This window comes from Triticum urartu, chromosome 7A, assembly GCF_056163025.1.
Source record: "Triticum urartu cultivar PI428250 chromosome 7A, HENAU_Tu73, whole genome shotgun sequence".
Taxonomy (NCBI): Eukaryota; Viridiplantae; Streptophyta; class Magnoliopsida; order Poales; family Poaceae; genus Triticum; species Triticum urartu.
In genome coordinates, this window is record NC_141879.1 from 552,148,061 (window position 1) to 552,220,149 (window position 72,089).

Genomic DNA, 72,089 nt, shown 5'->3' on the forward strand with positions numbered 1-72,089 from the left:
GAGCTCGCGGCGGCCCTTGAGACTGCCAAGTCTGCCAAGGCCGAAGCCCAAAAGGCCCTCCAAGAGTTGGAGGAGATTAAGAAGATAGCAGCGGGTAAGGCATTCTTTATGCAAAGCAGAAATATAAAAGTAAACTACTTGTTACTTACCCGAATCCGGAGTTCTCCAGGGGCATTCGCAGATCTTCCCCGCAGCGTATCCAAGGCCGCCACATTCTACCGAGCTGAAGAGGGCAGCTCGACGGAGAAGGTGTTCTGGTCTCAGTATGCTGAGGCCGGACACCCTGTGCCCTTGAGCGACCAGCTGAAACAGCTGGTCGAGCTCCACAAGGCGGCCAAACAGGCCATGAAGGGCTTCATAGTTCGGCTGTGGCCCGGAGAGGCCCTGCCTGGGAGCTACTTCGGGCTGGTGTGGCAGCTAGTGGAGGCCTGTCCAAGGCTCGAGGTCATCAAGCGCTCCGTCTGCATCGAAGGTGCCCGTCGGGCCCTTGCCCGTGCAAAGGTGCACTGGGGTAAGCTGGATGGTGAGAAGCTTGTGAAGGACGAGGCGCCGCCAGGGAAGGAGCATCGCAAGCCCGAGAACTATTACAAGGATGTTCTTGCGGGTGCCCGCCTTGTGGCGGATGAATGTACCAAGGATGTAATTTTTGAATAAACTCGCTCATTTTTATCCTGTGCGCTGAAAACTTGTTCATAGGCGCTTAAGCAATGCTTGTTGAATTTAAAATATTATTTTCTGTGCGGCCGTTTATCAAAAAATTGAGAGATGGCCAGTCGTCGGCTTCTGTCCCCATGCCACTAATGCTGGGGTATTCGGGATAAACCCGAGCGCTCTTTTTCCCATGGTTGGGTACTTCGAGGGAGGCGCTCAGCACAACGAACCAGGCAATCGGACTATAATGCTTGAACACTCTAACTTAGCCATAGAACTTTATAATTTTAAATTTCGGCGAAGCCCCTAGTTCGGAAGACCGAGTTCGGGGCGCTATCCATGCCTTGGCCGGACAAATCCGGCTCCTCGCTCGAAGCGGCATAAGTCTTTAGGGACTCAAAAAAACCTCTCGAACAGCGACCGGTCTCTTGCCTCATCATGACAGTCAGTTTTAGCTTTCTCCACTGAGGTGCTTAACCCAGCTCAACCGGGGCACAATCGCAGTGGTTCTCCTAGTGCTACCTTAGCCGATATAGCGGAACGTAAGGCACCAAAACATAGGAGCCAGGCAAACCCAACTATTGACCCAAATCATGATTCGGAGCCGATGCATATAGTGCTATAAGTTCGGGGTGCTGCACTTGTGAAAGTGTACGGACTTCTCACACCATATTAAAGGGTACTGAAGCCCCTGGCGTACTTGCTATACCACAGTGTACGGGTGCAACATGTCATTAATGAACATATATAAAAGAGAGTAATGTAGAAAATAGACAAAAGCTATGCATTGTTTATATAAAGGCTATTTATCAAAGCCGAACGATACAAATAGTGCGGTAAGCAAAAGATATTGGACTATTCAGTATGTCCTGACCGGGGGCAGGCCGCGGAATTGTATTTAAAACAGGTATACCGCTCGTAACAGAGACCACCTGGGAGTTCCATAGTGCGGCATGGCTTGTCTGCCTCCCTGGATCTTGCATCGTTTGTGCGGCAGTCGAATTGCCGAACAGGTCGTCCGAAGTATGGAGTCCTGAAGGTAAGAAAAAATTAAAAACAGAATCCGGCAGCCCCTAGTACGTTTTAAGCCGTATTCTAGGCGTGACGTTATTGTGCCCCTTCCCCTGTGCCCATGGTATTTCAAGGGCGTAGTTATGTACGCGAGGTACTGGTTTCGCTATGTCGCGATTGCTGGGGTTGGGGCCGCATTGCTATGCTTGCTCAGAGTGTGCCAGGCGGTCCTGCTGTGAGTTACTCCGGGCGCGCTTGGCAGTGTCTGGCTTTTTAATGGCCGGACTGGAGAATTGCCTGAGAAGGCTACTTCGTACCTCCGCTGCGAGAGCCGCCGTATGCTCCTCCGTACGGAGGGAGCGTTCGGTGTTTCCGTTGACCGTAATTACTCCTCGAGGGCCTGGCATCTTGAGCTTGAGATATGCGTAGTGTGGCACCGCATTGAACTTTGCAAATGCGGTTCGTCCGAGCAGGGCGTGATAGCCACTGCGAAATGGGACTATATCGAAGATTAACTCTTCGCTTCGGAAATTGTCCGGGGATCCGAAGACAACGTCAAGTGTTACTGAGCCTGTACAGTTGGCTTCTACACCTGGTATAATGCCTTTAAAGGTCGTTCTTGTGGGCTTAATCCTTGAGGGATCTATGCCCATTTTCCGCACTGTATCCTGATAAAGCAGGTTCAGGCTACTGCCGCCGTCCATGAGGACTCTTGTGAGATGAAATCCGTCGATGATTGGGTCGAGAACCAATGCGGCGAAGCCGCCATGACGGATGCTAGTGGGATGGTCCCTTCGATCAAAAGTGATCGGGCAGGAGGACCATGGGTTGAACTTTGGGGCGACTGGCTCTATCGCGTATACGTCCCGTAGCGCACGCTTCCGCTCCCGCTTAGGAATGTGGGTTGCGTATATCATGTTCACAGTCCGAACTTGTGGGGGAAAGCCCTTCTGTCCATTGTTGTTCGGCGGCTTGGGCTCCTCGTCATCGCTGTGCAGCCCCTTGTCTCTGTTTTCAGCCCTTAACTTGCCTGCCTGCTTGAACACCCAACAATCCCTGTTAGTGTGATTGGCTGGCCTTTCGGGGGTGCCATGTATCTGGCACAAGCGATCGAGTATTCGGTCCAAACTGGACGGGCCCTGAGTATTCTTTTTGAATGGCTTTTTCCGCTGACCGGATTTATAGCCTTTGAATCTGGCATTGACTGCCGTGTCTTCATTGCTGTTGCTGTTAACGCGGCGTTTTTGCTTATTCCGACGTGTCCTGCCACTTTTGTCCTTGGTATCCGAAATACCAGGGTTGTTTGATAAGTTGTTACTACGAGCTAGCCAGCTGTCTTCACCCACGCCAAAGCGGGTCATGAGTGACGTGAGGGCTGCCATGGATTTCGGCTTTTCCTGTCCCAGGTGCCGGGCAAGCCACTCGTCGCGGATGTTATGCTTGAAGGCTGCTAGGGCCTCTGCGTCCGGACAGTCGACTATTTGGTTTTTCTTTGTTAGGAACCGTGTCTAGAATTGTCTGGCCGATTCCTCTGGCTGCTGAATTATGTGGATTAAGTCGTCGGCATCCGGCGGTCGCACGTTAGTGCCCTGGAAGTTGTCGAGGAATGCGGCTTCCAGGTCCTCCCAAGAACCGATTGAGTCTGCTGGCAAGCTGTTAAGCCAATGCCAGGCCGGTCCTTTAATTTTGAGCGGGAGGTATTTGATGGCGTGTAGATCATCGCCGCGTGCCATGTGGATGTGAAGGAGATAATCCTCGATCCATACCGCCGGGTCTGTTGTGCCATCATATGATTCGATGTTTACGGGTTTGAAACCCTCTGGGATTTTATGATCCATTACTTCATTCGTGAAGCATAGCGGGTGTGCGGCGCCTCTGTACTGGGCTATATCACGACGTAGCTCGGAAGCGCTATGTCTGTTGTGTTCGGCCCGGCCGGATTTGTTGTATCCGGTGTGAAGATCATTGTCACATGCCGTAGGGCGCCTGCGCGATCCATAGATCGATCTTGTTTGTCTTGCCTTATCCTCCAGTATGTCTCGCAGGTCGGGCGCATTTTCTCATGCCTTAGTTGAGCAGCGTCGGGGCATGGCTTGGGTGGAGGGCCGAGGGGCCTCTCTGTCGCGGCCGCGAGGTGGCCGGTTTGCCATGTCATGCGCTGGTGATGTAGGTGCTTCCTCCTCTGATCGGGGTAGCGGCCTGCGCTTCGGGTAACTCTTGGAGGGGCGTTTGAGTTCATACTCTTCGGCCGTAAGGACTTCAGTCCATCTGTCAGCTAGCAAATCTTGGGCAGCTTTAAGCTATTGCTGCTTTTTCTTGAGGCTGCTTGCCGTGGTTAAAAGCCTGCGTTTAAAACGCTCTTGTTCGGCGGGGTCTGATGGTATGACGAATTCGTCGTCATCGAGGCTTGCCTCATCTTCGGAGGGAGGCGTATAGTTATCATCCTCGACCTCTCGGTTTGCCGCTCTCTCATGAGGGCTGGCTTCTCCATCTTCCTGTGCCGAATCTTGCTGAGGTGGGTGTTCTTCGGCGTTATCCGGGGTAGTATTATCTCCCGTGCCGGAATCACCATTTTTGCTTTGGCGGGATTTAGAGCGGCGCCGCTGACGCCGGCGCTTCGGCTGTTTCTTGGGGGCGTCATCCCCCACCGTTCCATCGCCATCTCCATCTTTTGGAGTATCCACCATATATATGTCATCTGACGAGGTGGCCTTCCAGCGCCCTACAGGTGCTGGTTCCTGTTCGTCTCCTACATCGTCGTCCATTCCGTCGATGTCTTCGGAGCTGAAGTCAAGCATGTCGGTTAGATCGTCGACAGTGGCTACAAAGTGGGTGGTGGGTGGGCTTTGAATTTCCTTATCGTCCGTATCCCACCCTCGTTGACCGAGTCCGGCCAGGGCTCTCCTGATAAAGAGAGAGACTTAAGAGAGTTCAGGATGTCGCCAAAAGGCGAATGCTGAAAGATGTCTGCGGCGGTGAACTCCATTATCGGCGCCCAATCGGATTCGATTGGCAGGGGCGCGGGGGATTCGGAGTCCGGGGAGGAGTCCGGATCCTCAGAGTCACGGGCCATGCGGAGTGTGGGGCTGGAGTTCGGCTCGATCGCCTCTGAGATCGCAGCCCCTGAGGCAGCGTCTAACCGCTGATCCTTGATCGGCGCAGTATGCTCCGAATCAATGGTCGAAACCGATGCGTATGCGGCCTCCAAGGCACTGTTCGATGGCAGAGCTATATCATGCCCATCGAGAAAGTGCGGCGCGCTTGGCTGTGGCTCGAATCCGTCGAAGATCAAGTCCCCGTGGATGTCAGCCGTGTAGTTTAGGCTTCCAAACCTGACCTGATGGCCAGGGGCGTAGCTTTCGATCTGCTCCAGGTGGCCGAGTGAATTGGCCCGCAGAGCGAAGCCGCCGAAGACGAAGATCTGTCCGGGGAGAAAAGTTTCACCCTGGACCGTATCGTCGTTGATGATCAAAGGAGCCATCGGGCCTGAAGGCGACGACACAGAGGAACTCTCAATGAAAGTACCAATGTCGGTGTCAAAACCGGCGGATCTCGGGTAGGGGGTCCCGAACTGTGCGTCAAGGCCGGATGGTAACAGGAGACAAGGGACAAGATGTTTTTTACCCAGGTTCGGGCCCTCTCGATGGAGGTAATACCCTACTCCTTCTTGATTAATATTGATGATATGGGTAGTACAAGAGTAGATCTACCACGAGATCAAGGAGGCTAAACCCTAGAAGCTAGCCTATGGTATGATTGTTGTGTATGGAGTTGATTGCCTACGGACTACAACCCTCCGGTTTATATAGACACCGGATAGGGTTAGGGTTACACAGAGTTGGTTACAATGGTAGGAGATCTTGAATATCCGCATCGCCAAGCTTGCCTTCCACGCCAAGGAAAGTCCCATCCGGACACGGGACGAAGTCTTCAATCTTGTATCTTCATAGTCCAGGAGTCCGGCTGAAGGTATAGTCCGGCTACCTGAACACCCCCTAATCCAGGACTCCCTCACCGGCCTCATCGTTGTGGGCCATGTTTCGCTCTAAATAGGAAAAAAGTTTGGTCAAAAAGTTGGTTATTGTCAAGGAACAAGATCATGGTCTCATCATTTAGGGTTTGTCGACACCGAGGCATCCTAAAAGCTAAGCTTTTATCATTTAGGGTTTGTCGACGCCGAGGCACCCTAAAAGCCTAAGCGTACATCATTTAGGTTCTCATCGACACCGAGGCACCCTATAGAAGCCAAGTTAAGTTTTCATCATTTAGGGTTTATCGATGCCGAGGCACCCTAGGTTGGGCCTAATCACTTGGCACTAATCACTTGGCTCTATTGCCACCTATGTTGGGTTTATCATCTAGGGTTTATCGATGCTAAGGAGAATTCTAAGTTGGGCCTAATCACTTGGCTCTATTGCCACCTATGGTTTAATGCAGCAAGAATGGCGGGGCAGTTGATCCTACTTAATTAAGTACTAAGATACCCTGGCCCATGCATTAGTCGCAAGTACCCCATATGTCCTATTTTTAGCAAAGTCATGCTAAAATTCACGGAAAATTTCAGCATGACCTTTGCTGAAAATAGGACATATGGAGTACCCGAATTTGCCGGAACGGAAGTTAATCGACATTCCGGCAAACTCAAGGGCCTCTCGGGGTACCTGCAAATTCATCACGACACAATGGTCGGAGACAAACCACAGCCACATACCATATGGTCCTCTGCTTTCATATGGAAAAAAATCAGCTCAACTTATGTGAGCTTCCATTCCAGATATAATAGGTCACCAAACAAAAAATCATCCAGATATAATGGTACAGCAAAGAAACAGCTTAATCCATGCCTCAGCTTATGAATAGTCATTACTTCAAATACAGAAGAAGGAACAATTTATTTGTGACATAGTTACAAATGATGGCAGAATAAAGCAACACCCTGCACTAGCCTAAAAAGAAGTGACGTTTCACCCATATAAGAACAACTTTATAAAATCAGAGAAGTTGCTAAATTTTTTGTATCCTTCATATACACTGGAGTACAATGCTTTATAATGTTCCATCATCATTACAAAAAATTGACAATTGTCCATAACAGTTAACTGAAATTTTTGCCTCATAGCTTGGGTGGGTTAAGTACTAGGAGACTTTGTAATGTGCAGTACAGGTGCAGTAATAGGCTTCTGAGTTAAGAAAACATTTCTGTTTGATTTTCAGTAAAAAGGATTAAGAACTCAAACATTGCAAGCACAAAATTACTCCAAGAAACTTACTCCTGCAAGCACAAAATACAATCAAGAAATCCAAGAAACACATGGTCTTGAGGATATTCTTTATGACTGATTATTTTAGTTTTACATGTAGATTTTGACCAAAAAACACATGGTCTTTTTAACAGTTTTCAGTTTGGACAGAATACTGAAAAATACAGTTTGGACAGAATACACTTTGGTATTCTAGTTACAAAACAAAACTGACATATTTCTAGATGCCATAATCAGATCAAAATTTCAAACCACACACTTACTTTCAACTATAAACAAAACTGACTTGTTGTTAATGAAACTCATGGTGGAAGTAACTACTAGCAGTATGTCATTATCATGGCAGTCCACTATATATTTTTATGACAAAATACATCATTATCAGGGCACATTATGGCCATTTTCTTACATGATGCTAACTGTACCTAACTAATTTTTTTGACAGTAGCTCCTAACTGTACCTAACTGAATTTTTTGACAGTAGCTCAAGTTTTTGACAGTAGCTCAAGTTTTTGACAGTAGCTCCTAACAGTAGCTCCTAACTGAATTTTCTGCTTAAAGGGAAGGCTGACTTAAGTGGCAAGATGATACAATTTGCGTAACATAACAATATATGCATCTTAATATAACACCATCTCCTAACAGAAATAGTATCCAGATCTACTAGGTGTCGGTGTACTAGAGTAGGGGTACCCTAGTATCCCGAACTTGTGCACGGGCAGTCGCAGCATCCCGCGGCAAGGCTTGCCGGGTGACCGCCTAGGTCCTCCGTGGTTCCTTTGGAGCCATTCAAGGACAAAGTATCCAAGCCAAGGAGACAAGACCCCGGCAAGAGGAGCTTGCCGGGAAGGCCAACCAAGGCATCTCAAGGAACTTGCCGCGACACGCCACGCGTCCCGACGAGGCCCGGTGAGCGACAAGCTCCCGGACGCGACAAGACAACGCCCGCGGCAAGGCGCTTGCCGCGGCAAGCCACCACTCTGTGCCCGCGCTCCAGCACATCCACCAACGTGTCGCTCTGGGACCCTTCCAGGCGTACGTGGCGGGAGGCTGTGCAGCCAGGGGTGCGCGGTGGCAAGCGGCACGGACAAGATTGCCATCGTGGCGAGCGGTGGCGTCCCTGACGGTCCCTTTTGCACTATTTAGGCGACGCAGACGGGCATTTAATGCCCTTGTCCCCTGCCGTCAGGGTTAGGTATGATACACTGTAGCAGGTAGCTGTACCAACCGCAACACCTTTCCATTTTTACCCTTGTCTACGTTGCCACCTGTCGGTGACCCCTTGAGCATATAAAAGGAGGCCCATGCGCAATGTAGAGGGAGGGGGAAGAGAACTCTCACGCTCGGTCTCGTTAGCTGCTGGGGTGTACTGTAGCACTCCGCGCTCCCGAGCAAGAACTCAATACAAACCACAAAGCAGGACTAGGGTTTTACGCATCCGTGCGGCCCGAACCTGGGTAAATTGCTCGTGTGCTTCGCCTCGATCCGCTCTTCGTGCGACCCTCGCCCCCGCCGAACCGAAAGGGACTCGGTCCGCCGCTCCCATAGGTGCTCGTGGATTAGTCCCCCGACATCTTTAGCGCGCCAGGTAGGGGCGTCGAGGTTGTGTGAACCAGATCCGGCATTTACACGAGCTAGATCTTCATCATCTTCATCGACATGCCGCCGAAGAAGAAGGCTTCGGAGGCGGCTGCTCCGTCCGCGCCGAACCCACCACCGCCGGAGCAAACGGCTGATGGGGCAGACGCCGGCAGAAGAACGGGCGTCGACGAGGGAGCTCACGGTGCTGCCAGGTCCAAGGACAAGGCTGCGCTGCCCATCGACGGTGTAGCCGGCTCCCATAACGACCAGGCGCACTCCAAGACCTCGGCGTCCGTACATGCACCGCGCCCATCTCAGGAGGCGCGGGACCGGCAGCATCATGGTACTCACGGTACCATGCGTTTGCTGGACCAAGATCGAGCTGGTGGATCCCGGAGTGCTCAAGACCAGCATGCACGCCAACATGCTGGCACGAGCGAGGCACGGTCGCCTGGACGGGATACTGCTCCTTCTAACATAGTTAGAAGTCCGAGCATATCCCGCTCCTCGCACCGTTCGCCACCGCCACCCGCCACTACAGCGGAAGCTTTGGCGCGAGCTCAACTGCTCCTGGACTACCCTCCAACGGCAGACAAGATCGACGACTGGAGGGCCACCATTCAGAGTCTCATCGGCTTCGCCAACGGCGACACTCAACGGTAGCCGAGCACGTCGCAGCCACGGCAAGTCAGCCAGGCACGAGCCAGTGGCGAGAAAACCGGTGGGGGTGCAACCACTGTGCACTCTCCGCCCCGAAGGCCAAGATCGCTGACTCGCCGGATCCACCTCGACAGCGACTCCACCGCGTCATCAGATCCACGAGCTTGTCGCGATCAGCGCCAAGTTCTTCACGAACGACAGCAAGAAGACACTCGTACTCGCATCGAGCGCCAAAGAGAAGCGCGACGTCAATCGGACCAGTGCGCTGGGCCCTCTGTCGACATGCATGCGCCAGGGGAACCAGGCGACTTGCCGTACGCGGTAGGTTGCCCTGCGTTTACTCGTGAGCTGCGGCAAGTCCAGTGGCCCAGCACGAAGAATTTCAAGCCAGACGTACCAGAGAAGTACGACGGCAAGTCGCATCGGTCGGAGTTCCTCAGCATCTACACCATCGCGGTGCAAGCTGCTGGGGGGCGGGACGACAAGATCCTTGCCAACTACTTCCCGCTGGTGCTCAAGCCCAACGTCAGGTCTTGGCTCGTGCACTTGCCGGACAACTCCATATCCTCCTGGGCAGACCTATGCCATCAGTTTGTCGGCGCCTTTATAGGCGGCCACAAACCTCATGGCCAAGAGAGTGACCTTCATCTGCTCGCCCAGAAGGAAGGAGAGCCCCTGCTCAAGTACATTCAGAGATTCAGCCGTGTACAGCACAACATCCCAGATGTCCACCCTGCCGCGGTCATCAGCGCGTTCCATCAGAACGTGCGTAACCGCAGGATGCGGGAGGAGATGGCGATGTGCAGGATCAGAGACGTCAGTGAGCTGTATGCCCTGGCCGACAAGTGTGCATGTGCTGAGGAAGGGAGGAAACTCCCCGGAGAGAATACAGGAGCAGGAGGATCTGACAGCGAGGATGCTGCCCCGGCAAAGAAAAACCGGCGGCGGAACAACAGGAAGAAGAAAGGCAAAGATGTGCTAGTCATTGAGCAGTCCGGCAATGAAGGTGGCGCCAAGAAAGCCAAAGCTGGTAGCTCCGGCAAGGAGATTGCCGCATGCACCAACTGCCAGACTGTGGCGGTCGCCGACAAGCAGGACGGCACCGACAAGTAGTACTGCAAGATCCACCGCACCAAGGGCCATGACCTCCAGAGCTGCAAGAAGGTCGAGCAGCTTGTCCAGCAGCAAAAGGCTGAATACGAGCGACGCGACAAGGAGAGGGCCCAAGGAGGCGCTGGAGAATCCGGCAAGAAGCACGCCGGCCGGGGAGGACGCCGCGGCAAGGCCAAGCAACGGCAAGGAGACAGACCTCCCCGCGGCCGCGACAAGGATGAAGATGACGACGACGACGAAGACATGGATGGTGTCGAGACCAGTGAGCAGGAGTTCCAGAAAGCCACAGAGGTCTTGTGCGCGACGGCGGTGCTTCTCTGCATACTTCGCACCGCCAACTCAAGCAGTGGGTGCGGGAAGTCAATGCGGCGGAACCACCTGTCGAGTCACGCAAGCTTCTGAAATGGTCCAGCACGCCTATCATCTTTGATATTGAGGACCACCCTGATCGCACAACTACGGTCGGGTGCTTGCCGATGTTGGTTTCACCAACTATCCGCAACCTCAAGGTCACTAAGATGTTAGTTGACGGCGGGGCCGGCTTGAAGCTGATCTCCTCCGCTGTACTCCAGAAACTCCAGATCCCTGACAGCGAGCTTGAAGAGACCAGCACATTCCAAGGAATCAACCCGGGAAGGAGCAAGCCGAAGGGGAAGGTCACTTTGCCAGTAACATTTGGCAGCGACGTGAACTTCAGGACTGAGAGGGTCACTTTTGACGTTGCCAATTTTCCATTGCCTTACAATGGGATACTCGGCCGTCCAGCACTCGCCAAGTTCATGGCAGCCTCTCACTACGCATACAACATGCTGAAGATGCCAGGCCCGATAAGCGTCATTTCTGTCCCTGGCGACAAGAAGGATGCTCTTATCTGCGCCGACAAGATCTATCGGGAAGCGGCAGCCGCAACAGATCGCAAGTCACCTGCCGTTGAAGCTCCCGGGGGGAAGAAGAAGACCAAGTCCGGCAAGAGTTCTGATGCCCACTCCGGCAAGCGCACCTCTTCGGAGTGCTGCGCTGCCGTCGAGGACGCACCATCGAGCTCCACCGGCAAGTGTAAGAAGACAATGGCAGCTCCGCCAGAGACCAAGAAGGTGTCCGCCAAGGAGGACGGCACTGGTGGTACCTTCACCATCAGTGCCACTCTCGACCCTAAATAGGAAAGCGCGCTCATTGCTTTCCTGCGGGCGAACGTCGACGTGTTTGCGTGGCAACCGTCTGACATCCCCGGTGTTCCCAGGAAAGTAATTGAGCACCATCTTGCCGTTTGTCCTCATACGCGGCCCGTCAAGCAGAAAGTCAGGAAGCAAGCAGTGGAGCGCCAAGAATTCATCGCAGAAGAGATCAAGAAGTTGGAAGCAGCAGGCCTTGTCAGAGGAGTGCTCCATCCTACGTGGTTGGCCAATCCTGTAGTCGTGCGCAAGGCAAACGGGAAATGGAGACTTTGTATCGACTTTACCGATGTTAATAAAGCTTGTCCCAAAGACCCATTTCCTTTGCCGCACATTGACCAGATTGTTGACTCCACGGCCGGATGTGACTTGCTTTCATTTCTTGACGCATACTCAGGATACCATCAGATCTTCATGGCAGAAGAGGATGAGGAGAAGACCGCATTCATCACTCCATGTGGCACGTGTTGTTTCATACGGATGCCTTTCGGTTTAAAAAATGCTGGTTCAACATTTGCAAGGGTAGTCCATGTCGCTCTTGAGCCACAAATACACAGAAATGTGGAAGCCTACATGGATGACATAGTGGTCAAGAGCAAGGACAAGGCAACTCTGATTCAAGATTTAGACGAGACCTTTGCAAATCTGCGCAAGATCAGCCTCAAGCTCAACCCCGAGAAGTTTGTGTTTGGAGTCCCCTCTGGCAAGCTTCTCGGGTTCTTCGTGTCTCAGTGGGGAATCGAAGCCAATCCCGACAAGATCAAGGCCATTGAGCAGATTGAAGCACCAAAGCGCGTCAAGGATGTACAAAGACTTGCCGGTTGCGTGGCTGCTCTCAGCAGGTTTATCTCTAGGTCTGCTGAGCGCGCCCTGCCGTTTTTCAAAATATTGAAAAAGGCAGGTCCAATGAAATGGACTCCGGAAGCGGAGGCTGCGTTGCAAGACTTGAAGAGATACCTGTTCTCCACTCCAACACTTGTCGCACCTGGTGGTCCAGCGCCGCATTTTGCGAAAGAGATGGCTCCCACCTCCGCCCCGCCGCCACCTTAACCCTAGCCACCCACCCCACCGGCGATCAGCCCATCTGACCGTGGGTTTTCACTTCTGATCGCACCATTCTCTCCGGCGCACGTTGCTCTCCTCGTTGGTTGTCATCTCCATGGCGGTGCATGCCTCCATCTCATTGGGTTTGGACTTTAACCCGGGGATGGCTTTGGCGGCTGAGATCCAGTGCACTTTCAACCGATCTGTGCACCCGACCTCGGACTCGGGGCACTTTTACGATGGTGGTCTCTTTTGCCAGGCATTCTTTTCGTCTGGATGAGGATAATGTTGGCCTCGCCCTTGAATCTGCAATTGGTGGTTATTGCTCCTATCTCAAGGTATCGTATCTTAGTGATCGGGTTTTTTCTTTCACGGTCTCCTGCAAGCAAGTCGGGTTTTTCATTCTGCACCAGCGTAGCTTTGTCTGCGACCTTTTCAAGTGCTATTTTCATCTCTGGGGCTATGGTGGTCCAGATTGGGAGAAAGAATTCCGTCTGTGGCAGGCTGAATGCCAGCAGGAATGGACCTTAGTCAGTCCAACAAAACATAGGGTTTTGTTAGGGATGCAGGCCATGAATCATATTCCTAGCAAATCCTCAATGCGTGGTCGATCTACCTCTGGTCACACAAAGAAATCGCTACGTTTTGCTACGTTTCTCAACTATCCTGCTCGTAAGGGTTATAGTTATCATCCCGCGCCCTCAGAAGTGTTGACTGTCCGTGAGGCTGGTTATCAGGTTTTAACCCACGGAGCATCAGGCCCCACATCTCCGGTGATGGCCGTAGCTAGCTCACCTCCTCCGGCGATCCTTGTTGGCTCGTTTCAACTTTCTCCGGAATCTTCGCTGTCTGTTGGCGGCAACTCCGGATCTCCTGCTGGTTTGAAGTTTATTGGACCGGACTATGTGGACATTCCGGATTCTCCACCTCTGGAAGGCCCTGGGCCTACATCTCAGCCCATTGAAATTTCTGATGATGAAGAGGATAGTTTGGCCCAACGTGACTCCACAGTTTTCGAGCTATCCCCTCCATCACCGCAGGATGTTGTCAGGGATTTACAGAGCTTTGACGAGATGATTGAAAATTTGGCTGCTGCGTTTTGGGACTGTCAGAAATGCTTGGGTATGGGCCACCAGACAGAGACCTGTACTAATAGGATTCGGTGTAGGAATTGTTTTCGGTCTGGTCACATTAAGCGGGACTGCACCGGCCAACCACCCGATTCTCCTCTCTGGGTGCCCAAAGTCCCATCCAAAGGCTTTGGAACCCGCGCCAAGCAAGACAACTCTCTCGCCTCTTCGGTTTCACCAAAACCGACGCCTTCACCTCCCAAAAAACCCCAATCGGCCGTCTCCCACCCAGCGCCGCCAAGCTCCCAATCTCCGCCGGACGTCCCTGCATCCGCCGTGCCCTCAGTTGCATCGTCATCATCGCCAATGGTGGTCTATGCGATTGACCCACATCGCTTTGTTCCGGCTGGATATGATGTCGTTGACGGCGGAGAAGATCGGCTCCCAAGGACCTTCTACACGCCTGCCATCAAGCCCCCCCACAACCATGAGCGGTACATGGTCGCAATCATCGAACCAATACCAGAAGCACACTTGGTTGCTATCCGTCGACAGCAGGTTCTTGATTTTCTTACACACACCCTGCATATTCCGGTGCTATCTGCTCAGACTTGGTTCCAAGGAGTTGGCCTTTTTGAGATGGAGGATCCTGTAGTGAGGGGTTCGTTTACTCAGCACCCTCCTTTTCCCCTTGGTGTGGATGAAAATGGAGAGGAGTTTTCTGTCAGGTTTATCCCACACGACCAGGGGGAGGGTTTCAGAGCTATTCATGGCCATAGAACGGGCTGGCTCATGTTTATTGGAGTGCCTCTTGATTATCGCAACACGCAGTGCTTGGCCGAGGTTGTTGGCACTTTTGGCCAGTTTCACTACTGGAATCAGACTGATCGTCGTTTAGTTCGATACCTGGTCGGAGCTTCTTTTCCCGATAATGCATTGGTGCCTCGTTCTGTGGTTTTTCGGGACTTTTCAAACTGGGGCGGCGCTGTTGTATCTTGGACGGCAGCTTGTTTCATATTGACGGGAGAATTTGAGGATGCTATGATACCTGCCGACGAAGACCCAATGCCCCTTGACGGCAACCCACCGCAGCCCTTCTGGGCAATGCCACCGTACCCTGCCCTTGGTTGGAATGCCCCTCCTCATCATAATCCAAACCAGGGTAACAATGTGGATGGCTGGGGTGATGTCAATGAAGCTAACAACCACAATGATGTTGGATGGGGCCCTTGGGAAGAGCAGGCTCAGCAGCCCCAGCAACAGCATGGGGGTGAACCTGGTCAGCAGCACGATATAATCCAGGAGCAGAATTCCATGGTCCTCAACCCCTCCTTGGACTCTGATGATGAGATGGATTTAGAGGAGGTTCAGCAGCCTGTCCATCATGTTGTGCCGCAGCACCCAGTGGCTCCTCTTGATCCAATCCAACTGGGACTTGTTCGTGTGGTTTATGGTCCTGTACTTCCTCCGCAACTTATCTGGGAGAGGTCTTTTCGTTCACTGCTACCTGAATGTTTCATCAGGAAGGTGCCTTCTTCATTACCAGAACATCAACAATGGCAGTCCCAACTCAACACCTGTGTTTTGCCTGAGCATTATGCTTCTTCTTTTGAGCTTTTGATGACGCATTGTAATCCTCCTGCGCCTCGCTCGTCTGTGGTTATTGAGGAGATTTTCTCGGATCCTGTGGAGCCTAAAGTCTCTTCCCATGAGCAGGCTGAATCTGTGCAGCATACCAGTGATGACATACCGCAGAAAGATGATGACTTTCAGTTCACGTCTGTTCTTACTCCAGTGCTTGGTAAGCGTGGACGTGAGGCCAGGCGAGGTCGTCAGTCTCTAGTGACTGTTGCTCCAATTCCGGACTTTTCTGTCAGGCGCATGACGCGCAGCGCTGCTAAGGCTTCTGGTTACAAACCAAGTCCAGCCATCCCTACAAAATCCTCTGCATTGCGCCGCCCGAGGGCCAAGAAGACCAAGCCATCAGTGGAAGAGTCATATGTTCATGAAGATGCAGCGCAGGCGGTACCTCCACCAACACCCATCGCTGACCTGCAGGCAGTCGGCGCTCGACTGGGTATTTCAGCGGAACATCTGACTATGGAGAAGCTTACGGCTCCTCCTAAGAACTCCTCTTCTGCTCCGGTGCCCGATGATGAGTAAACCTAGGTTTCCATATTGGCGCCAGGGGGGTCTTGCCTGGCATGGGTTTTGTTTCTGTTATGGCTATACTTTATCTGAACTTGTTGCACTGTATGCGCTTTTGGGTTGTGCGACTGTGTTCTGTGAAACTGTTAGGTTATGTCTGGCAGTCCTTATCTTATTGTTGCGAGCTCTTTATGGATAGTACAACTTATCGTAATTGGCGTGTGCTTTGTTGGAATGTCCGTGGCCTGAATTCAGAGGCTCGTCAGCGTGATGTGAGAGCAAAGATTGAAGAGAGCCAATGCTCCATAGTTTGCCTGCAAGAAACAAAGTGTGCTGATTTTGATATTCGGAAAATTAGATCTTTCTGTCCTCGGCGTTTTGATACTTTTGTGTTTGCCCCGGCCATTGGTGCTTCTGGTGGCATTCTTGTGGTTTGGAACTCGTCCATCTTCCAAGGGACGCTTGTTCAAATTCAGAGCTTCGGCATCGTAGTCTCTTTTCAGTCAGTTCATAATTCTGAGAAGTGGACTCTAGTGTCCGTTTATGGACCTTGTGATGGCCCCCCAAGGGATAATTTTGTTAGTTGGCTCTACCATCTTAATATCCCCACTGACGAGAACTGGATGCTTCTGGGGGATTTCAACTTCATTCGTTCCTTTGATAATAGGAACAGGCCGGGAGGTGATGTTAATGACATCTTCCTCTTTAATGAGATTATTGGCCACTTGGGTCTGCTAGAATTTCCATTAAAGGGCCGGAGTTTTACTTGGTCCAATATGCAGGAACAGCCATTGCTTGAACAGCTTGATTGGTTTTTTACCACCTCTGACTGGATTTCTATCTACCCAGACACTGTTGTTCTACCCCTGGCAAAAACATCATCGGATCATGTTCCCTGCGTGGTTTCAATTGACACCAATATACCTAAATCCAGGGTCTTCAGGTTTGAGAATTATTGGGTGGATATGCCAGGGTTTTTGGAATGTGTCACGCTTTCGTGGAACCAGCCAGTGTTTGCTGATCTATCCCCCTCTGCCGTCCTGACAACCAAGTTTAAGCGCCTGCGTTCTGCCCTCAAGGCTTGGAGCAAAAACCTGTCGGCTCTAAAGCAACTGACAATGGATTGCTCTCGTGTAATCCTTTTCTTTGATAACCTGGAAGAATTGCGGCCCCTCACCACACCTGAATTTAACTTTCGGAAGATTGTCAAATTGCACCATGAGAATCTGCTTCGCATTCATTACATTTATTGGAAGCAGAGGTGTACAATCCGATATATTAAGGTGGGAGAAGAGAACTCTAAGTTCTTTCATGCAATGGCTTCAGAACGCCTTCGCAGGAACACGATTGCCAGCCTCTCGGTTGCAGGGGCGGACCCAGTTTCTGATCATTCTCAAATGGCGGGTATCCTCTGGTCTTCTTTTAAAAGCAGAATGGGCCAGGCCCAAGGTATTAAGATGGGCTTTAATCTACCAACTCTTATGCAACCTGTTGACGGCCTTAGCATTCTGTCAGAACCGTTTTCTACTGAGGAAATCAACACTGTCCTTAAGGAGTTGCCGACTGATCGAGCTCCTGGGCCGGATGGCTTTAATGGTCTTTTTGTTAAGAAGTGCTGGCCCATCATTGAGAAGGATTTTCTGGCTCTCATTCAGGGATTTTATGATGGGAGCCTCTCTTTGGAAAATATTAATGGATCCCTTATTACCTTAATTCCAAAGATGCTATCTCCCGAGGGACCTGAGGATTTTAGACCCATCTCTCTCACTAACACATGCCTCAAGTTCCTCACTAAGCTCTTAGCTAATAGACTTCAGAAAGTCATTCTGCAATGCATCCATAAGAATCAATATGGGTTTCTAAAGGGCAGAGCCATCCAGGACTGTCTCGCTTGGGCTTTTGAATATATACATCAATGCAACCAATCAAAAAGGCCAATTATAATTCTGAAATTGGATTTTGCTAAAGCGTTTGACACAGTGGAGCATGAGCTCATCTTACAAGTCCTCCAGCACAAAGGTTTTGATGCCAAATGGATTTCTTGGATTAAAGAGATTCTCTCCTCAGGATCATCATCTGTTTTGCTTAATGGGGTACCTGGCAAGCAGTTCCAATGTAAATGTGGGGTCAGACAGGGGGATCCATTATCCCCCCTTTTATTTGTTATTGCTGCTGACTTATTGCAATCCGTGGTAAATGACATGCTGGCTAAGGGCGTTCTAACACTACCCATCCCATCTCAGGACCCAGATTTTCCCATCATACAGTACGCAGATGACACAATAATTATCCTTTCTGCAGTTGAGGAACAGTTGATAGCTCTTCAGAATATGCTTCATATCTTTCAACAGTCCACTGGCTTAAAGGTTAATTTTGCCAAATCATCAATGGTGCCACTTAATGTTGATCCAACTGAGGCACAGAGACTATCTTCCATTTTGGGATGTAAGCTAGAGCAGTTACCTTTCACATATCTGGGTTTGCCACTTGGTACTACACGACCTAGAATCATTGATTTCATGCCCCTAGTGGATAGTGTTGAAAGGAGATTATCTGTTAGTTCTGCCATGCTCAACCAAGGATCCAGGTTGCAATTGCTCACATCTGTCCTTACTTCAATGCCCATCTATTTCCTCTGTAGTTTGAATATTCCACTTGGTATTATCAAACAGTTGGATAGGATTTTCAGGCAGTGCCTGTGGAGAGGAAATTCTGAGGTGCCTAAGCAATCACTAGCTGCCTGGGATTTGGTGTGTAGGCCGAAGGATAAGGGAGGTCTTGGCATTTTAAACCTCAATGTCCAAAACCAAGGTCTGCTCCTCAAACACATGCATAAGTTCTACAATAAACACCAGGTCCCTTGGGTGCAGCTGATTTGGGATAGCTATTATGATGGAGTAGTGCCCCATGCAACAGTCCTAACTGGCTCTTTTTGGTGGAAAGACATTTTAAAGCTTGCTGACACATATAGGTCCATTGCTTCAGTGCAAGTCAATATGGGTGATTCTGCTCTCTTTTGGCTGGATGCTTGGCATGTAGGTCGTTCTTCAAGACCACTTAGCCTCAGATTGCCAAGGCTTTTTTCCTTTGTTTTGGATGATAAGGTTTCTGTCCGGGAGTTCTTACAAACTCAGGATTTGTTTTCCATGTTCTATCTGCCAATCTCTCAACAGGCAGCTACAGAACTAGAAACCTTGGAAGCATGGTTGCTCCATCTCCAGCGAGACCCAACATTGCCTGATGTTTGGATTTGGCCTAGTAAATCTGGTCAGTACTCTGCAAAGAGCTTCTATGACATCATGCACACACACCTACCAACTATCCAGCCTCGCAAGTGGCTTTGGAAAAGCAGATGTACTATGAAAATCAAGGTTTTTGGCTGGCTTCTCTTTTTTGACAGGCTCAACACTAAGGACATGCTAGTACGCAGGCACTGGAGGTCCCCTACGGTTGATAATCTCTGTGTCATCTGTAATGCCGGAGTTTGGGAGGACAGAGCTCATCTTTTTTTGGATGTAATTTCAGTGTCAGGGTTTGGAACTACCTGCAGATTGATTGGTCACACGGTTCTACTATTCAGCAAAGTATATCCCAAGCAAGGCAGAGATTTGGGCATCCTTTCTTCTTTGAAGTTATGCTCACAGCTGCTTGGAATATCTGGATTCTGAGGAATGGGAGAACTTTCAGGGGCGTCCAGGCTACTTTTGCTGCCTGGAGGGGCAGTTTTGTACATGATATTCTCCTCCTGTCACATAGGTTTAAGGATAGCTTTAAGTCTAAGCTTGTAGATTGGGTTAACTCCCTTATGTAATTGTAAGTCCTTCTTCCTTTAGTTTAGGTTTGTAATCTTTTTCTTCCCTTTCTGTACAGTTTGTTTCTTTTTTGGCGACTGGAATAAAGGGCTGTGGGGTTTTTACCCTACAGTAAATATTCAAAAAAATACACTTGTCGCACCTAAGCCACAAGAGAAGTTGCTGCTGTATATAGCGGCAACCAATCAAGTGGTTAGTGCTGCGTTAGTAGCAGAGAGGGAGGCAAATGATGAGCCAGCAACCACGGTAGGCGCATCCAGCGACAAGCAGGGGGCTTCCCCAACAAGCTCTGGTCCCGACAAGGATGGATCTACGCAGACGCGCGAGGAGATACAGAAGAGAATGGTACAGCACCTAGTTTACTTTGTCAGTTCCCTTCTGCAGGGGGCTAGGTCAAGGTACTCTGGCATGCAGAAATTGCTTTTTGGCCTTCTCATGGCCTCGAGAAAGCTGCGCCATTACTTCCAAGCACATGAGATCACAGTTGTCACTCGTTTTCCGCTGAAAAGGATACTACAGAATCCAGAAGTGACAGGCAGGATTGTTGAGTGGGCACTGGAACTGTCAAGCTTTGGCCTCAAGTTTGAGAGTACTTCAACTATCCAAAGCAGAGCATTGGCAGAATTCATAGCAGAATGGACGCCAACACCAGATGAAGAAATTCCAGAAACGAGCATCCCCGTCGAGGAAGCAAGCAAAAAGTGGCTGATGTACTTTGATGGTGCCTTTTCGCTGTAAGGCGCCAGCGCTGGCGTGCTGCTTGTCGCACCCACCGGAGAGCACCTCAAGTACGTAGTCCAGATGCACTTTCCCAAGGAGCAAGCAACAAACAATACTGCAGAGTATGAAGGCTTGCTTGCCGGTCTCAGGATCACGGCAGACCTTGGGATCAAGAAGCTCATTGTCAGGGGTGACTCGCAGCTTGTCGTCCGCCAAGTGAACAAGAGCTATCAGAGTCCGTTGATGGAAGCCTACGTCGACGAAGTGAGAAAGCTAGAAGAGCACTTTGACGGCCTACAGATGGAGCATGTTCCAAGAGCTCACAACGCCATTGCCGATGGCCTATCAAAGTGCGCCGCACTTAAGTTACCTGTGGAACCAGGGATCTTTGTGCTCAAGCTGACTCAACCGTCTGTAACGCCATCAACTGGACAGAGCAAGAAGAGGAAGTTGATTTCTGGCGACTATTTTCCGGCAGAGCTTCCCGAAGCCGCCGCCAAGAAGGTCCCCAAGATCAACGTCAAGAGCGCTGAGGAGTAGTCTGCTCCGGCAAGCCCTAGGGTTTGTTCCGTTGAAGCAGAAGCTCCCGACAAGTTTTGCTCCGGCAAGCTTGCCGGGGAACGTCAAGCTCTGGCAGAGCCGCAGGTTCTCGCCGTAGAAGCGGATGTTCCCGCAGTAGCAGATTTGCCTTTAGTCCTTGTTGTCGAGCCACAAGCTCTAGCATGGACACAGCAGATTGTCCGTTTCCTTCAGACAGGAGAACTTCCCGAAGAGCAAGAAGAAGCGGAAAGAGTAGCCCGGCAGTCAAGTATGTACCAGTTTGTCGACAACACACTGTATAGAAGAAGACTCAATGGTGTGAAATTCAAGTGTATTCACCGGGAAGACGGACAAAAGCTGTTGGCAGAGATACATGGAGGCATATGTGGTCACCACATTGGTGCAAGAGCACTTGCCGGCAAAGCATTCCGGCAAGGTTTCTTTTGGCCGACAGCCCTCCAGGATGCAACTGCACAAGTAACCAAGTGTGAAGCGTGCCAGTTCCATTCCAAGAAGATACACCAACCAGCTCAAGCTCTCCAGACGATCCCTTTATCCTGGCCATTTTCGGTCTGGGGGCTCGACATCCTCGGCCCCTTTCCCCGAGCAGTCGGGGGCTTTGAGTGCTTGTACGTTGCAATCGACAAGTTCACAAAGTGGCGGGAAGTGGAAGCACTGAGGAAGGTGACAACACAGTCAGCAGTCAAGTTCTTCAGGTCGATTGTTTGCCGCTTCGGGATCCCTAACAGGATAATCACCGACAACGGTACGCAATTCACGAGCCGCACCTTCATGCAGTACGTCCAAGATCTTGGCGCCAAGGTCTCTTCACTTCTGTTGCTCACCCGAGAAGCAACGGTCAAGCGGAGAGGGCAAATGCTGAAGTGCTGCGTGGGCTCAAGACCAGGACTTTCGACAGGCTGCACAAGTGCGGAAGAAACTGGATCGAGGAGCTGCCGATGGTTCTTTGGTCGATCAGGACGACGCCAAATCGAGCCACTGGCCAGACACCTTTCGCTCTAGTCTATGGAGCAGAGGCAGTTCTCCCCACGGAACTCGTATACGGGTCACCTCGAGTGCTCGCTTATGATGAGCTTGAGCAAGAGCAGCTGCGACAAGATGACGCGCTACTCCTTGAGGAAGACCGTCTTCAGGCTGCTGTACGAGCTGCTCGCTACCAGCAAGCTTTGCGCCGCTAACATAGCCGCAAAGTTAATGCCAGAAGTCTCGAGGAAGGCGACCTTGTTCTTCGGCGTGTTCAGTCCGCCAAGAATTCCAACAAGTTGACGCCGAAGTGGGAAGGCCCTTACCGGGTGAAACGAGTCACTAGGGCTGGCGCTGTCCGCCTTGAGACCGAAGATAGCATTCCGGTGAGCAATTCCTGGAATATTGAGCATCTTCATAAGTTTTACCCTAAGGCGCGTTTGCCGGAACCTATTCCGGCAACCACCTTTTGTACAAGTCTTGCCGCTGTTGCATGTAATCCTTTGTACAAAGCCGGGCGCAGACCCCGTGTATAAGTAAAGCTCATATGCTCCGCACATCTTGTCAATTTCATGCTTTCTATTTTTTGCATACGTGATCTGACACTTTGTGCAGCACCTACTCCCCGGTAAGCAATAACGAGCCGTAAGGCTCCATATCTTTATTTTCTCCTCTTTCTTTTTTCTCAAGGAAAGGAAGGTTCCCTCGCCCACAAGTTTGCCGGGGGGGAAAGGAGAAGATAATGGTATGGACCAGGTGTCGTTCAAGAAAGTTTCGCCTTACCGGGAAGCAAACAACAGAAAAGCTAAGTTGCCAAAGTTTGAGCAATCAGATTTTTTAAATTTTTAAGTTATCTCCCTTGAACGACCGCACTTTGTATGGAAAACCTGTGCGCGGAGGAACCAACTCGTAGCTAGTTGCGCCCTTACTTTGTTTTGAGTCTGCTCAACAACTTAAGTGAGCTGCGACTAGTTGCGACAAGGTTTCTTGTCGGTAGCGGCACCGCCAGCAGGCTGCTGACGTCCCGCACTCAGCGCTCGCGGCTAAGGTGCCTGCACCGGCAAGTTCCCTAAAAGCGTAGGGCAAAAACATACAAAGGGAGGAATCAAGTAAAGGGAATAACATTGCAATCATTACCTGGAATAGAGTTATATTACAAGGTAGCTTGTCGCGGCTCTAACAGATTGTTCTCATAACATGACCAGCAGCGACAAGAAAAGAAGAAAACGGGCGGCCTAGTCTACGCGATCGCCCTCAATCCTGTTGATCCCGCTCACCTTGTACACAATGGGTGTGACAAGGGTCTTGAGCGCCTCCAGATCAACATCCGGCAGCAGGGTCTTGAGGACGTTGGTGAGGTTGAGGCCCGGGTTGCGGAAGGCCACCTTCACCAACACCTTTTGAAGAGCTCCCGCGCAGATCTTGCGCGACTCGTCGGCCAGCTGCTTTGGGATCTTCTCCCGGAGCCGCTGGAGGGCCGTCGCCATGCCTTTGAAGAACAAAGTGAGCTTGGCACTGGGTTGGAGGTTCTCATCAGAGGGATACCCGAGATCCTCCACCCCCAGCTGCGCCAACTCCCTGTCGATATCTGCGGCAGCATTCACGAGACCCTCCGTCCAGCGCTCCACATTCTCCCTAAAAGCATTCTGGGCGGTGGCAGCACTCGCCAGTAGCGCCTTGTCGGCCTTGATCTCCTCCTTCAAGGCCACCTCCTGCTCCCTGGCTCCGTCCAGCGTCTTGGTCAAAGTGGTCAGCTTCAACTCAAGATCTGCATTGGAGTCCTTGGCGGCGCTAAGCTCTTCACCACTCGCCTTGAGATCGGCTTCCAGCTGCGCCACCTTCTTCTCCAGCTCCTTCTTGGCGGCCTCGGCAACTGCGGCAGCATCCTCTGCTTGCTTAAGGGCTCTGCCGAATTTTTGCTCACGCGCGGCAAGCTCCTCCTCGTGGCTGTCGAGGTTAACTTTCCGCTGCGCCAGCTCGCCCTCCTGCGCAGACAGCTTCTCAGCGGCAAGCCGCTGTTGCTCTTCAACTTCGGCCTTCTCGAGGAAGAAGGCCTTCTGCTCTTCAGCGAGTTGCTCCCGCTCCTCTGCCAGGGACCGGAGAGCTTCCTGGTTGAGACCCCGGAGCTCCTCCGCGCGCTTCTCGATGTCCGCTCCCACCTTCGCGACAAGCGCCTCGCGGGATTTCAGCTTGGCTTGCCGCGCGCGGTAGAGCGACAACAGCTTTCGCAGCAGCCGCTCCTCCTTAGGCTCGCCGCTGCTGCTGCTCGGCGCATCAACTAACGTCAGCCCAGCGGAGGCGAGCACCTCTCCATCAAAGCTCTCTCCCTCGACCGGCGCCCTGGAGCTTGACGCCCAGGGGAGGTTGATGAAGACGCCATAGCCGGCCTTCAAGTAGACGCCTGGCTGGGGCTCTTCGGAGCCTAGCGCTGCGGCAGCGGCGGACGGGTCGGCGATCGACGTAGCGCCTGGCGCTCCTGCGGCCTCAGGGCCGTCAGTGCGATCGCCAGACCCCTCGCCGGCTGCTGCGGCGGCAGCTTTGGCGGCCTCGTCGCCGGCGGGATCATCAGCGCCGGCTGCTTCTTCAGTGGCAGCGGCGTCGTCGGCAGCAACCTCGGTCTCCATCGGCTCCGCAGCAGATGGGTCTGATGGCCGGAAAAGTGAGAAAAGTCAAGCAAATACCCAAAAAGAAGAAGAACCCAAGGGAAGCTTTGAAGAGAAGATTACCTGTACTGGGTTCGGCAGTCGTAGTGTCCGCCGCCGGGGGGACGCTGGTGCTGTCCCTTGCTGGAGAACTCTCCCTTGCCGGAGGACTCTCCCTTGGCATTTCGGGGGCGGCCTTCGGGCGCTCCTGGTGGGGCTGCTCTGCTCCTACACAAACCAACAGTCAGATGTCAGCAAAGAAAGAGTATCCATGCGCGCCTAACAGCGGAAAGCAAACCATATACTTACGCTGGGGGCTGCTCTGGAGAACAGTTGTCGGGTCCGGCAAGGTTGTCTCGGACGCACCCCCTACTGTCGCGGTGGGTTCGTCCTCGATGATAATCACCGTGACCTTGGCTCTCTTCGCTGCTCTCTAGGCCAGAGTCCTAAAAAGGAATAAGTTCAGAGTAAAGCAAATGAGATACAAGACAAAACAGCAAGAATTGAAGAACTACAAGTACAACAAGAGAATCTTACTCTTCTTCTTCCTCGTCGGAGCTGAACGCGGAGAAGTCGAAGTCCGGCTCACGTCCGGCACGAGGAGGCAGAGGAGTAGTTTCCCTTGGCCGCTTGGCGGGAACAGTGGCGGTGGTCTGAGACGACCCCGCTCCGGCTGCCACCGCGGCGTGAGAAGCGGCAAGAGCAGAAGCGGTGGTCCGGGTGGACCCCGCGCCAGTTGCCGCAGCAGCGTGAGGTGCTCCCGCGGCAAAAGTGCTTGCTGCGGTGGAGCGTGTCGCGCGGCGCGGCGACTGTTGACTCGCCCGCCGCCCCGCTATGTCCCAGGCCTTGCGGAGACGCCTTCTTGGTGGGGATGGAGGCTCTGCTTGCGGCGAGCTGCCTGAAGATGAGGAGGAAGAGGAGTTGATCTCTAGCGAGCCGCTCGTATCCTCGGCGGGCTCACTCGACTCGACGTCATGCCCGGCAAGCTCTTTCTCGCCGACGAGCTCCTATCGCTCGCCACGGCTTGCCGCCTCTGCTGCCTCTGCCTCCTCCATGGTGAATCCGAATTCGCTCGCGGCTGCGGCTGCCGCCGCCTCTTCCAGCCTAGTGGCGATGCGTGTCATCTCCGCATCGGTGGTGTCGCGGGTGAGGCTATTCTTTTCGTCGAAGCGGACCGGCACTTCTACCAAGCCGTCAAAGAACCCCTGCACGACGTCGTCTGCAGGCTCTTGCCAAGTTGGGACAATTCCATGCGAATTGCACAGCGGCATCATTGCACGGATGCGATCGAGCGCGGAGTTGTTGCACAGCGGAACGACACCCTTCGGCAACCTGAACACTTCAGGATGTTGAGGGTCATACTTGAACAGCTCCTGGAGCATCGCGTTAAGCTCCAGAATAGTGAAGTTGAAGTTGAGGCCCGGACGCAGCCTCATGATATCCGCCGCATTCTTGAATTCCCAGGCAGGTCTCCTCCGTTCCTGCAGGGGGGCGATGCGGCAGCGAAGAAAATCTGCGCCAACAGCGCCTATAGTGAGCCCGGCAAGCCTGAGGTGTTGGATCCGGGTGACGGCAATCTTCAGCCTATCGTCTTCCGGGGCCACGTCACTCCAATCGCTGCCGCGTGCTACGGGGCTTGGCGCCGGGCGGTAAACGGTGCGGGTTCTCCTCGACAATCCAGCACCAGTCTGCCCTCCATTCCTCCCACTTGCCGCGGAACTCTCCCTCCAGATAAGTGTCCTTCTTGCCGGCCCTCGAGATCCAGGCGATTCCGCCGGATAAAGGCTCTCCTCTCTCTACTCGGGGCATAAAGAAGTGGCGAAAAAGGGCTACATTGGGATAGACTCCGACAAAGTTTTCGCAGAGATGTGCGAAAACTGCCATGGTCAGAACAGCATTGGGGGTGAAGTCAAGGAGGCGGAACCTGTAGGTGTTCATAATATCGCAGAAAAACTCAGAGAAAGGCGGGCAGAGCCCGCAGTAGAAGAACAAGGCGAAGAAAGGATATCCGTTTGGAGCCATCTTCCAAGCGGCGGCTGGAAGTACCTTCGTGCGCGGATGCGCTCGCGTCTCCGTCGACCAGAAGAGGTAGTAATTCTCCCTCATCTCCCTCACGGCGAGCTTGGGGGGGGGAAGATTGCCCGCTCCTTTCGCAGCGCCGCAAGCCGCTGCACCTCGGTCAACTTCACAACCTTCCCTTTGTCGGCTCTCGGAGCCATGGCGGAAGTGGTGGAGGAGGTCGACGGCGTTGGTGGTGCTGGTGGCGATGGGGGACGGGGCGCTGCTCTCTTTCAGCTTTGGGAAGACGAGGGAGCGGCGGAGGTTTCCAAGATTGGAGTAGCAACCGGCGAATGGGTGAACTACCCCTGCTTCCCATGCTTATAAAGAGGGAGGGGGCGGACGTTCCGCCTTTCCGAATAAAGAAATCACCCACGATCTCTCCCACGACGCCACATTCAACGCGTGCCGTTCGGGGAGGGCGCGGTGGATACGGGGAGAGATACGGCGTAACCCAAGCCGCGCGTGCCCGTGCCCTGTTTTGGGCCTGGCCCAACAGCGCTCGGCACCGTGTATGGCCCAGGCCCGGGGGCTCCTGTCGGTGTACTAGAGTAGGGGTACCCTAGTATCCCGAACTTGTGCACGGGCAGTCGCAGCATCCCGCGGCAAGGCTTGCCGGGTGACCGCCTAGGTCCTCCGTGGTTCCTTTGGAGCCATTCAAGGACAAAGTATCCAAGCCAAGGAGACAAGACCCCGGCAAGAGGAGCTTGCCGGGAAGGCCAACCAAGGCATCTCAAGGAACTTGCCGCGACGCGCCACGCGTCCCGGCGAGGCCCGGTGAGCGACAAGCTCCCGGACGCGACAAGACAACGCCCGCGGCAAGGCGCTTGCCGCGGCAAGCCACCACTCTGTGCCCGCGCTCCAGCACATCCACCAACGTGTCGCTCTGGGACCCTTCCAGGCGTACGTGGCGGGAGGCTGTGCAGCCAGCGGTGCGCGGTGGCAAGCGGCACGGACAAGATTACCATCGTGGCGAGCGGTGGCGTCCCTGACGGTCCCTTTTGCACTATTTAGGCGACGCAGACGGGCATTTAATGCCCTTGTCCCCTGCCATCAGGGTTAGGTATGATACACTATAGCAGGTAGCTGTACCAACCGCAACACCTTTCCATTTTTACCCTTGTCTACGTTGCCACCTGTCGGTGACCCCTTGAGCATATAAAAGGAGGCCCATGCGCAACGTAGAGGGAGGGGGAAGAGAACTCTCACGCTCGGTCTCGTTAGCTGCTGGGGTGTACTATAGCACTCCGCGCTCTCGAGCAAGAACTCAATACAAACCACAAAGCAGGAGTAGGGTTTTACGCATCCGTGCGGCCCGAACCTGGGTAAATTGCTCGTGTGCTTCGCCTCGATCCGCTCTTCGTGCGACCCTCGCCCCCGCCAAACCGAAAGGGACTTGGTCCGCCGGTCCCATAGGTGCTCGTGGATTAGTCCCCCGACACTAGGGGGCAAAGTAGAACTGTTATTCTTTTGCTGACCTCTAGTATAAGGTAGAGAAGAGGAGGTAAGATAAGAAATAGTGACATTTCTCTTAGCATGAGACTTTTTCTTTCTTCTAGAAACTACAGTAAATTTCTCCTCCTCTTCCACTACAGTACCATGCCAACTTAGACACAGGGAGGCGACATTTTCATTCGAGTCATGAATATCTAAACAGTGTTCAGTTTTCTTACTAATTTGTTCCCTGGATAATTCCAATTCCTTGAGAACATGAATAAAATCAAAATTATCCAGAGGTATATCAACACCCATCATTGATGCTCTAAACATAATCTCCTTAGCTACTTAATTCCCCAACCCTAGCTACTTAATTCTCCAACCCCTTTTCTTGTCCAAAATTCTCCAACCCCTAACCCTAGAACATATCTCAGAAGGAAATCAAGAGGGGGAAGAGGGGGAAGCGGCTCAGGTGCTCACTAGGGAGGTCGAGGGCGACTCAGGGTAGCCGGAGCTAGTCGAGGCGGCGCAAATTCGGCGTCGAGCGATGGCGATGGTGGCCGAGGCGGAGGAAATCGGCGGGCGTCAAAGGGATGGCTCGAGGGAGTCCGAGCTCGTCCGGGTCCTCGTAGTCGAAGAGGAAGACAACGGCGGTCCTCCTGAGCAGGCCGCGTGGTGTTGGACGGCGAGCACGAGGTTGACGCAAGCGGGGCTGTGGGGGGAGGGGGCGCTTGGGCGGGAGGACGTCGAGGGCGCGGGCGCGGGCAGAGAGGGGATGGCGAGGGAGGCGGTGCTCGGCTCGAGGAGGCGCGGGGGCGGCGACGGAGACGGAGGCGCGGGGGCGGCGGCGGCGTGGGTCGGGGCAGCGAGGGGAATTAGCTAGGGGGCGAGGGAGACGGACGAAGGGGATCTGGCGAGACGGAGGGAATTAGCTAGGGGGGGATCTTACTAATGGCGCACCCGCGGTCGGTGCGCCATTAGTAATCTTTTTTTACATAGCAATGGCGCACCAGGTAGAGGTGCGCCATTAGTAGTCTATTTTTTACATAGCAATGGCGCACCAGGCAGGGGTGTGCCATTAGTAATCTTTTTTTATATATAGCAATGGCGCACCAGCCAGAGGTGCGCCATAAGTAATTTTTTTGTTGTTGCATGTAATAATTTTTTAGAAAATGAATATGAATATGAAACAGTAATATTTTTTTAGAAAAATAGTAATAATTGTTGTTTAACAACAATTGTAGTCTACAATTTATTATTATTATTTTTTTAAAAATGAAGAGGGGAGAGGAGGCGGTGCTCACCGGGGAGCGGGGGAGGGTGCGGGGGGTGCTCGTCGGCGGTGGTGGAGCGGGGGAGGGTGCCGGGGGTGCTCGTCGGCGGTGGTGGAGCGGGGGAGGGTGCAGGGGGTTCTCGTCGGCGGTGGTGGAGCGGGGGAGGGTGCGGGGGGTCGGCGGCGGCGGTGGTGGAGCGGGGGAGGGTGCGGTGGGTCGTCGGCGGCGGTGGAGCTAGCGAGGGAGGGTGCGGGTGGGATCGAGATCGAGATGGAGGGGGATCGAGATTGTGTGTCCTCATGAATATTCAAAATTTTATCATATTGAATATGAAAAAATATCATCTAATTTGAAAAAATATTCATGAATTCAAAAAGTGCCCATGAAATTTAAAAATATTCATGATATCAAAAAGTGCCCATGAAATACAACCGAGAAATGAAGACTACGATTTAAATACAGTCTATCTTAGCTAGCTATCTGTTCATAATCTTCTTGCCCTTCTTTTTCGCAAATGGAGTTCTTCTGTGGAACGGACGTCCTTTAGGTAGGGTGGTCCTACTTCTTCTTGTGGTGTATGCTGCTACTTCATCGTCGTCGTCATGTTCGATCTTCGGGTCACCGTACTTGTCGAAGTCCTACTCATTGGCTACTCCATCCATTCCGATGATCTTCCTTTTGCCTCTCCTCACGACAACACGACTCGGCTTTGACGGGTCGGTAATGAAGAAGCATTGGTCCACTTGGGAAGCCAGTACCCATGGCTCATTTTTCGCGGTGACGTTTGCGCCCGCGGTCTTGGATTTGGCTTCGGGTATAACCATGGCGGTGAAATACCGGTCTTCTTTTAGGACGCTCTTGGCCCATCTGACACGGAACATCGGGACCTCTCCAGTGTAGCTCAGCTCCAAGATCTCCTCGATCCTTCCATAGTATCTGTCCTTGTCGTTACCGGTGTAGGATTCCATCGTTACCCCGGAGTTCTGATAACCATCGCTCTTCATGTCCTTGTCCTCGGTGTAGAATGTGTAGCCGTTGATATCGTACGCCTCATAGGTCATCAGGTTGTGCTTGGCGCCCTGTGACAAGGCGAATATGAGTTGTTCTTCCACGGAAGAATCCTCATGTAAAGGGTACGACAGAAGCTTCTGCTTGAACCAACGCGTGAAACATGATTTGTGCTCTTTGATTATATCTCTGTCCGTCCTCTGTTGGCCTCGGTCATTGTACGTCTTCTCAATAAAGGTTTTGTGCTCTACCACCCAAGGATCGACCACGTCTATGTGTTGTAGCGCCACTAGGTTTGCTCTTTCAAAGTCGGGGAGTCAACCCACGAAGTCGACATGCATTTCGCAGCGACCCTCACGGTGACCCCATCCAGCGAGCCTGTCGAGGTGCCTGTTGACGGGCAGACCAACGGGGTTCTCAATGCCTAGATAATTTGTGCAGTAGGAGATGCACTCTTCGGTCAGAAAGCCCCTGGCTATACTTCCCTCTGGACGTGACATGTTGCGAACGTATCCTTTGATGACACCATTCATCCTTTCGAACGGCATCATGCTGTGCAGGAACGTCGGCCCGAGTTGGATGATATCCTCCACGATATGGACCAGCAGATGCACCATAACGTCGAACAATGCGGGCAGGAAGTACATCTCAAGCTCGCATAGTATCACCACGATCTCTTCCTGTAGCCTTCTGAGTTACTTCACGCCAACTGACTTCCGAGAGATGACGTCAAAAAAGTTGCATAGGCCAAATAGCGTTTCACGGACGTGCGCGTCCATGATCCCACGGATTGCAACTGGAAGTATCTGCGTCATCAGCATGTGACAGTCGTGAGACTTCATCCCGCTGAACTTCTGCTTCGCTGGGTCTAGGTATCTGCTTATCTTCCCCGTGTAACCGTAAGGAAGTTTTACTCCTATGAGGCAGGTGAAAAACTACTCGATCTCCTCCTGACTTAGAGTGAAGCACGCGGGAGGGTAGTCATTTCCGGTCTTCTTGGCCTTTTTGCCTTTGCGACGACTTTCTGTGTCCTGCTTCACCTCATCATCATCATCATCATCATCATTAGCGTGAAGCTCTTGCCTGATGCCCATTGATTTCAAGTCTGCCCTTGCTTTCGGCCCATCTTTGGTCCTCTCTGGCATTTTGAGCAGGATACCAAGCAGACTCTCGCACACGTTCTTCGTGATATGCATGGCATCAAGGCTGTGAGGCACACGGTGGATCTTCCAGTACGGCAAGTCCCAGAAAACAGACCTCGTTTTCCATACCTTCAGCAACGGCTCTAGCACCTTTCGCTTCTTTCCCGGCTCTGGCGCCTTTTGCTTCTTTCCCGGCAGTGGGCAATCTTTCCAATTTTTCAACAGCCCGTCTATTTCCTCGCTGCTCCTCGTACGCGGGCATCTTCGGAGTTCGGTTTCACCATCGAACAGATCCTTGCGTTTCCTCCACGGGTCATCGTCGCAAAGCCACCTTCGATGTCCCATGAACACGGTTTTCGAAGACCCGGGATCTCTATCTAGCTGGCGATACATTGTGTCATCCATGCACCTGACGCATCCAGAAAATCTATGGACCACCTGCCCCGCGAGATATCCGTAACCGAGATAGTCGTGCACCGTCGTGAGCAGTGCGGCTCTCGTAGGGAAATATTCTTTATCTGCGGCGTCCCACTTATTGGCTGGCGTTTTCCACAGTGTGTCTAGCTCCTCTTTCAGCAGCCCCAGATACAGATTGATGTCGTTCCCTGGTTGTTTCGGCCCTTCAATTAGCATACTCATGTGAATGTACTTCCTCTTCATGCACAACCAGGGGGGAAGGTTGTACATCCACACAAACACAGGCCAGGTGCTATGTGTGCTTCTCTGGCTGCCAAACGGATTGACTCCATCGGTGCTCGCGCCCAGCACAATGTTCCTTGGATCCTTCCCAAATTCTGGGTGTTCGAAGTTCAATGCTTGCCACTGGCTCCCATCCTTAGGGTGACTCAGCATCTTGTCTTTTTTATTTATCTCCGGATCATTTGCGTCATCTTCTCGCTTCTTCTCCTCCCTATCCGCGTGCCAACGCAGGAGCTTTGCTACCTTAGGGTCCGTGAAATACCGCTGCAGACGAGGAGTGATTGGAAAGTACCACACCACTTTTTCGAGGAGCTTTCTTCCTCTTCTTGTACCGAGTGACGCCGCACACCGGACATATGGCAGACTCCGTGTGCTTGCCCCGATAAATGATGCAATTGTTAATGCACACATGGTATTTCACGTGCAGTAAATCCAGAGGACACATGACTTTCTTCGCCTCCTCGAAACTGGTCGGGCACTTGTTCCCCTTGGGAAGGCGTTCGTGCCAGAATGACATGTTCTCGTCGAAGCATGCGTCGGTCATTTTGTGTTTTACCTTCATCTCCAAAGCCATGAGCGTTACTTTCAGGTGGGTATCCTCGGGTCTGCATCCTTCATACAATGGAGTAACCGCGTCTATATCCAGCTGATCCAGCTTGGCTTTCTCTCGGGCGGTAGCTCTTGCGTTATCCGTCTGCTTGAGAAGCAGCTCTTGAATATGAGGGTCCTGCACCCAGCCCATCGATGGTCCATCGTCGCCTGCTCCTCCGGCATCTAGATCTTCATGACCATGCCCTTCGTCTGCTCCGACATCTTCCTCATCATCATGTCCGGCATCTTCTACATGATGACTGTGTACAGCATCACCGTCATGATCATGTCCTGGAGATTCTTTGTCTTCTTGCCCGCCCGAGCCGCGGTGGTTGTCTTGCTGCCCTTCCTCATTTCTTGCCCGGCCCCATGGATGACTTCATAGTCATCTTCATCACCTTGCCACCGATAGCCATCCATGAAACCACGCAAGAGCAGGTGGTCCCGCACCTGCCCGGAATCCGGGTCTGCAATAAGGCTCTTCAGCTTGCATCTTCGACACGGACATCTTATCTCCGTCTCATTATTTTGAATCATCTCGGCCTTCGCGAAGCTCAAAAACCTATTCACGATGCCTTCGGTCATCGTGCGGACCATGGTCGCCTGTGGGGTAGAGCAAAATGATATTTTAGAACCAAGAAAAAATTTGGCATGACTTTCCCTAAAAATAGGACAAAAAAGAATGCACCATGCCAAAATTCTCGCCGAAACGGAAATGAATCAACATTCCGGCAAAATATTGGCAATTATCGCATTTCAAATACCGGTACCTGCAAACACAAACATATATGCAACACCACAAACATATGCAACACCACAAACATACATAGATCTAGCTAGGCCACAAAAAGTGCATGTGCACGTTGTTGGAACGAGCTAGGGAGAAAAAAAGTAGATCTACAACATGAAGACAGCTTTCCCCTTACTTACCTATCAAAAACAAGGTAATTTCAACACTTAATTTTGATGAATCTATGGTGCAAATGAGGTGAGGAGGAGGAGGCAGCCGACAAGCTTAGAGAAGGAGGTGGGGGAATGAAGTGGGGAAAGTGAGTGTGTAGGTGTGGCTGTCCAAAAATATCTAGCTGGTCCCAGGTTACTAATGGCGCACCACAGAGACATGCGCCATTAGTAACCCAACATACTAATGGCGCACCACACAGACATGCGCCATTAGTAGTTTTGCAAAAAAGTAAAAAAAATAATTTTTATACTAATGGCGCACTATGCAACGGTGCGCCATTAGTAGTTTTGCAAAAAAGTAAAAAAAAAATACAGTAGTGGCGCACTCTATGGCTGGTGCGCCATTAGTAGTTCTAACTACTAATGGCGCACTCTGCCCGGATGCGCCATTAGTATGTTTGAAAAAATGAAAAAAAACATTTTGTTACTAGTGGCGCACAGTGTGCCTGGTGCGCCATTAGTGTCTTCCACACTAATGGCGCACCAACAGATGGTGCGCCATTAGTATATAGTAATGGCGCACCACATGTCTGGTGCGCCATTAGTGTCAATTCCATCTATAGCCCTTTTCCTAGTAGTGACCAGACCGAAGTAGCTGCTGGACAGGGGCTCGCCAGGCCACATCTGGACTATAAGGCCCCTCATGGCCTGTTCGGCCGCCTTGTGAAGTTCGACCAACTGCTTCAACTGGTCGCTCAAGGGCACAGGGTGTTCGGTCCCAGTATACGAAGACCAAAACAACTTCTCCGTTGAGCTCCCCTCCTCAACCCGATAAAACTCTGTGGCATCCAGTACATTGCGGGGAAGATCTGCAAACGCTCCTGGAGAGCTCCGAACTCGGGTAAGAAAAAGGAAAGTCCCCTTCATGTGCTTGCTTTGCATAATGAATGCCTTACCCGCTGCTATCTTCTTCACCGCATCAATCTCCTGGAGGGCCTTGTGGGCTTCAGCCTTGGCGCTCCGGACGCTTTCAAGCGCCCGCGCGAGCTCGGACTCTCGCGTCTTGGAGTCAAGCTCCAAGGACTCGTGCTTTTTGGTGAGAGCCTCGAGCTCTTGCTGCACCTCGCCTACTCGGGCTTCTTGTTTCTCCCGTTCAATGCGTTCTTTGGCCGCTTTGTCTTCGACCTCGGACAACGCCTTCCTCAGGGTCGCCACCTCAGTCGTGGCCCCTGACAAATCCATGTTGATCCTATCACTTTACACCCGAACTTCTTTTCAACTATATAGACAGGGGTATTTCTTACCTTTGCTCTCTTCGAGCTGCCTCTTGGTAAGGCCGAGCTCGTCCTCGGACCGCTTCAGGTCCTGCTTCAGCGCAGAGACCTCCGCAGTACGTGCGGCAGCGGCAAGCAGTGAAGCCTGTACATACACATAGACATACTCTAATTAGACTCCTGAGTTATCATTTGATCCTCAATTCAGCTTTTCCTCGCAAATGCCGAACAGAGCATCAGGGGCTACTATCTATGTGGTAATTGATGTCTACTACACAACCTTCTTCTTGTAGACGTTGTTGGGCCTCCAAGTGCAGAGGTTTGTAGGACAGTAGCAAATTTCCCTCAAGTGGATGACCTAAGGTTTATCAATCCGTGGGAGGCGTAGGATGAAGATGGTCTCTCTCAAGCAACCTTGCAACCAAATAACAAAGAGTCTCTTGTGTTCCCAACACACCCAATACAATGGTAAATTGTATAGGTGCACTAGTTCGGCAAAGAGATAGTGATACAAGTGGTATATGGATGGTAGATAAAGGTATTTGTAATCTGAAATTATAAAAACAGCAAGGTGATGACTGATAAAAGAGAGTGTAAACGGTATTGCAATGCATGTAAATAAGGCCTAGTGAGGGAGTCCTAGATTAGGGGGTCTTTGGACAGCCGGACTATATCCTTTGGCCGGACTGTTAGACTATGAAGATACAAGATTGAAGACTTCGTCTCGTGTCCGCATAGGACTCTACTTGGCGTGGAAGGCAAGCTAGGCAATACGGATATGGATATCTCCTCCTTTGTAACCGGCCTTGTGTAACCCTAACCCTCTCCAGTGTCTATATAAACCAGAGGGTTTTAGTCCGTAGGGACAACAACCACATCATACAATCATACCATAGGCTAGCTTCTAGGGTTTAGCCTCTCTGATCTCGTGGTAGATCAACTCTTGTACTACCCATATCGTCAATATTAATCAAGCAGGACATAGGGTTTTACCTCCATCAAGAGGGCCCGAACCTGGGTAAAACATTGTGTCCCCTGCCTCCCGTTACCATCCGGCCTAGACGCACAGTTCGGGACCCCCTACCCGAGATCCGCCGGTTTTGACACCGACATTGGTGCTTTCATTGAGAGTTCCTCTGTGTCATCACCTTTAGGCCCGATGGCTCCTCCGATCATCAACAACGATGCGGTCCAGGGTGAGACCTTTCTCCCCGAACAGATCTTCGTGTTCGGCGGCTTTGCACTGCGGGCTAATTTGCTTGGGCATCTGGAGCAGATTGAAAGCTACGCCCCTGGCCATCAGGTCAGATTTGGAAGTTTGAACTGCACGGCCGACATCCGCGGAGACTTGATCTTCGACAGATTCGAGCCGCACCCGGGCGCGCTGCACTGTTACGATGGGTATGACCTAGCTCTGCCGCCAAACAGTACCCCAGAGGCCGCGCCCGCATCAGCTCTGACCCTTGGCTCGGAGCCAATTGTGCCAATCGAGGACGGGTGGCTCGACACCGCCTCAGGGGCAGCAGTCTCAACGGCGATCAAGCCGAATACCAGCCTAAACCTCTGCGAAGCCCGTGACTCCAAGGTGCCAGACTCCTTTCCGGACTCCGAACCGTCCGCGCCCCTACCAATCGAATCCGATTGGGCGCCGATCATGGAATTCACCGCTGCGGATATCTTTTAGCACTCGCCCTTCGGCGACATTCTGAATTCACTAAGGTCTCTCTCTTTGTCAGGAGAGCCCTGGCCGGACTATGGTGTAACGCCCCGAGACCGATGTGCCAGGTGTCTCCCAGTTATTCGCCATCGTTGCCATGTCATTTGCTTGCGTGTTGCATCTCATCATGTCATCATGTGCATTGCATCATCATGTTTTCAAAACTTGCATCTGTTCCGGTCTCCTCGTTCTCTCTGTTGTTCGTTCTAAGCCCAGACACACTTGCACGCGCCCGCGGCACGTCCGAAATTTTATTTTATAAGTGGCCGGAAAATGTTCTCGGAATGGGATGAAAGTTGGCATGCGGTGTTTTTATGTTGTAGGTAGGCCGCCTGCCAAGTTTCATCGCGTTCGGAGTCCGTTTGATAGCCCAACCGTTAACTATAGAGACAATATAGTCGGTCAAACGTCGAACGTTTACGGTCTCCGGAAACAGTTGCCAGGCCTCCCTCTCTTCTCTTCTCTCAGCTCGAGACCGTCTACACAGTCCGCTACCTACCACCATACCCAACCTAAGCTCTCTCGTCAGCCCACGGACCCCTCGCGCGCGTCCGAAAGTTGTCCCGAATCTGACCCGGACTGTCGCCACCATTGTGTCCGGATCATCCCCAAACATCTACAAAACATCATCGGTTTCTCATTGGACTCTCCTAAGCTATTTATCCTCGACCGTACGATTTTGATCGGAGGGACAAGTTAGCCCCTAACCTAAAACTCATCTGATATAAATATCAGATCCAACCCTAAAATTTGGGGGAGCTGTCCCGTCTTTCCTATTCTGCGCCGCCAATGCATCTTCCTAGGGATCCTCTCAGATCCCCTTCTCACCCAACCAGTGCGCTCCACCAATCTAGCCCCCTCCATCCACCGACGCCTCCCCTGCTCGATCCCGAGGGGATCACGAGCAGCTCCCCACCGGTTGCCAGCGCAGCAGCGCACCTCCCCTCGCGCCATGGGGCTCCAAGTCCGCCCAACTCGCCTCCGCTTCTATCCGGCAGGGAACGAGACCCCGACGACCTCCCGTGACCGGATCCAGCACGCCCAGGCCGAGCCCTACAGGATCTTCGCCGGAGCAGAAGCTCCTCCACCATGGACGTCGGGTACCAAGGGCGTGCCTCTCCTCCTCCTCACCTTCCCCTCCTTCCGTTTTCCCCTGCCATGGCCTCTCTCCTCACGATCTCCCTCTCTCTTTCTTGTGCTGCACCAGGAAACGCCATGGACGCCACACCATGGAGTCACATCGACCCGGATCCGGCCGGGAACCAGACGAGCCCGTGCCTCCCCCGCCTCGGATCGGGTCGTCCCTGCGCCAAGTCCCTAGCCGCCGATGCCGTCGCGCCTTCTTACCATGCGCTGCTCGAGCGAGAGCCATGCCCGTGCTGCACCCCTGCTCAGGAACGAGCTCAGCGTCGTCTTGTGCTTCGCCCCGTGCCTCAAGTCCCGCAGCGCCGCGTCCCTCGTTTCGTCTCCGGCCCCTGCCTCGCGAGCGTGACCTCCCGTGCCAGATCTCCAAGGCCAGCGCCGCCCGTCGTAGGAGCGCTCGTCCCCAAGTCCTGCACTGCTGCCGTTCGAGAGGAGGACGACGGAGCCGGGCCCCGCGTTGACCAGTCTAGCGCCAGCCTGGACTAGTGCCACTCGCTGCGCGAGGCCTCGTCTGCTTCGCTCACGGCCCAGCCTGCGCCCCGCGGCCTGCCTCCACCTCCTCATCGATGGGCTGAAGCCCATGGTGAGCGCCCCAGCGCCCAGGAGTTTCGGCCCAATGTAGTTTTTTTTTCGGTCTGCGAATTTGTCTAATTTCCGGGGAATTAGCAGATTTGCAGAAAAACCCTCATACTTCATGCATTTAATAACTTCTCAACCGTGCATCAGATTAAAACATTTTATATATGTAACATGCTTAGAATTGCATCTAGTTTCATAATATGTCATTTTCATCCATGTTTAAATTTTTTAAGATGCTGTTTGTTTAAATTTTGCTTAAATAACTTGCTAAAATGCTTAAATTCATAACTAAATAACCGTAGCTTGGTTTCTAACAAACTTTATATGTAAATGGGGCAGAAAAATGCCTAGTTTATCATGATGGCTTTACTTTGCATGTTTAATAACTCTAAAATTTTGTTTAGGACAGATCAGCACCAAACCAAAATATGCACATGAGGAATTTTCCGGAATTGTTGTTCATTGCTTCCGGCCTCATTTAAACTTGACTAGATATGTAGTTTTACTTTGCTTCACTCTCTTGCCATGTTAAGAACATTTAATATTGTTGGGTACATAACGAGATCGAACTAAATAACTTGTCGTGGTGTTTCGTCAATATGCACCTCGTTGCATATTGCGCTCCACTTAATTTGTAGGGTTGCTTGTGCACTTTGCCATGCCATGCTTCATTAAACCGGACATGCATCATACTTGATTGTGCATCATGCCATGTTCATGTCGTGGTTGTTTACTATGTTGTTTGCTCTTTTCCGGTGTTGTTTCTTCGGGTTGGTTCCGGTAACGTCGTGTTTGTGAGGAACCGTTTGTCTACATCCGTTTGTCTTCTTCATGGACGCGTTCTTCTTCCTTGCGGGATTTCAGGCAAGATGATCATACCCTCGAAATCACTTCTATCTTTGCTTGCTAGATGCTCGCTCTTTTGCTATGCCAATGCTATGATGCCTACCACTTGTTTTCAAGCCTCCCAAATTGCCATGTCAAACCTCTAACCCACCATGTCCTAGCAAACCATTGGTTGGCTATGTTACCGCTTTGCTCAGCCCCTCTTATAGCGTTGCCAGTTGCAGGTGAAGATTGGAGACCGTTCCTTGTTGAAACATTATTTTACTTGTTGTGATATCATTATATTATCTTGTTATCTTAATGCATCTATACACTTGGTAAAGGGTGGAAGGCTCGGCCTCACGCCTAGTGTTTTGTTCCACTCTTGCCGCCCTAGTTTCCGTCATATCGGTGTTATGTTCCTGGATTTTGTGTTCCTTACGCGGTTGGGTTATAATGGGAACCCCTTGATAGTTCGCCTTGATTAAAGCTTTTCCAGCAATGCCCAACCTTGGTTTTACCTTTTGCCACCTAGCCTCTTTTTCCCTTGGGTTTTCGGAGCCCGAGGGTCATCTTATTTAAACCCCCCCCCCCCCCCCCCGCCCGGGGCCAGTGCTCCTCTGAGTGTTGGTCCGAACCAGGCAGCCTGCGGGGGCACCTCGGGGAAACTTGAGGGTTGGTTTTACTCATAGCTTGATCTATCTGAGTGTGCCCTGAGAACGAGATATGTTCAGCTCCTATCGGGTTTTGTCGGCACATTCGGGCGGTGTTGCTGGACTTGTTTTACCATTGTCGAGGATGTCTTGTAACCGGGATTCCGAGCCTGATCGGGTCTTCCCGCTAGAAGGAATATCCTTCGTTGACCGTGAGAGCTTGTTATGGGCTAAGTTGGGACACCCCTGCAGGGATTTGAACTTTCGAAAGCCGTGCCCGCGGTTATGGGCAGATGGAAATTTGCTAATGTCCGGTTGTGGATAACTTGAACCTTAACTTAATTAAAATGAATCAACGGTGTGAGTTACCGTGATGGCCTCTTCTCAGCGGAGTCCGGGAAGTGGACACGGTGTTGGAGTAATGTTTGCGCAGGTTGCTCTCTAGTTTCTCGCTTGCGCTTTGCCTCCTCTTCTCGCTCTCTTTTGCGAACAGGTTAGCCACCATATATGCTAGTCGTTTGCTGCAGCTCCACATATATACCTTGCCTTTCCTATTAAGCTCAAATAGTCTTGATCGCGAGGGTGCGAGATTGCTGAGTCCCTGTGGCTCAAAGATTACTATTACACCAGATGCAGGGCCCGATGATTCCGCTCCAGGCGACGCGCTCGAGCTCAAGTGGGAGTTCGACGAGGACTCTCAACGATACTATGTTTCTTTTCCTGATGATCCGTACTGGTGCCCAGTTGGGGGTGATCGGGACCGTGTCGCATGTTGGGTTATCTTTTATTTTGGCGCCGTAGTCGGGCCATGAGTGTTTGGATGATGTAATGTTATTTATGCACTTTGATTGAAGTGGCCATTGTTAGCCAACTATGTATCTCTTTCCCTTATGTATTACATGGGTTGTGTGAAGATTACCTCACTTGCGACATTGCTTTCAATGCGGTTATGCCTCTAAGTCATGCTTCGACATGTGGGAGATATAGCCGTATCGAGGGCGTTACATATGGCCAACAGGATTGGGACGCGGACGACGAAGAAATTCGACGCCCACCCACCACCCACTTTGTTGCCACTGTCGATGATTTAACCGACATGCTCGACTTTGACTCCGAAGACATCGATGGTATGGACGACGATGTAGGAGACGAACATGAATATTGAATCATACGACGGCACAATAGATCCCGCAGTATGGATCGAGGATTTCCTCCTCCACATGCACATGGCCCGTGGTGATGACTTACACGCCATCAAATACCTCCCACTAAAGCTCAAAGGACCAGCGCGGCATTGGCTTAACAGCTTGCCAGCGGACTCCATTAGCTGTTGGGAAGATCTGGAAGCCGCATTCCTCGACAACTTTCAGGGCACTTATGTGCGACCACCAGACGCCGATGACTTGAGCCACATAATTCAGCATCTAGAAGAGTCGGCCAGGCAATTCTGGACTCGGTTCCTTACAAAGAAAAATCAAATCGTCGACTGTCCGAATGTAGAGGCCTTAGCGGCTTTCAAACACAACATCCAAGACGAGTGGCTAGCCCGGCACCTTGGTCAGGAAAAGCCGAAATCTATGGCAGCTCTCACGACGCTCATGACCCGCTTTTGTGCGGGAGAAGACAGCTGGCTGGCCTGCAGTAATAACATATCAAAGAACCATGGTACCTAGGATACCAAGGACGGAAATAGCAGGTCACGTCGCAACAAACATCAGCGCCACATTAATAGCGAAAATACCAAGGATACGGCAGTCAATGCTAGATTCAAAGGCTCCAAACCCGGTCAGCGGAAAAAGCCATTCAAACAAAGTACGCCGGGTCCGTCCAGCATGGACCGTATACTCGATCGCTCATGTCAAATACACGACACCCCAGGCAAGCCATCCAATCACACCAACAGGGATTGTTGGGTGTTCAAGTAGGCCAGCAAGTTAATTGCCGAAAACAAGGACAAGGGGCCGCATAGCGATGACGAGGAGGAGCCCCGGCAGCCACACACCAGACAGAAGATGTTTCCCCTGCAAGTGCGGACTGTGAACATGATATACGCAACCCACATCCCCAAGAGGGAGCGGAAGCGTGCGCTCAGAGACGTATATGCATTGGAGCCAGTCGCCCTAAAGTTCAACCCTTGGTCCTCCTGTCCGATCACCTTCGATCGCAGGGACCACCCCACTAGTATCCGTCATGGCGGATTCGCCACACTGGTCCTAGACCCAATCATTGACGGATTTCACCTCACTTGAGTCCTTATGGATGGCGGCAGCAGCCTGAACCTGCTTTATCAGGACACAGTGCGCAAAATGGGTATAGACCCCTCAAGGATCAAACCCACAAAAACGACCTTCAAAGGAGTCATTCCAGGTGTAGAGGCCCATTGCACAGGCTTAATTACAATGGAAGTGGTCTTTGGATCCCCGGATAACTTCTGAAGCGAAGAGTTAATCTTCGATATAGTCTCGTTCTGCAGTGGTTATCACGCGCTGCTCGAGCGAACCGCATTCGCTAGATTCAATGCGGTGCCGCATTATGCATACCTCAAGCTCAAGATGCCAGGACCTCGCGGAGTTATTACAGTCAATGGGAACACATAGCGCTCTCTCTGAACAGAGGAGCACACCGTGGCCCTTGCAGCAGAAGCGCAAAGCATCCTTGGCAATCAACCAGTTCGGCGCTTCAAAGCCCGGACACCTTCAAGCGCGCTCGGAGCAATCGGCAAATAGACCGCCTCGCGCGATCTGAGCTCGCGTAGCAATACGACGGCCACCCCAATCCCAGCCCAATGGAAAAACTCGTGCCACGCGTACATAATTACGCATTAAAAATACCATGGGCACAGGTGGGGAGGGGGCACAACTGCGGCACGCCCCAAGACGCGGCTTAAACCGCACTAGGGGCTTCTCGTTTGGTTATTTTTCTCTTTTTTTCCAGGACCTTAATCTCTGGAAACACTGTCCGGCAGCACTATTGCCGAACACATGATGCAGCAACCAAGGAGGCAGATAGCTACGTCATACCACGGAATTACCAGGTGGAATACAGTAATGAGCGAAATATTCGATTTAATATCATTCCTCAGCTTGCCCTTGGAAGGGACATAGTCCCACTCTTTGCTTATCGCACTATCTGTATCACTCTGCTTTAACGCAATTTTTTGAATAAACAATGCATGACATTACGACTATTATTGCATTCTTGTTATATATATATATATATGTGTGTGTGTGTGTGTGTGTGTTCATTAATGACTCCTTGCAACTATACACTTTGGTACGGCCAATACACCAGGGGCTTACGTACCCCACAATACGGTGTGAAAAGTCCGAACACTTTCACAAGTGCGGCACCCCGAACTTATAGCATTATATGCATCAGCTCCGAATCATGTCTTTGGTCAAATGTTGGGTTTGCCCGGCTCCTATGTTTTGGTACCTTACGTTCCGCTCTATCGGCTAAGGTAGCGCTAGGAGAACTACTGCGATTGTGCCCCGGTTCTGCTGGGTTCAGCACCTCAGTAGAGAAAGCTAAAACTGACTGTCATGATAAGGCGAGAGACTGGTCGCTGTTTGGTGAGGTTTCCGAGTCCCTAAAGACTTATGCCGCTTAGAGCGAGGGGCCGGTCCTGTCCGGCTTAAAGGCATGTATCGCGCCCCAAATTCAGCCTTCCGAATACCAGGGGCTTCGCCGAAATTTAAAATTATAGAATTCTATGGCTAAGTGAGAGTGATAAAGCATTATTAGTCCGGTTGCCTTGTTCGCTGTGCTGAGCACCTCCCTTGAAGGACCCAAACATGGGAACAAGAGTGCTCAGGTTTATCCCGAACACCCCAGCACTCGTGGCATGGGGGCAGAAGCCGAGGACTAGCCATCTCTCAGATTGGATAAACAGCCAAACAGAAGGTAATATTTTAAATTCAAACAAGCGTTGCATAGCGCATATGAAACAAGTTTTCATAAATACAGGATAAAACGAGCAAGTCTCACTCAAATATTACATCTTTTGAACACTCGTCCTCTATGAGACGGGCACCCGGCAGAACACCCTCATAGTACATCTCGGGGTGGCGGTGCTCCTTGCCCTCCGGCGGCCCCTCCTTGATCAGCTTCACGGCGTCTAGCTTGACCCACTGCAATTTCACACGGGCGAAAGCCCAGCGAGCACCTTCAATGCAGACAGATCGCTTGACGACCTCCAGCCGCGGGCATGCATCCACAAGCCGCCTCACCAGGCCGAAGAAGCTGTTCGGAAGGGCGTCGCCAGGTCACAGCCGGACTATAAAGCCCTTCATGGCCTGATCGGCCGCCTTATGTAGCTCGACCATCTGCTTCAGCTGGTCGTTCATTGGCACCGGGTGTTCGGCCTCAGCATACTGAGACCAGAACAGCTTCTCCGTTGAGCTTCCATCCTCGGCCTGGTAAAATTGTGCGGCATCGGACACGCTGCGGGGCAAATCTGCGAATGCTCCTGGAGAGCTCCGGATTCGGGTAAGTAATCGGTAATTTACTTTTACATGCTTGCTTTGCATATAGAAAGCCTTACCGCCGCTATCTTCTTCATCGCGTCGATCTCCTAGAGGGCCTTTTGGGCTTCGGCCTTGGCACTTTTTGCGCTCTCGAGGGCCGCGGCAAGCTCAGACTCCCGCGTCTTTAAGTCAAGCTCCAATGCCTCGTGCTTCGCCACGAGAGCCTGGAGCTCTTGCTGCACCTCGGCAACCCGAGCCTCGTGCTTCTCTCCCTCGGTGCGCTCCTTGGCCGCTTTATCTTCAGCCTTGGTTACCGCTTGCTTCAGTGTCGCCACCTCGGTCGTGGCCCCTGGCAAATATACGATGATCCTGTCATTTTGCAATCGCGTCTTCTTTTATATATACATATCTATAGACAGGGTATTACTTACCCTTGTTCTCCTCGAGCTGCCTCTTGGCAAGGCCGAGCTCTTTCCTGGACCCCTCGAGGTCCTGCTTCAGTACGGCGACCTCCACAGTCAGTGCGGTGGATGCCAGCAGCAAAGCCTGCGTATGCATATTGACATACTTATATTAGACTCCTGCGATATTATTTGATCCTCTGTTCGGCTTTTCTTTGTGAACACCGAACAAAGCATCAGGGGCTACTGTCTATGCGGTAATATTTCTACTACATTTTAAAACACTTACCTCAAAGCTTGTTAGAAGGCTAGCACAGGCTTCAGTCAACCCGCTCTTCGCAGACTGAACCTTCTAGCCCACCGCACTCATAATAGTATGGTGCTCCTCGTCAATGGGTGTCCGGCGCCTCTGGATGGACAGAGGTCACCGGCACAAGCGTCTTGCCCCTATTAGAAGGAGGCCGCCTGCCCGAGCCCGGAATCACTGGAGGTTCCGGCGCGGTGTTCGGCTAAGGGCCAAACTCGGAGCTCTCAGGGGCCCCGTCCCCTCGGCTCCCGGAGTCCGGAAGGTCGCCTTGAGGCGCCTCCGGGACGGTCTCCCCTCGATCCGGTGCCTCTTGAGAGAGCACCTCGGCGTCGTCGGCAGGATGAGGGGACGTGGCGGTCAGGACTGGATCGCTATCCATGTCCGACGAGCCCAGGGAGCCGTCCGATGATACATCAATACTGGCTCATGGCGGTCTGTATAATTATGTTCGGCGTTAGGGAAAGTAGTGCGACAAAGTAATTCTATGAGTTACTCTGGTATCCGAATACTTATGATCTCCCCAGGGGCTTGGCCCTGGGCAACCACTCGTCTTCGCCTTCGTTGGCGGCGGTGGAACTGTCCGGAAGGAGAGTCCTTCCCTTCTTGGTCCCTTCGGCCCCCCAGTTGGGGCGTCCTTCCTTTTCTTATCTTCCCCAGTCGGAGGGGGAGCATCTTCTTCTTCCTCGTCTTCAGGGGAGGAGTGCGTCGCAGAGTCATCGGACGGTGAGTCCGACGACGCCTGGCGTCAGGAACTCTTTCGGGTTCCCTTGGCCTTCTTGGTCTTCTCCAGCACCGTATAAGGAGCCGGAGTCAGCATCTTCGCCAGAAGAGCGTCTGCTGGGCCTTCGGGCAAAGGAGCCGGACAGTCGATCTGTCCAGCCGTCTCCTGCTAGTCCTGTCAAAGGTATGGGAGTTTAGATCCCACATGGAGTCAATCTATAAAAAATAAGTATCCTCTGAAAGGTAAAGCAGCTTACCGCACTAACTTGGCGCTTCGCGCTGAATCCGCGATCCTCAGTAATGGGAGGGGGGACCTCTGCGCTTTTGAACAGCACCCTCCAGGCATCTTCGTGAGTTGTGTCGAAGAGCCTGTTCAGAGTTCGGTGTTGCGCCGGGTCGAACTCCCACAAGTTTAACTCCCGTTGTTGGCATGGGAGGATCCGGCGGTGGAGCATGACCTGGACCACGTTGACAAGTTTGAGCCTCTTGTTCACCATGTTTTGAATACATGTTTGGAGTCCGGTCAGCTCTCCCGAACTACCCCAGGACAGGCCATTCTCTTTCCAGGAGGTGAGCCGCGTGGGGATGCCAGATCGGAACTCGGGGCTCGCTGCCCATGCAGGGTCGCGTGGCTCGGTGATGTAGAACCACCCCGATTGCCACCCCTTTATGGTTTCCACAAAGGAGCCCTTGAGCCATGTTACGTTGGGCATCTTGCCCACCATGGCGCCTCCGCACTCCGCCTGGCGGCCGCCCACAACCTTCGGCTTGACATTGAAGGTCTTCAACCATAAGCTGAAGTGGGGCTTGATGCGGAGGAAGGCCTCGCACACAACGATAAACGCCGAGATGTTGAGGATGAAGTTCGGGGCCAGATCATGGAAATCCAGGCCGTAATAGAACATGAGCCCCCGGACGAATGGGTGGAGAGGGAATCCTAGTCCGCAGAGGAAATGGGTGAGGAACACTACTCTCTCATGGGGCCTGGGGGTGGGGATGAGCTGCCCCTCATCTGGGAGCCGGTGCATGATGTCGTCGGGCAGGTATCCGGCTCTCCTCAGCTTCTTGATGTCTCCATCCGTGACGGAGGAGACCATCCACCTGCCTCCCGCTCCGGACATGGTTGGAGAAGGTTGAGGTGGGAAGTGCGGACTTGGGTGCTAGAGCTCGAGTGTGCGAAAACGGATGAGCAAAGGAGGAAGAAGGCGTGGATAGAAAGGTGAATCCTTATCCCTTTATATGGGCGGACAAAACTAAGCATCCCCACTTGCCTGGTAAAACTCGCTTATCCCCCAAGCACCGTAATCGATGGCGCGGTTGGGTTACCCATGCCCGTATTAATGAGAATTCCGTGATAAGGGGACACGATCTCTGCTTTGACAAAGACGTGTCGAAAAACTGCCTCGTGTTATGTGCGGGGCTAGTTAAAGGAAACGGTTCGAATAATCACCGGGCCATGACATAACGTCATACTGTCAAGACAAGTCAGCAAATTAGATTTTCGAAAATATTATCCTCTCTACGGTGGTATGTGGAACTTATTTTGCAGGGTCGGACACTATCCTCGTATTCAAATTCTTCTGTGATGTATTCGGAGAAGGAACCCGCCTTGCAATGCCGAAGACAATACTGCGCGCCGGACTCATCGTCATTGAAGCCTGGTTCAGGGGCTACTGAGGGAGTCCTGGATTAGGGGGTCTCTGGACAGCCGGACTATATCCTTTGGCCGGAATGTAAGACTATGAAGATACAAGATTGAAGACTTCGTCTCGTGTCCGGATAGGACTCTACTTGGCGTGGAAGGCATGCTAGGCAATAAGGATATGGATATCTCCTCCTTTGTAACCGACCTTGTGTAACCCTAACCCTCTCCGGTGTCTATATAAACCGGAGGGTTTTAGTCCGTAGGGGACAACAACCACAGCATACAATCATACCATAGGCTAGCTTCTAGGGTTTAACCTCTCTGATCTCGTGGTAGATCTACTCTTGTACTACCCATATCATCAATATTAATCAAGCAGGACGTAGGGTTTTACCTCCATCAAAAGGGCCCGAACCTGGGTAAAACATTGTGCCCCCTGCCTCCTGTTACCATCTGGCCTAGACGCACAGTTCGGGACCCCCTACCCGAGATCCGCCGGTTTTGACACCGACACCTAGGGTTCATACTTTCGCTAGTGCAAGTTCCCTCAACAATACTAACATAATTGGATCACATAACTATCCCTCAACATGCAACAAAGAGTCACTCCAAAGTCACTAATAGCGGAGAACAAATGAAGAGATTATGGTAGGGTACAAAACCACCTCAAAGTTATTCTTTCCAATCAATCCGTTGGGCTATTCCTATAAGTGTCACAAACAGCCCTAGAGTTCGTACTAGAATAACACCTTGAGACACAAATCAACCAAAACCCTAATGTCACCTAGATACTCCAATGTCACCTCAAGTATCCGTGGGTATGATTATACGATATGCATCACACAATCTCAGATTCATCTATTCAACCAACACAAAGAACCTCGAAGAGTGCCCCAAAGTTTCTACCGGAGAATCACGACGAAAACTTGTGCCAACCCCTATGCATAGGTTCATGGGCGGAACCCACAAGTTGATCACCAAAACATACATCAAGTGAATCACGAGATATCCCATTGTCACCACAGATACGCACGGCAAGACATACATCAAGTGTTCTCAAATCTTTAAAGACTCAATCCAATAAGATTACTTCAGAGGGGAAACTCATTTCATTACAAGAGAGTAGAGGGGGGAAGAAACATCATAGGATCCAAATATAATAGCAAAGCTCGCGATACATCAAGATCGTATCATCTCAAGAACACGAGAGAGAGAGAGAGAGATCAAACACATAGCTACTGGTACATACCCTCAGCCCTGAGGGAGAACTACTCCCTCCTCGTCATGGAGAGCATCGGGATGATAAAGATGGACACCGGAGAAGGATTCCCCCTCCGACAGGGTGCCGGAATGGGTCTAGATTGGCTTTCGGTGGCTACGGAGGCTTCTGGCAGCGGAACTCCCGATCTATTGTGCTCACGGATGTTTTTAGGGTATATGGAGATATATAGGCGGAAGAAGTACGTCAGGGGGGCCACGAGGGGCTCACGAGGGTGGAGGGCGCGCCCAGGGGGGTGGGCGCGCCACCTCCTCGTGACCTCCTCGCAGATCCCCTGACGTGCACTCCAAGTCTTCTGGGCTTCTTTCCTTCCAAAAATGAGTTCCGTGAAGTTTCAGGTCAATTGGACTCCATTTGATTTTCCTTTTCTTCGAAACCCTAAAACAGGGTAAAAAACAGAAACTGGTACTCGGCTCTGGGTTAATAGGTTAGTCCCAAAAATGATATAAATGTGTATAATAAAGCCCATAAACATTCAAAATAGTAGATAATATAGCATGGAGCAATCAAAAATTATAGATACGTTGGAGACGTATCAGTAATATTTTCTTAAATTTTGATTACTTACCTCAAAGCCTGTTAGGAGGCTAGCACAAGCTTCAGTCAGTCTGTTTTTGGCGGACTGAACCTTCTAGACCACCGCACTCATAATAGTGCGGTGCTCTTCATCGATGGAAGCGCTGCAAAGCGCTTCCAGCAAGTTGTCCGTTGCCTCTGGTTGGACAGAAGACACCGGCATGTATGGTTGGCCCCCCTTAATGGGGGACCGCCTACCGGAGTCCGAAACCATCATAGGTTCCGGCACAGTATCCGGCTGGGGGCCGAACTCGGAGCCCGTAGGGACCTCGCTCCCTTGGTACCCAGGGTCTGGGAAGTCGCCTTGAGGCGCCCCCAGGACGACCTCCGCTTGGCATGGTGCCTTTTGAGACAACACCTCGGCGTTGTCCGTAGGGCTAGGGGTGGTAGCGGTCGGGAGAGAACCGTTGTTCATATCCGACGAGTCCAGAGAGCCGCTCGATGAGGGTACGTCGAGATGAGCTCGGGATGGACTGCATAATCATGTTCGGCATGAGGAGAGGCAGTGTAATAAAACATACCACGAAGTGCTATGGTGCCCGGACACTTACGATGTTGCCAGGGGCTTGACCCTGGGCAGCCACTTGTCACCGCAGTCGGCGCCCGTCGTGGTGCAGTCCGGAGGGAGGGTCCTTCCCTTATTGGACCCTTCGGCCTCCCCGGTTTCCTCTTCCTCCTCCTCGTCTTCATGGGAGGAGTGCGCGTCGGAGTCATCGGACGATGAGTCCGATACGACCTTGCGCCGGTGACCCTTTCAGGTCCCCGTGGTTTTCTTCTTGGTCTTCTTCACCGGCACCTTGTAAGCTGCCGGAGTCAGCATCTCCGTTAGGAGAGCGCCTGCAGGATCTTTGGGCAGGGGGGCTGGGCAATCAAGCTGCTCCGCTGTCTCTATCTAGTCCTGTTAATGGCATACAAGCTTAGATCTTGCATATAACTAAACCGGGGCAAATAAATACCCTGAGAGATATAAAAACTTACCGGATTGGCACGGCGTTTTGTGCTAAGTCTGCAGTCCTCGGTGAGGGAAGGAGGAATCTTGGCGCCCTTGAACAGCACCCTCCAGACGTCCTCATGTGTCGTGTCATAGAGCTCCCGCAGCGTCTGGTGCTTGGCCGAGTCGAACTCCCACAAATCGAATGCCCGTCGTTGACACGGGAGGATCCGGCGGAAGAGGATGACCTGGACCACGTTGACGAGCTTGATTTTCTTGCTCGTCATGTTCCGGATACAGGTCTGGAGTCCAGTCAACTCTACTGAAGAACCCCAGGACAGGCCCTTCTCTTTCAAGGAGGTGAGTCGTGTGGGGATTCTAGATCAAAATTTGGGGGCCGCCGCCCAGTTGGAGTCGCGCGGCTCGGTGATGTAGAACCCCCCCCCCCCCGATTGCCACCCCTTTATGCTATCCACATAGGTGCCCTCAAGCCAGGTGACATTAGGCATCTTGCCCACCATGGCGCCTCCGCACTCTGCGTGTTGGCCGCCCACCACATTCGGTTTAACATTGAAGGTTTTCAGCCATAGGCCGAAGTGGGGCTTGATGCGGAGGAAGGCCTCGCACACGACGATAAACGCCGAGATGTTGAGGATGAAATTGGGGGCCAGATCATGAAAATCCAGCCCATAGTAGAACGTGAGCCCGCGGACAAACGGGTGGAGGGGAAATCCCAGTCCGTGGGTTCGGGCGTTGGGACGATCTGCCCCGCATTTGGCAGCCGGTGCGCAATATCCGCAGCCAGGTATCCGGCTTGCCGTAACTTTTTGATGTTCTCCTCCGTGACGGAGGACACCATCCACTTGCCTCCTGCTCCGGACATGCTTGGAGTGTTTTGAGAAGAAGAATGTGAGCTTGGGCGCTAGAGCTCGAGTGTGCGGGAATGGGTAAGCGAGGAGGAAGAAGGCGTGGGTGAAAAAGTAAATCTTTGTCCCTTTATAAGGGCGGAAGAGGCGATGTGTCTCCCCACTTGCCTGGCAAAACCGCTTATTCCCCAGGCGCCATAATTGATGGCGCGGTTGGGTTACCCACGTTCGTATTGATGAGAATCCCGTGATAAGGGGAACGCCATCTCTACTTTGACAAGACGTGTCAAGAAAACCGCCTCGCGATATGTGCGGAGCTGGTTGAGAAAGGAGGTTCGAATAAGAACCGGGCCATGGCATGATGTCATACTATCAAAACGTGTCAACAGATTAGATTTGTGGAAATATTCTATCTACGGTGGAATGTGGAACTTATTTTGCAGGGTCAGACACTATCCTTGTATTCAAACTCTTCAATGGTGTATTCGGAGGAGGAACCCGCCTTGCAATGCCGAAGACAATACTGCGCGCCGGACTCATCGTCATTGAAGCTTGGTTCAGGGGCTACTGAGGGAGTCCTGGATTAGGGGGTCTTCGGACAGCCGGACTGTTGGACTATGAAGATACGAGATTGAAGACTTCGTCCTGTGTCCGGATGGGACTCTACTTGGCGTGGAAGGCAAGCTAGGCAGTATGGATATGTATATCTCCTCCTTTGTAACTGACCTTGTGTAACCCTAGCCCCCTCCGGTGTCTATATAAACCGGAGGGTTTTAGTCCATAGGACAACATACAATCATACCATAGGCTAGCTTCTAGGGTTTAGCCTCTTTGATCTCGTGGTAGATCAACTCTTGTAATACTCATATCATCAAGAACAATCAAGCAGGACGTAGGGTATTACCTCCATCAAGAGGGCCCAAACCTGGGTAAACATCGTGTCCCCTGCCTCCTGTTACCATCCGCCTTAGACGCGCAGTTCGGGACCCCCTACCCGAGATCCGCTGGTTTTGACACCGACATTGGTGCTTTCATTGAGAGTTCCACTATGTCGTCACCATAAGGCTTGATGGCTCCTTCGATCATTGCTAGCGATGCGGTCCAGGGTGAGGCTTTCCTCCCCGGACAGATCTTCGTATTCGGCGGCTTCGCACTGCGGGCCAATTCGCTTGGCCATCTGGAGCAAATCAAGAGCTACGCCCCAGGCCATCAGGTCAGATTTGGAAACTTGAACTACACGGCCGACATCCATGGAGATTTGATCTTCGACGGATTCGAGCCCATGCCGGACGCGCCGCATAGTCGTGACGAGCAAGACGAAACTCTATCATCGAACAGTGTTTGGGAGATCGCATCCGTAGCTACTCCGGCTGTTAATCCGAAGCAAGTTGTGCCATCCAAGAGCGGAGGGATAGACCCCTCCATGGAGGCTGCACTCTCAGTGGCGGTAGAGCCAGATACTGACTTCACCCCTTTCGAGAGCCGCATCGCCGAACCACTGGATTTATCCCCAGCCACGGACTCCGAGCCGCCTACATCCGTGCCTATCAAATCCGACGGGGCGCCGATCATGGAGTTCACCTCCGCGGATATCTTTCAGCACTCACCTTTCGGAGATGTGCTAAATTCATTAAGGTCTCTCTCCCTGTCAGGAGAACCTTGGCCGAACTATGTCCGGCTAGAATGGGATGCGGACGACGAAGAAATTCGCTGCCCACCCACCACCCACTTAGTAGCCACTGTCGATGACTTAACCGACATGCTCGACTTCGACTCCGAAGACATCAACGGTATGGACGACGATGCAGGAGATGAACAAGAACCACTGCCCACAGGGCGCGGGACCGCCACTTCATCACATGACGTATACATGGTGGATACACCCATAGAGGGCAATGGCAAAGAGAGAGCGGAGGATGCCCCCTCCAAGCAACCCAGGCGCCGATGTCAGCAGCGCTGCTCTAAGTCCCACCATAGCAAAAACAACGATAACAGCGCAAGAGGAAATAATAGTCCAGTCGACTCTAGAAGAAACGACGACTGAACCACCCCGGTGGCAGAGCACGATCAAGATGCAAACTTCAAACATAGTACGGACCCGACGTCCGAACACGATGACGCCAAGGATAAGCCTCATCAAACCCCATGTGGGGAAGAAAACAGTCCGAACGAACATGCACACATCATCCCGGAAACGCACTTGGAGCAAGAAAACCTCCGCAGAAGGCTTATGGCCACAGCGAGGAACCTGAAGAAACAGAAGCAAAGGCTCAAGGTCGCACAAGATACGCTCAACAGCAAGTGGAACAAAGTAACAAAGTATGGTGGAAGTTACCATAAAAATAGCTATCCAAAGCGCAAGTTATTACTGGAATTCAACGATGAGGCCTTAGAGCCCATACAACCAAAGAGTGATACGGCCAACCGGCCGGATCCACCACCTTGTGAACGCGATAGAGCGGCTAACAAAGTCGCACATAAGCCAACACACAGTCTACATGAGAACTTGCGTCAAAAACCCGGCGCGACCAGATCCATCTATGGATCTAGGAAGCGCGCTACGGTACAAAACCAACACCGAATACTACAACCATCCAAACACCATGGCGCATCCCAATACAGGGGTGCCGCACACCCCTTATGTTTCACTGATGAGGTGCTGAATCACGAATTCCCAGAGGGATTCAAATCGGTGAACATAGAGGCATACGATGGAACCACAGACCCTGGAGTCTGGATAGAGGACTTCATCCTCCATATTCATATGGCTCGTGGAGACGATCTCCATGCCATTAAATACTTTCCCCTCAATCTCAAAGGGATAGCTCAGCACTGGCTGAAAAGCCTCCCCGAAAACTCAATTGGAAGTTGGGAGGAGCTCGAGGACGCCTTTCGGGCCAATTTTCAAGGGACTTATGTCCGACCTCCGTATGTAGAAGATTTAAGTCATATAATCCAACAATCTGGAGAGTCTTCCCAAAAGCTTTGGAATAGGTTCCTCACCAAGAAGAACCAAATCGTCGACTGTCTGGACACCGAAGCCTTAGCAGCTTTTAAACACAGCGTCCGAGACGAATGGCTCGCCAGACACCTCGGTCAAGAAAAACTGAGAACAATGGCAGCCCTAACCAGCCTCATGACCCACTTTTGTGCGGGCGAGGACAGCTGGTTGGCCCGTAGCAGCACCAGCGACCCAAGCACATCCGAAGTCAGGGATGGCAATGGTAAACCACGACGCAACAAAAACAAGCATCGAAATAAAGATGGTAGCCCAGATAACACGGCGATAAACGCCGGATTCTGGGGCTCCCGACCAGGTCAGCGGAAAAAGCCTTTCAAAGGCAGCAGAGAAGGACAATCTGGCCTAAACAAAATTCTTGACAAACTCTGTCAGATTCACGGCACCCCAGAAAAACCTGCAAATCATACCCAAAGAGAATGTTGGGTCTTCAAGCAGGCCGGTAAGCTAAACACCGAACACAAAGGGGAAGAGACACCAAGCGAAGACGAGGATGAGCCTTGCTAGCAAAGCGCCAGAGGACAGAAAAAATTCCCACCAGAGGTTAAAACAGTAAGCGTGATCCATGTGACAAAAAGGAGAAGCAAGCATGCACTCCGAGGCACACGCACCATAGAGCCCGTCACCCCTAGGTTCAATCCCTAGTTGACCTGCCCGATCACTTTTGATCGTAGGGATCACGAGACAAATATCCGGCATGAAGGACTGACGGCCTTGGTGTTAGACCCAATAATAAATGGGTACCATTTCACACAAGTCCTCATGGATGGCGGCAGTGATCTAAATCTGATATATCAGGACATAGTCCGCAAAATGGGGATAGACTCGACACAAGTAAGCCACAGTAATACTACCTTCAAGGGAGTAATATCAGGCCAAAAGGCCTGCTGTACGGGCTCTCTACTACTAGAGGTGGTATCCAGTTCTCCCGATAACTTCCGAAGGGAAAGGTTAACTTTTCACATCGCCCCATTCCGAAGTGGCTATCCGGCACTACTCGGAACAACGGCTTTCACTCATTTTAACACAATACCGCATTATGCTTTTCTCAAGCTTAAGATGCCCGGTCCACGTGTTATCATCTCAGTTAGCGGAAATACCGAACGTTTCCCACGTACCGAAGAGGATGCAGCGGCTCTAGCAGCCATAAACTAGACGGCCAAAAATGGCAGGTCGTCAAGGCCACGGACACGGTCAAACGAATCCGGCGTTCCATCATATATACACGAGATTGGTTTGATGATCAAACCCTCATAAACGATACCAGGGGCTTCCCGTGTGTAATCCGGGCCAGCCTGGCTCAACTTGGCTTCTCTTGAATTTTGATAGTTCATTGATAATAACCAATTCTTCTTTTTGGCACGGCAACTTTCACCTAAGTTCTTTCCTTTTGCAGATGACAATCGTGCTACACCCGTCCAGGACACGGCACAACGGAGATACAGGCGCAGACGTGCAGCAGGGACCCACCCAAAGGTTTCTTTTTAGATTAAGACCCTGCGTAAACCTTTTTTACTGTCTCTTGTTGCTCACATCCTCCGGATACTCCACAAAACCGAGAAGGATGCTGGCGTTATTAGCATGTGGCCACGTCAAGATTTTGCACGGACCTGGACACATGGGGTTCCTTATTAAGGGTATTCTTTAGCCCGGTATATGTTATAAAGACTGAACACCTTAGGGAGTGTTCAGCGTCGTGAGTTTGTCCCTATATGCATCGGCTCCGAATCATGCCTTTGGTCACATGTTGAGTTTGCCCGGCTCCCACGTTTTGGTACCTTCCGTTCCGTTATATCGGCTAAGGTAGCACTGGGAGAACTACTGCGATTGTGCCCTGTTTCATCCGGACGAGCACCTCAGTAGAGAAAGCCGAAAACTAACTGTCATGATACAGCGAGAGACTGGTCAACCACTCGATGACTCATCGGAATATTCGGGATTCCTACGCATTAACGAAGGGTCGTTTCCCAGTCATGTACGTACGCGCCCCGTATTCGGACGAGCGCAGAAGTACCAGGGGCTATATAGTAGCCCCACCGTCAAACTCCTATGGCTAAGTGAAAGTGTTAAAGCGATATAGTCCGATTGCCTCGTTCTCTGTGCTATCACCTCCTTAACGAACCAAGACGTTGGATCAAGTGTGGATATGCATTTTCTGTTAACACCCCCGCATTATATGTGTGGGGGCGGAAGCCGACGACTGCCAACTTTCAGGTTACATACATATATACATAAACGGCCACACATGAGGCATCATAGTACTTTCGGGCAAAAGTATAAATACAGCCTTGATAATTCAGTAAAACATTGTTTTTACAATGGGAATACATGTCACTAGAACATAATATTCTTCGAGCACTGAGCCTCTATCGAACGAGCGCCTTCAAGAACTTCTTCAAAGTAGTGCTCGACAGCTGTCGGTGTCAAAACCGGCGGATCTCGGGTAGGGGGTCCCGAACTGTGCGTCTAGGCGGATGGTAACAGGAGACAAGGGACACAACATTTTTACCCAGGTTCGGGCCCTCTCAATGGAGGTAAAACCCTACTCCTGCGTGATTAATATTGATGATATGGGTAGTACAAGAGTAGATCTACCACGAGATCAAAGAGGCTAAGCCCTAGAAGCTAGCCTATGGTATGATTGTTGTTCGTCCTATGGACTAAAACCCTCCGGTTTATATAGACATCGGAGAGGGCTAGGGTTACACAGAGTCGGTTACAATGGGAGGAGATCAATATATCCGTATTACCAAGCTTTCCTTCCACTCCAAGGAAAGTCCCATCCAGACATGGGACAAAGTCTTCAATCTTGTATCTTCATAGTCCAAGAGTCCGACCAAAGGTTATAGTCCGGCTATCCGGACACCCCCTATTCCAGGACTCCCTCAGTAGCCCCTGAACCAGGCTTCAATGACGACGAGTCCGGCGCGCAGATTGTCTTCGGCATTGCAAGGCGGGTTCCTCCTCCGAATACTTCATAGAAGATTTTGAACACAAGGATAGTGTCCGACTCTGCAAAATAAGTTCCACATAGTGCGAGAGAGAGAATAATATTTACACAAGTCTAATCTGCTGATGTATTCCGTAGTGTGTCATTACGCCATAGCCAAGCCTTTATTTGAACCGTTTTTATTGTCCCACCTCAGCGCGTTTTGCGAGGCGGTTTCCTTGGCACGCCTTGTCGAAGCAGAGATCGTGTCCCCTTTATTTACGGGATTCTCATCAATACGGACGTGGGTAACCCAATCGTGCCCGTTGGTGTGTCTCCTCGATCAAAGGCGAGTCCCAAACGGTCACGGGGAGGGCTCTTGGTATTCAACCTCTTATAAAGAGACCAAGGCCTTACTCCTTTCTTTTGATCTTAATTGAATTCGCCCTTCACCTCGAGTTCCAACACCCAAGGCCCCAGATTTCAGGTGCTTTGGACCTTCGATGATGTCCGGCTCCGACCTTCGAGGTCGATGGACGCCTTCCTCCGTCACGGAGGAAGATGTGCTAAAGCTGAGAGAGGCCAGGTTTTTGACCAGCAAAATCTCGCATAGGTTGCCTGCTCACGGGCAGGTTATTCCTACTCCCAAGCCTGGTGAGAGCGTGGTGTTCGTGTCTCACTTCCTCCAAGGGCTAGGCTTCGTGATGGATCCCTTCGTGAGGGGGCTCATGTTTTATTATGGGCCGGAATTTCACGACTTAGCCCCGGAGTCCATCCTCCACATCTCATCGTTCATTGTCGTGTGCGAAGCCTTCCTCCGTATTACTCCTCACTTCGGACTGTGGCTTAAGACCTTTAAAGTAGAGCCGAAGATGATTGAGGGACAGCACGCAGAGTGCGGAGGCACAGTTATAAGCAAGAATGCTGACGCTCCATGGCCCGAGGGCTCTTTGCAAGAGGAGTTCAGCTTATGGCAACAAGAGTGGTTTTATATCACAGCTCCCAGGAGCACCAAGTGGGTGGCGCTGCCTGCTTTCCGCTCGGGTCCCCCGCCACGACTGGCGTCATGGGTCAATAAGGGGATGGACTGGGGGTCGGCAAAGGACGTGCCCCTGTTGCAGGGCCGCATCCGAGATCTCCTATAAAGAGACATCAGTCTGGTCGTGGTGACGCAGGTTATGTTAATTCGCCGAGTTCTGCCCTGCAAACATCGCCCCCTCCGCCTGTGGGAGTTCAACCCGGAGGGACCTCCAGTTCTCCAACATTTTCTTGGCATGACGCCCGTGGAGATGTACAAATTGTTCTTCGGACCACAAGTAGTGTGTCCGAATTCTACGGAGGACGCAAGTCTGAGCTGCAATCGTCCGGATACTCAAGTAAGTAGCCCTGTGCCCGGACACACCATCCATTCATTTATCACAACATCACCCTTAAAAGAGTTGTCTTTGAAACAGGAGTGGGTAGCGAAGGCGAAGTTAATCAGGTGTCCGCCCCCCCTTCCTGAGACCTCGCCGGATCCCGTGTTAACCAGGATGCTGGAGATCGTGCCTTCGGAAGAAAGCGAAGGGGGGGGACAAAGAAACTGATGCCTCCCCGAAGGAGGCTGTTTGGAAAGGAGGTATCGAAAATTCCTCTACTCAGGGGAGGAAGAGGACTGCCTCTGAAGACCCGGAGTCCATGGTCTCAAAGCGGGGGAAGAAATCTTCGCCAGAGGGTCCTGTGCCGGGGGATGCCCCGGCCGTACTGTGCCCTCAAGGGGATCAACGCTTCACCGAGCCGTAAGTAGAGAGGGGAGGTTTAAAATGAGAGAAATCCTTGTTTTATTTATGAGGAAAATAACCGAAATTTTACCTTGTAGTTCGGATCTCAGCCCTTCTTAGCAGAGCTCATCTTCGGGGGATCTTCTTCCGGAGATGATGGAGAGCGGAATGCCTCCCCCTGCCGTACCGCCTTACGAGGCGGGCGATCCTGAGGTATCGTCGCGGAGGGTTTCTCCGAATCTGGCAGGGCCGGAAGGCAGTCATATGGCCCCCCCAAGGCCATCCGTGTCCGGTCTTTGAAAAAGGCCATCGAACGAGTCTGGCACCGCCTAGTGCTTGGTCGGATGAACTGAAGGATCTGTTAGGGCGAGCGTCTATCTCAAAGGAACACCATACGTTGATGGGTACGGTAATTGAAAGGATTTCGTCCGCTGAAAGCGGGTTGCACGGGGCCGTCAGGAGTTTACTGATAGGTTTTGAGGTACGCGAGGTGATGTACCTTTTGACAGTTCCGCATATAAGATGCGCCCTGTGTAGATAGTAGCCCCTGAGACTTTGTGTGTTGTCGAAGACGACAGCACACAGAGGATGATAGTCCCAGGTGTAATTTTGCCGCCTTCCTATGTAGGTGGCAAAGTGTCCGATGGCCAGCCGGACTGATGAATTTGTCGAGCTAATGCGGCAACTTGACGTGGCAGATGCCGACATCGCGCTCGTCAACAAGCGGCTTGATGAGGCACAAGGTATGTAATTTCTCCGGAGACACCTGGTAAGAGGAGCTTCATGCCAGTATCTTACAGCGTGTGCGCTTGATGCAGATGGGGCCGCTGCCATGGAGAACCTTCGGGCGGAACATGCCCGAGCCAAGGAGCAAGCCAGGAGAAGTGATGCGGCTGCTGTAAAGGCAATTGAAGAGCTAAAAGCCAAACAGGCTGCTCACTGCCGAAGCAAGAAGGAAATGGCCGAAATGGCTGTGAAGTTCAAGAACGCCGCTGGCCGCTGCAAGCTTCTTGAAAAATAAGATCGGGCGGAGCGGACAAACCTGGAGAAGGCCCCTACAGCGGCCAAGGATGCTCGTTCTGCGATGAGAGCGATGAAGGAGGAGCTGCGTCAGGCCGGAGATATCACGGCTGGAAAGCCCTTTATGCTGCGGATGAAGTTCGGAGATCCTAAATACGCTCAGTTGGACCGGATGTGGAGTTCGGCGGACGCATATCTGGATTTAGCTGCGAGTGCTGCTGATGCGGCCGAACATTTCCGAGATCAGAAAGATAGCGAATTGGAGAAGCTCTTCTGGTCACAATTCAACAATCCGGAGCGTCCGCTTCCGTTGACCGATCATTTGGCCGAATGGGCCGAACTAAATAGGTTGTCTGGACTCGCCATGAAGGATGTCGTTAATCATCTGTGGCTGGAAAGGCCAAAGCCGAACAGTTATTTTAGCTTGGTGCAGCAGTTCCTTGGTGCCGTGGTGCATATCAATGCGATGAAGAGGTCAGCATGCATAGAGGGTGCGTGGATGGCCCTTGCCCGTGTCAAGACATACTGGGCGGAGATGGAGGCCGCCGCTGTTGCATCCCAAGATTCGGACGGAGGCCGAATACCTGCTGAGCACTATTTTCAAGAAGTTCTGCAAGGCGCTCGTTTAATAGAGACGCAGTGCTTGAAGGATATTATGTTCGAATAACGTGTATTATTGTAAAACAATGTTTTGATGAATTGTAGAAGCTTTTTATACTTGTGCCTGCAAGTATTATAATGCCTCCCAAGCGGCCGTTGAGGTATATGTGTATATAATCTGAAAGATGGCAGTCGTCGGCTTCAGCCCCCACGCATATAATGCGGGGGTGTTCGTAGAAGGCACATTTTCACACTTGATCCAACGTCTTGGTCCATGAAGGAGGTGATAGCGCAGCGAACTAGGCAATCAGACTATAATGCTTTATCACTTTCACTTAGCCATAGGAGTTTGATAGGGGGGCTACTATATAGCCCCTGGTGCCGCCGCGCTTGCTCGAACTCGGGGCGCGTGTGTGCCTTGCCGGGAAACGGCACTTCGTTAATGCGGAGGAATCCCGAAGACTCCGATAGGTCATCGAGTGGTTGACCAGTCTCATGCTATATCATGACAGTCAGTTTTCGGCTTTCTCTACTGAGGTGCTCGCCTGGCTGAACCGGGGCACAATCGCAGTAGTTCTCATGGTGTCGCCTTAGCCGATAGAGCAGAACGTAAGGCAACAAAACACAGGAGCCGGGGAAACCCAACATTTGACCAAAGACATGATTCGGAGCTGATGCATATAAGGCCAAACTCGCGATGTCGAACACTCCCTAAGGTATTCGGTCTTTATAAAAACAGGCTGAGCAGTGCCCATGATAATAAGCCCCTGGTGTCCAGGTACGTGCGAAATTCTGACGTGGCCACATGCCAAGACGCCAGCCTCCTCCTTGGTTACACTGTGAATCCGGGGGATGTGCCTCAACAAGAGACAGTGAAAAAGGTTTACGCAGGGTCTTAATCTAAAGAGAATCCTTGGGACGGGTCCCTTCTGCACGTCTGCGCCTGTGTCTCCGTTGCGCCGTGTCCTGAACGGGTGTAGTATGGTGTTCATCTGTAAAAGAGAGGAACTTAGTTGAAAGAAGAATAGATGTGCGAAATATATGTTGTACTAAGTAAACAAAGTATAATTCAAGATGGGGAAAATTAAGCCTTATTGTCGCTTATTTTACATATGCGGAGCCCCTTGTATAGGGGTGTACGGCTACAAAAACCTTTATCAATTATAAGTTTGCTCCGGACTCGCCTAGCCGTGTCCGTGGTCTTAATGACCTGTTAGATGCTTTTGTTGGTGAAGTTGTTTTAATGTGTGGCTGTCAAGGCAGCCGTATAGTCTTCTGCGCGCGAGGAACATTCAATGTTTCCCTTTAGTGAGATGCATAATGCGGTATTGCGTTAAAGTGGGCGAAAGCTTCGCGTCCCAGTAGTGCTTGATAGCCACTTGAAAATGGGGCAATGTGGAAGGTTAGCTTTTCACTGCGGAAGTTATCGGGGGAACCGAACATTACTTCTAGCAGGAGAGAACCCGTGCAATGGGCATCCGGGCCTGGCGTTACTCCTTTAAAGGAAGTGTTGCTATGGCGAATTTTTGTTGGGTCCGTCCCCATTTTGCGGACTGTGTCCTGATATAGCAGGTTTAGACCACTGCCGCCATCCATTAGGACTTGTGTAAAGTGGAACCCGTCGATTATCGGATCTAATACCAAGGTGGTCCAAGCTGCGTTCCGGATACTTCCGGAGTAATCCCGATGGTCGAAGGTGATCGGTTTTAACAACCAGTGGCGAGACTCCTTTGTGATAGGCCGCATGGCGCGTATCTCTATAGGCGCCACTTTGTTTTTCCCTTTTGTCACGTGAAGTAAGTTTACTGTTTTGACTTCTTGTGGGAAATTCTTTTGCTTCCCGGTGCTCTGCTTGTGGGGTTCGTCATCGTCCTCACTTGGTGTATCGAGCCCCTTGTGTTCGGCGTTGAGTTTGTCGGATTGCTTGAAGACCCAACATTCTCTGTGGGTATGGTTTGCAGGCTTCCCGGGAGTGCTGTGGATTTGACATATTTTGTCCAAGATTTTGTTTAGGCTAGATAGCTCGTCCCTGTTATCCTTGAGGGGCAGCTTTTTCTGACCCTGCCGAGAGCTTTTGAATCTGGTGTTAACTGCCGCGCTCTTCGGGCTGTTTCCCTTATTCCGGCGCTGGTCCTTGCTGCAACGCGGTTTCCCGTTACCGTCCCTCACTTCGGATGTACTTGGGTCGCTGGTGTTGCATCTTGCCAACCAGCTATCCTCTCGCGCGCAAAAGCGGGTCATGAGGCTTGTTAATGCGGCCATTGTTCTTGGCTTTTCTTGGCCGAGGTGTCTGGCGAGCCATTCGTCTCGAACGTTGTGTTTAAAAGCTGCTAAGGCTTCGGCGTTCGGACAGTCGACTATCTGGTTCTTTTAGTAAGAAATCTGTTCCAGAGTTTCCGGGCTGACTCTCCGGGCTGTTGAGTTATATGACTTAAATCGTCTGCATCCGGAGGCCGGACATAGGTCCCTTGAAAATTTTCCCGAAAAGCATCCTCGAGCTCTTCCCAACTTCCAATGGAGTTTTCGGGAAGGCCTTTAAGCCAATGCCGGGCTGTCCCTTTGAGCTTGAGGGGTAAGTATTTTATGGCGTGGAGGTCGTCTCCTCTGGCCATATGGATATGGAGGATATAGTCCTCAATCCAGACTCTAGGGTCTGTCGTTCCGTCGTACGCCTCTATGTTTACGGGCTTGAATCCCGCTTGAAATTCATGGTCCAGCACCTCATCGGTGAAACATAGGGGGTGTGCAGCACCCCTGTATTTGGGTGTGCCGTAGTGTTCAGATGTTTGTTGTGTTGCATTGCTTACTAAAGCTTGCTTTCTTGGCCCGTAGATAGATCTGGTTGGGCCATCTTTTTGATGCGAATCCTTGAGTGGGTCGCGTGCTGGCTTGTGTGCGGCGCCTCTTGCCGCTCTATATTGGCCATGGGGTCGTTTATCCGACTGGGTGGCTTCCTTATTTGTTGATTGCGGAGGTTCTAAGGACTCCTCATCAAATTCAGGCAGGAGCTTTCGCTTCGGGTAACTTTTTGTGTGGCGACTGTCGCCGTATTTGTCTGCGGTGTTGAGTACTTTGCTCCACCTGATTCTGAGTGCATCTTTCGCAGTTTTGAGCTTCCGCTTCTGCTTTTTCAGGCTACGCGCAGTGGCGACGAGCCTTTTGTGGAGGTTCTTCTGCTCCAGGAACTTGTCCGGCGTGAGGTCGTCTGGACTGTTATCTTCACCGGGGACGGGTTGTGCGGTTTGTTTATCCAAGTTGCCTTGTTCGGACGGTTGCTCGATGCCATGTTCATCGTTCGCCGGCTCACCCTGCTCTGTGGCTGGGTCTGTATGACCGCTGTCTCTGTCGAGGCGGGGCTTGGAGCGGCGCTTACGCCACCGCTTTGACTGCTTTTTGGAGGAACGACCTTTCGTTGTGTCCTCCCGTTCGTCCTCGTCGTATCCTTTGGGTGTGTCCACCATGTATACATCGTAGGATGGGGTGGCTGTCCAGTGCCGTGTGGGCACTGGTTCCTGTTTGCCTCCTACATCGTTGTCCATGCCGTCGATGTCTTCGGGTGGTTAAATCGTCGATAGTGGCTACAAAGTGGGTGGTGGGTGGGCGTCGAATTTCTTCGTTGTCCGCATCCCAATCCTGTTGGCCATAATCCGGCCAGGGCTCTCCTGACAAAGAGAGAGACCTTAGCGAATTCAGAATGTCACCGAAGGGCGAGTGCTGAAAGATATCTGCGGCGGTGAATTCCATAATCGGCGCCCAATCGAATTCGATTGGCAAGGGCGCGGAGGGTTCAGAGTCCGTAGCAGGGTCCGGCACCTTGGAGTCACGGGCTTCGTAGAGGATAAAGCTGGTGTTTGGCTCGATCGCCGTTGAGACTGTAGCCCCCGAGGCGGTGTCTAGCCACCCGCCCTCGATCGGCGCAGTTGGCTCCGAGCTAAGGGTCGGAGCTATTGCGGGCGCGGCCTCCAGGGCACCATTCGGCGGATGGTAACTTCTAGGGTTTAGCCTCCCCGATCTCGTGGTAGATTTACTCTTTTACTACCCATATCATCAATATTAATCAAGCAGGACATAGGGTTTTACCTCCATCAAGAGGGCCCGAATCTGGGTAAAACATTGTGTCCCCTGCCTCCTGTTACCATCCGGCCTAGACGCACAGTTTGGGACCCCCTACCCGAGATCCGCCGGTTTTGACACCGACATTGGTGCTTTCATTGAGAGTTCCTCTGTGTCGTCGCCGTTAGGCTTGATGGCTCCTACTATCATCGATAGCGATGCGGTCCAGGGTGAGACTTTTCTCCCCGGACAGATCTTCGTGTTCGGCGGCTTTGCACTGCGGGCCAATTCGCTTGGCCATCTGGAGCAGATTGAAAGTTACGCCCCTGGCCACTAGGTCAGGTTTGGAAGCTTAAACTACACGGCCGATATCCATGGAGATTTGATCTTCGACGGATTCGAGCCTCTGCCTTGTGCGCCACGCAGTCACGATGAGCATGACTTAGCTCTCCCATCAGACAGTATTAAGGAGATCGCACCGGCAGCCGCTCCGACCCTCAATTCGGAGCCAGTTGCGCCTTCTGCGGACAGGTGGATGGACCCCGCCATGGAGGCCTTACCCTCAGCAGCGATCGAGCCGAACATCGACCTTGCCTTGCACGAGAGCCGTGTTCTTAAACTACTGGATCCTTCTCCGGCCACGGACTCCAAACCGACTGCGCCTGTTCCTATCGAATCCGATTGGGTGCCGATCATGGAGTTTACCTCCGCGGATATTTTTCAGCACTCGCCCTTTGGCGACATACTGAACTCATTAAGGTCTCTCTCCTTGTCAGGAGGATCCTGGACGAACTATGTCCGGCAGGACTGGGATGTGGACGACGAAGAAATTCGAGGCCCGCCCACCACCCACTTAGTAGCCACTGTTGATGACTCAACCGACATGCTCGACTTCGACTCCGAAGACATCGATGGTATGGACGACGATGCGGGAGGCGAAGAGGAACCACCGCCCACAGGGCACTGGACGTCCACCTCATCACATGACGTATACATGGTGGTCACACCAAAAGAAGATGACGATGAGGAACGGAAGGACGCAACGAAGGCTTGTCCCCTCGAGAAGCAGTCAAAGCGGCGGCGTAAGCGCCGCCCCAAATCCCGCCTCGGCAGAAATAACGATCATACAGACCCAGCGTTGGAACAGGGCGAACCACTGCCGGACCACGGCAATACGGAGAATCAAACCGAACAAACCGATTCTGTCAAGGATAATAGTCCGGAGGACATAACACCGGACAGACGCCCGGAGCAAAAAAATGCCTATCAAAGGCTTGTTGCCACCGCTAGGAGTCTAAATAAGCAGAAGCAAAGGCTAAAGGCTGCGCAGGACACACTCCAAATCAGATGGAGCAAAGTACTCAACACAGCAGCAAAGTATGGCGGTAATCACCCCACCAAGAGCTACCCGAAGCGGAAGCTGCTACATGAATTCGATGAGGAGGCCTTAGACCCCCCGCAACCAAAAATTAAAACGGCCACCTGGCCGGATAGACGACCTCACGGCCAACATAGAGCGGCAAGCAATGCCGCACATAAGCCAATACGCAATCCACGCGAGGGCTCGCATCAAAAGGACGGCGCAACTAGATCCATCTATGGACCTCGCAAGCGCGCCCCAACATACGATGCAACACACCAAACATCCGAACACCATGGCACGCCCAGATACAGGGGCGCCGCACACCCCCTATGTTTCACCGATGAGGTGCTGGACCATGAATTTCCAGAGGGATTCAAACCCGTAAACATAGAGGCATACGACGGAACAACAGACCCTGGGGTCTGGATTGAGGACTATATCCTCCACATCCATATGGCTCGAGGAGACGATCTCCACGCCATTAAATACTTACCCCTCAAACTCAAAGGCCTAGCTCGGCACTGGCTTAAAAGCCTCCCCGAAAACTCCATTGGAAGCTGGGAAGAGCTCAAAGACACTTTTCAGGCAAATTTTCAAGGGACTTATGTCCGACCCCCGGATGCGGAAGATTTGAGTCATATAACTCAACAGCCCAGAGAGTCAGCCCGAAAGCTTTGGAACAGGTTTCTTACTAAGAAGAACCAATTAGTTGACTGTCCGGATGCTGAAGCCTTGGCAGCTTTTAAGCATAGCGTCCGCGACGAATGGCTTGCTAGGCACCTCGGCCAAGAAAAGCCGAGAACAATGGTAGCATTAACAAGCCTCATGACCCGCTTTTGCGCGGGTGAGGACAGCTGGCTAGCCAGATGCAGCACCAGCGACCCAAGCACATCCGAAGTTAGAGATGAAAATGGGAAATCACGACGCAGCAAAAATAATAAGCATCAGAATAAAGAAGACAGCCCGAAGAGCACGGCGGTAAACGCTGGATTCCGAAGCTCTCGGCCAGGTCAGCAAAAGCCGCCCTCTAAAGGCGCCAGAGATGAACTGTCCAGCCTGAACAAAATTCTGGACCAAGTATGTCAGATCCATAGCACCCCTGGTAAACCCGCTAATCATACCCACAGAGAATGTTGGGTCTTCAAGCAGTCCGTCAAGCTCAACGCCGTACACAAGGGGGAGGATACACCAAGCGAAGATGAGGATGAGCCTCTCAAGCAAGACACTGGGGAACAAAAGAAGTTTCCATCAGAAGTCAAAACAGCCAATGTATTACACGCGATCAAGGGAAGCAAAGCGGCCCTCCTAGATAAATATGCCCAAGGGCCTATCACCGCGAAATCCTGCCACTGGTCGTCTCAACCGGTCACTTTCGACCATCGTGATTACTCAGCAAGTATCCGGCGTGCAGGATGGGCTGCCCTGGTATTTGACCCAATAATTAACGGATACCACTTTACACGAGTCCTGATGGACGGTGGCAGTAGTTTAAACCTGATATACCAGGATACAATCCGCGAAATGGGGATAGACCCAACGAAAATCCGCCATAGCAACACTAACTTTAAAGGAGTAACGTCAGGCCTAGGGGCTCACTACACGGGCTCCCTGCTACTAAAAGTTATATTCGGCTTCCCCGATAACTTCCGTAGCGAACATTTAACCTTCCACATTGCTCCGTTCCAAAGTGGTTATCAAGCACTACTTGGATGCGAAGCTTTTGCTCGCTTTAATGCAATACTGCATTACGCTTCCCTCATGCTCAAGATGCTCGTTCCACGTGGCATCATTACAGTGAACGGAAATATTGAGCGATCTTTGTGCGCCGAAAAGAATGCGACTGCCTTAGCAGCCGCACACTAAAAACGGCCTCACCAACTAAAGCATTCGATAGGTCGTCAAGACCACAGACACGGTTAGACGAGTCCGACACAGCTATATGTAATTCATACCGGATTGAGGGCCACACCCCTATTACTAATACAAGGGGCTCAACACGCACAGACAAGTGGCAATTTTTTACTCATTTTTTATACATGGTTTCTTTAAAAAACCACCTTTTTCATGACAACTTTTTCACCTAAGTTCCTCTCTTTTACAGATGACCATCGTGCTACACCCGTCTAGGATAAGGCACAACGGAGACACGGACACAGACGTGCAGCAGGGACCCGCTCCAAGGATTCTTTTTAGATTAAGACCCTGCGTAAACCTTTTTTACTGTCTCCTGTTGATAAACATCCCTCGAATTCTCAGCACAATTGAGAAGGATGCTGACGTCTTGGCATGTGGCCACGTTAGAATAATGCACACACCTGGACACAAGGGGCTTCTTACAAAGGGCACTATTTAGGCCCAGTTTATACCATAAAGACCGAATACCATAGGGAGTGTTCGGCGTCGCGAGTTTGGCCTTATATGCATCAGCTCTGAATCATTGTCTTTGGTCAAATGTTGGGTTTGCCCGGCTCCTGTGTTTTGGTGCCTTACGTTCCGCTTTATCGGCTAAGGAAGCACCATGAGAACTACTGCGATTGTGCCCTGGTTCATCCGGACGAGCACCTCAGTAGAGAAAGCCGAAAACTGACTCTCATGATATAGCGTGAGACTGGTCAACCACTCGATGACCTATCGGAATGTTAGAATTCCTCCGCCTTAACGAAGAGCCGTTTTCCGGCCAGGCATGTACGCACCCCAAGATCGGGAGAGTGCGGAGCCACCAGGGGCTGTCTAGTAGCCCCACTGTCAAACTCCTATGGCTAAGTGAAAGTGTTAAAGCATTATAGTCCGATTGCCTCGTTCGCTGCGCTATCACCTCCTTAATAGGACCAAGACATTGGGTTAAGTGTGAACACGCGTCTTCTGCGAACACCTCCGCATTATATGCGTGGGGGCTGAAGCTGACGACTGCAATCTTTCAGGTTATGCACATGTATACATAAACGGCCACACAGGAGGCATCATATTACTTTCAGGAAAAAGTATAAACACAACCTTACTATATTTCATAAAAACATTGTGTTTACAATGGGAATACATGTCATTCAAACATAATATTCTTTGAGCACTGGGACTCTATCAAACGAGCACCCTCAAGGACCTCTTCAAAATAGTGCTCGGCAGCTACTTGGCCTATGGCCGCACCTTGCGCCGCAACAGTGGTAGCATCCATCTCCGCCCAGTATGCCTTGACACGGGCAAAGGCCATCCGCGAGCCTTCTATGCACGCCAACCTCTTCATCGCGTTGATGCGCGGCACCGCACCAAGGAACTGCTGCACTAAGCTGAAATAGCCGTTCGGCTTCGGCTTCTCCGGCCACAAATGATCCACAACAGACCTCATGGCGAGTCCGGACAACCTATTAAGTTCGGCCCATTCGGCTAGCTGATCAGTCAAGGGAAGCGGATGCTCTGGAATGTTGAATTGCGACCAGAATAGCTTGTCCACATCACGATCTGATTGATCTTGGAAGTATTCGACCGCATCGACAGCGCTCGCCGCCAAGTCCATATATGCGTCTGCCGAACTCCACAGCCGATCCAGAGGGGCATACCGCGGATCTCCGAACTTCCTCCGCAGCAGAAAGGGCTTCCTAGCCGCAATATCCCCGGCTTCACGTAGCTCCTCCTTCTTCGCCCTCATAGCAGAGCGACTGTCTTTGGTCGCCATAGTGGCCTTCTCAAGGTCCGCTGCCTTCACTCGGTTCTCTTCTTCAAGGAACTGGCAACGGTCGGCAATGCCTTTTAGTTCTACGGCCATCTTGGCCATCTTTTCTTTGCTTTCGCAATGGGCGGCCTTCTCGGCTCTTAACTCTTCGGTCGCCTTCAAAGCAGCCGCATTACTAACCCTCGCTTGTTCCTTGGCTCGGGCGAGTTCCGCCCGAAGGATCTCCACGGTGGCAGCTCCGTTTGCAGTCACAACATATTAAAGATACTGGCATCATGCTGCTCTTATTGTGTGATATTCATGAGAAAACATTACTTACCCTGTGATTCGTCAAGCCGCTTGTTAACAAGCTCGATGTCGGCGTCTGCCGCATCCAGTTGCCGTTTTAATTCGGCAAACTCACTAGTCCGGCTAGCCACCGGAGCTTCCACCACCTGTACAAAAAGGCAGTCTGGTTATTGCCTGGGACTATGATCCTCTGTTCGCCGCCGTTCTCGACGACAACCAGAGTCTCAGGGGCTACTATCTACACAGGGCACACCTAACATGTGCGGTACTATCACATATTATTTCACGTACCTCAAAGCCTGTCAGTAGACTCATAAAGGCTTCGTGTAATCTGCTTTCAGCAGATGAAATTCTTTCCATCATCGTACCCATCAGCGTACGGTGTTCTTCTCAGATGGCCGCTCGCCCCAATAGCTCCCTCAGAACGTCCGACCGCATACCAGACGATGCCGGACTCTTTTGTTTGCTCTCTTCGAGAGCCGGACGCTGGGGACTTCGGGGGTCTATGGGATTATCTTCTGGCCTCACCCGATCCAGAGAGGCCCTCCGTGACGACACTTCGGGGTCGCCCGCTTCTTGAGCGGAGGAGTCCGGGGGAGGCGTTTCGCTCTCCATCATCTCTGGAAGAAGATCCCTCGAAGACGAGCTCAGCTGAGAAGGGCTAAGACCCGAACTGCAAGATATATGCGGCGGTTATTTTCTCAAAAGAAAGAAAGTATACCTTCACTATTAAAGTATTTTTTGGATCACTTACGACTCGTTGGAGGGCTGATCCCCCCGCGGACTTTGTGCGGCAAGAGCACCCCCCCGAGGCAGGACCCTCTGTTGGAGACTTCTTCTCTTGTTTGGAGGCCTCGGCTTCCGGATCCTCGGAAGCAGTCCTCTTCCTCCCTCGGTTATTCTCCTTTATGGAGGCGCTCATTCCCTCGGTTGGAACTGGCAGCGATGGGGGCCCGCTTCCGCCCATATTATTCCCCCTATATCTTCCTTCGAGGGCTCCGGGCAAGGTGCGAGCTTGAGCATCTTTTCCAATACCGGATTTTCCAAACCCTCAGGGAGGGGGGCCGAACACCGAATCATCTTTGCCTTTGTTAGGCATTCCTGGTCAAAGAGCGATCTCTTAGAAATAACTTCATGATGAATAAAAGAATGTGTGTTCGGCTAGAGGATTTCTTACTTGTTCGGCGCCGCGGTTACTGCTCAGACCCACGTCCTCGGTAGTATCCGGACACTCTATCTGAGGTCCGAAGAATGACTTGTACATCTCCTCGTGTGTCAGGCCGAGGAAACTTTGAATGGCACACGGTCCTTCTGGGTTGAACTCCCACAAGCGAAGGGGTCGGCATTTCCAGGCCTGGACTCGACGAACCAGCATAACTTGCACTACCACAACCAAATTAAAATCTCCCTCTAAGAGATCTTGAATGCGGCTTTGCAGTATAGGCACGTCCTTGGCTGGACCCCAGCTCAGTCCTCTGCTAATCCATGACATCAGTTGTGGTGGGGGGCTCGAGCGGAAAGCGGGGGCAGCCGCCCACTTGGCACTTCTGGGAGCCGTGATGTAAAACCACTCCCGTTGCCATAATCCAGACACCTCTGGAAAGGAACCTTTCGGCAACGAAGCTCCTGCCATCTTGCTTATTGATGCGCCTCCGCACGCTGCATGTTGCCCCTCGATCATCTTCGGCTTCACTTCAAAGGTCTTGAGCCACAGGCCGAAGTGAGGGGTAATGCGAAGGAAGGCCTCACACACGACAATAAATGTCGAGATGTGGAGAAGGGAGTCCGGAGCTAGATCGTGGAAATCTAGCCCGTAATAGAACAACAAACCCCTGACGAAGGGATCCAGAGTGAGGCCTAGGCCTCGGAGGAAGTGGGAGACGAACACGACGTTCTCGTTGGGTTCGGGAGTAGGGACGACCTGCCCTCGAGCAGGCAACCGATGCGAAACCTTGACGGTCAGGTATCTGGCCTCCCTCAACTTCTTGATATCCTCTTCCGTGACTGAGGAGGGCATCCATCGGCCTTGAAGGCTGGACCCGGACATGATTGAAGATCTGGAGCACCTGACCTGGGCTTTGGGTGTTAGAACTCGAGGGGGGGAGGGGTTCGATTGAGCACGAGAGGGAAAAAGCGCAAACCTTGTCCCTGTATAAAGAGGGTGAATATCGAGTGTCCTCTCCGTAGCCTTTTGGGACTTGCCTATAATCTAGGAGTCCTAGAAAAGGTTGGGTTACCCACGACCATATTAATGAGAATCCCGTAATTGGGGGAACACGATCTCTTCTTTGACAAGACGTGTCAAGAAACCGCCTCGCGTTATGTGTGGAGATGGTTGAAGAAAAATGGTTCGAATAAGCACCGGGCCATGGCATAATGTCATGTTGCCAAAACATGTCAGCAGATTAAGATTTGTGTAAATATTATTCTCTCTACGGTGGTATGTGGAACTTATTTTGCAGGGTCGGACACTATCCTTGTATTCAA